Consider the following 72089-nt stretch of genomic DNA (forward strand, 5'->3'; position numbering starts at 1 on the left):
CTTCTTCAACTGCTGTCTGTCCCTTCAAGACCCTGGTCCCTCATCGTTCTAGATTTTGTTACCGCCCTCCGGCCCTCTAATGGCATGACAGTCATTCTGACCGTAGAGGACCGTTTCTCGAAGGCGGCACATTTCATTCCCTTGCCCAAATTGCCTTCAGCCAAGGAGACAGCGGTCACTGTTATTGATCATGTCTATTGGTTACATGGCCTCCCGGTAGATGTGGTTTCTGACAGGGGATCCCAATTTGTGTCCAAATTTTGAAAAGAGTTTTGTAAATTGTTAGGAGCGATGGTTAGTCTGTCTTCGGGTTATCACCCACAGAGCAACGGTCAGTCTGAGTGGGCCAACCAAGATTTAGAGAGAATGTTGCAATGTTTAGTCTCCAAGAATCCTTCTTCCTGGAGCCAACAACTCTCAATGGTTGAGTACGCTCATAACTCGTTACCAGTGTCAGCCACGGGCCTCTCTCCATTTCAGTGTAGCATAGGTTACCAGCCACCTATTTTTCCTAGTCTGGAATCTGAAGTCGCGGTCCCCTCCGCTCACGCTTTTGTCCAGCGGTGCCACCGAACCTGGACCGGAGCCCGCGAGACCCTGCTCCAGGTGAGAGCATGCACCAAGGCCAAGGCCGATCGCCACCGGTCGAAGCCTCCCATATACGTTGTTGGTCAAAAAGTGTGGCTTTCTACTAACAACATTCCGTTCTGTTTCTAATAAGTTAGCTCCCAAATTTATTGGCCCGTTCCCTGTCACCAAGATTATTATTCAGGTGACAGTTCGCCTCAAACTACCTCAGGAGTACAGGAGGATTCGTCCCGCCTTGCATGTATCCAAAATTAACCCCATCTTTTGTTCACAAATTAACCCGCCCACCCCAGTTCCCCCACCGCCGCGACTCATAGAAGGGGAACCCACCTATTCGGTTAATCAGATTCTGGACTAGAGGTGGAGGGGGCAAGGATTCCAGTTGGTGGACTGAGACGGTTAAGAATAGAGGAGTTTGGTACCTGCTAGGGACATACTGGATCACTCCCTGATTGATGATTACAATCGACAGGTAGGGCCGTCTCGGAACTCCAGGAGGTGTTCCTAGAGGGGAGGGTACTGTCACAGTTGGAAAACCATGGCCTTGGGTTTTTTGTGAGTGGAGTCAGTGTGTCTTGCGTCAGCACTGATTGTTTCATGTGGGCGTCTACGTTAATTGTTCATTATCACCAGCTGCTACTCATTAACCATTCTCTACTTATTGCCCTGTCTTTGGTCTTGTGTTTGTCAGAGCATTGTATGCAGTCCAAAGTGTTACTTCATGATTCTCTCATTCCTGTTTCATGTTTTTCTCATCGCTTGATTGTCTTGTCTCTGAACCCCATCCACTCCTCTACTTCCACGAACTTCACCACTCACCTTCACTGCTCTCCCACCACAGTTCCTGTGTCACGCTCTCCTGCTGCCTACTCACCACCATGCCCTGGATCACCCATGAGCACTGTCACTTCCCAGATTGCTACCAGACCTGCAAAATTCACCCAGCCTCCTGTCTTCATGTTATTTGTTTGTCTGACTGTTTAATAAATTCTTGTTACTTGCACTTGCTTCCTCACCTCCTTCCATACGTTACAAACAGCTACTTCACAGCCTTTTTCTCTGCTCATACCACACCCTTGAAAATCCTCGTTTATATGACTTCCCGCCCTTTCTAGATATGTCATGATTCTGCCCTCGTGTCATTGATTTTTCCTAGTCTTGAGGCAGGATCATGGCAGACCCGTGTTTTGTGTTCAAACACATGGCCTTGTCTTTGGGCCATGTGCTTGTGTTGTCTCGTTCCCTTGCCCCGCCCCCCTTGTTAACCTAGTCGTGTCGTGATTGCTATCTGTGCCACCTGTCGTGTCTTAATTGTTCCCCTATTTAGCTTTCCTAGTGTGCTCTGTCTTACGTCGGTTCATTGTGTTCCTCACCTGTGATTATACCCTGGTAACCCCTTTGAGATATTGTGTCCTGTATAACCGTGAGTGTTTATTTGTAGTTAGTGTTCTCTAGTTTTGAGTCTTTGTTTATCTTGTCTAATCAGTCCTGTTTAGTTATTTTTGAGATATTGTGTCCTGTATAACCGTGAGTGTTTATTTGTAGTTAGTGTTCTCTAGTTTTGAGTCTTTGTTTATCTTGTCTAATCAGTCCTGTTTAGTTATTTTGTATCTGCCCTAGTCCTTGTTTTCCCCCTCGTGGGTTTTTGTTTTCCCTTTTTGTAAATAAACCCTTTTGTGTTGAGAATCCTGTCTGCACTTGAGTTCCTCCCTTGTCAACCCTGACAAGATACTTGTTTGTTTAAATTTGGTCTTGGTTGTCCTAATTCTTTGATTGTCAATTCATCCTTGCTGCGATGAATGAATTGTATTTATTTCAATGACCAGTGGTGGGAAGTAATGAATTGTAATATATTAATGAATATTAATTGTTATTAATTGTAATATTATAGTTATTAATATTATAATAGTTCTCACATTAGTGTAATTAAGTAGTTTTTTCGGGTACTTGTACTTTTTTTGAGTATATTTTTAAAGCTGTACTTTAACTTGTACTTAAGTACAAATTAAGCAAAATAATCTACTTCGTTACTTTTAAATCATAGTTTGTTACTGAGTAGGCTATGCACACAATTTGAATTGATATAGGTATGGATAAGGTACTTCAGCAGTCAATAAAGATATCCGATTGTAAACAGACCAATAAAAGCGCTGATCAGACGAGGAGCGCCTCGCTGCAGCCTGCGGTGGACATCCAACCCGGCCCACATCCAAGTGTGACGTCACAGACCACGCCCATGTCAAAATATGTCACATTCCCATTCATTTTGAAACAGGAAGAAGCATCGATAGGAAGATATGTATTGTTTGTCAACCGCTTAAAAAGAAGCTGTTTGCCATGTCTGTAAGTACAAAAGTCTTTGGTCTTTACTAACACTTAAAACGTTGAGAACTTTAAGAATGTGTGTGTCGTTTGTGTGCATGTGTATAAATAACAGCAAGTATTTTTTAATTTCAACTTCAAACAGGCACGTCACTGCTTAGATAGCAACAAATATACTTGTGTGTGTGTGTGTGTGTGTGTTTGTTGGGGGTTGGGGTGAGATGAGTTTTTTATGTTGGGGGGGGGTCTATCTATCCACATATGTATGTATGTATGTATGTACATATATACAGTATTGTTCAAAATAATAGCAGTACAATGTGACTAACCAGAATAATCAAGGTTTTTCGTATATTTTTTTATTGCTACGTGGCAAACAAGTTACCAGTAGGTTCAGTAGATTCTCAGAAAACAAACGAGACCCAGCATTCATGATATGCACGCTCTTAAGGCTGTGCAATTGGGCAATTAGTTGAATTAGTTGAAAGGGGTGTGTTCAAAAAAATAGCAGTGTGGCATTCAATCACTGAGGTCATCAATTTTGTGAAGAAACAGGTGTGAATCAGGTGGCCCCTATTTAAGGATGAAGCCAACACTTGTTGAACATGCATTTGAAAGCTGAGGAAAATGGGTCGTTCAAGACATTGTTCAGAAGAACAGCGTACTTTGATTAAAAAGTTGATTAGAGAGGGGAAAACCTATAAAGAGGTGCAAAAAATGATAGGCTGTTCAGCTAAAATGATCTCCAATGCCTTAAAATGGAGAGCAAAACCAGAGAGACGTGGAAGAAAACGGAAGACAACCATCAAAATGGATAGAAGAATAACCAGAATGGCAAAGGCTCAGCCAATGATCACCTCCAGGATGATCAAAGACAGTCTGGAGTTACCTGTAAGTACTGTGACAGTTAGAAGACGTCTGTGTGAAGCTAATCTATTTTCAAGAATCCCCCGCAAAGTCCCTCTGTTAAAAAAAAGGCATGTGCAGAAGAGGTTACAATTTGCCAAAGAACACATCAACTGGCCTAAAGAGAAATGGAGGAACATTTTGTGGACTGATGAGAGTAAAATTGTTCTTTTTGGGTCCAAGGGCCACAGGCAGTTAGTGAGACGACCCCCAAACTCTGAATTCAAGCCACAGTACACAGTGAAGACAGTGAAGCATGGAGGTGCAAGCATCATGATATGGGCATGTTTCTCCTACTATGGTGTTGGGCCTATTTATCGCATACCAGGGATCATGGATCAGTTTGCATATGTTAAAATACTTGAAGAGGTCATGTTGCCCTATGCTGAAGAGGACATGCCCTTGAAATGGTTGTTTCAACAAGACAATGACCCAAAACACACTAGTAAACGGGCAAAGTCTTGGTTCCAAACCAACAAAATTAATGTTATGGAGTGGCCAGCCCAATCTCCAGACCTTAATCCAATTGAGAACTTGTGGGGTGATATAAAAAATGCTGTTTCTGAAGCAAAACCAAGAAATGTGAATTAATTGTGGAATGTTGTTAAAGAATCATGGAGTGGAATAACAGCTGAGAGGTGCCACAAGTTGGTTGACTCCATGCCACACAGATGTCAAGCAGTTTTAAAAAACTGTGGTCATACAACTAAATATTAGTTTAGTGATTCACAGGATTGCTAAATCCCAGAAAAAAAAATGTTTGTACAAAATAGTTTTGAGTTTGTACAGTCAAAGGTAGACACTGCTATTTTTTTGAACACACCCCTTTCAACTAATTGCCCAATTGCACAGCCTTAAGAGCGTGCATATCATGAATGCTGGGTCTCATTTGTTTTCTGAGAATCTACTGAACCTACTGGTAACTTGTTTGCCACGTAGCAATAAAAAATATACTAAAAACCTTGATTATTCTGGTTAGTCACATTGTACTGCTATTATTTTGAACAATACTGTATGTATGTATGTATTTGTGGCATGCATATGTAGCCAATGATAATCTCTCTCTGGGGCGTGCCTTATTCTAGGTGGCCTATAAAGATAGCCTTAGGTATGGTAGTACGGTGCGTCTCATCGTCACTGGTGAGGTCATCCATTTCCGGTGTGTCGCTGGAGTGTTTGTTTGGTAAGGAGCTGCAGTCGCGGCTGTATTTATGTGCGTTTGAATTGAACTGGGTTTTGTGTGCTTATTGGGCTCGTATATCTTCCTAGTGTGGACTGGGGAAGCCTGTGGTATAACGCATGTGATACCTGATCGACTTTACGTACTGGAGTTTAAATGCCCTGTGCATTGCAAGCAGTTTAAATCGGTAGGTTGTTGTTTATTGTTTGCTGCACTAAGGGTCTGGATTGATCACATTAAATTTGTATTTATCTTTTTAGTTTACAGACTGAGGGCGAAACAACATTGCAGTGGATTTCTCGTCGGGGCTTTTGCGACCGTTATACTACTGATTGTTTTTCAGTGGTGTCGCATGTGGTCACGCTACCGACTCTCGTCTCATGCTGGCTCGACGACCGGAACGGACGCATAATCTACCGCAAACTGTATTCACGTGCCGCAGATTTGATGCGATCTACGTTACTCTCGCTTTGAGGCATCAAATGGTTTAACCATCCAGCAGCCACTATCTCGATCTTGGTTCTTTTGAATGGTGTAAGCGCTATATAATTTGATCTACTTTTGCTTTCTTGTTCTGTTTATGGGAGCCCTTTTCCTTTAAAACATTTAGTATTCTTTTGTCATAGATTTGTCTCTTTTTTTTTTTAATTTATAATTTTGTTGTCAACCAAGTTTCCGTGAACTGGTTGTTAATTGAATGTTTTCTTTGGTTTAATTGTAATTGTGAATTTGTATCTTTCTTGCATTCACAGTTTCATTGTAGTGGTTGATGGTAACCATGGGTGTGTGTAATTGTTCTTAAATCATTGAGTACTCGAGTTTTATAAGAATGTATGTGAGTGTGTGTGTATTTGATGTTTAATGTGTAATTCTGCTTCCTCTCCAGTTGTTGGTGTGATCAGGATTCGTGTCTGTGTGGACGAGTCTCCCTCTCTGTTTGGTGGTGGTCTCTTCCGATTGCAGTGTTCCACATTTGTGGTCTGAAGTGTGAGTGCACGAGTGTTTGCTATGTCATTTTCAGAGAGTGAGCAAGTAGTCCCCAGCCCTGGAGTGGAGGCCGAATTGTGTGTTAGTGTGTGTTTTGATTCGTCTATTTGAATACATTTATTAATAGTGTCCAAATACAAATTAATTTTGTATTTCATATGTCTCTTGTCTAATCTCCGCCGCAACCGAACCTGTGTGCTTTAGAATAAATCTTATCAGGCGATTTCCCCGGTAAATTTGCCTCTGGGGTGGCGTAGTCGGGTATCTTAGCGGGCTAGAGTTTAGGTCTGCATTCTGGGGGTGAGGCAACCCTCTCTCCCTGGTGTGAAATTTCAAATTTATGCCCATTATAAAACGTCCGCTCCGCCACATTTGGCGCAGTCGGCAGGATTGCGGCTGGGTAGGAGATTTGAGACATTGAGTGTTTGTGTTTCTGGGTGTTTTTTTTTTTTTTGTCTTGTTTTTTTTTTTTTTCTCTTCCTCAGATCATTGGTGACTGTTTGATCGGGCATTCCATTTGGGTAAGTGACATTTGTAGCATTTCATCATGGAGGATGAGTTGCGGGAAATGCGAGAGTTGGTGGCTCAATTACGGGCTGATAATGAGAGACTGCGTCAGGAGCGGACACCAATTGAGGTCCTTGCCCCTGGCGCTGCCTCTGCTAGTGCGGCACAGCCGGCTACGCCTCAGCTGGCTGATAGGAGTGGCAGCGCATCTGAACGATTCGTATTTATCCCAAGAGAACGCCGTTGTCTGAGATTTAATGGTAGAACTGGTATTAGCATTGACGAGTGGGTCGAAGAGGCCCGAGCATGTATGCGTACTCGTAATATGTCACTTACTGAACAGGCCTTCTTTCTATATGATAACCTGAAAGGAGAGCCCCGCGACTAGATTAAAAATCGTTCGAGTGCGGACAGGAGTGATCCAGATTTGATTATTTCTGCCCTTCGCGAATTGTATGGGTGTGCAGACTCGTATGTTGCACTACAGGAAGCTTTTTTTTCTCGAAGGCAACATGAGGGAGAAACACTGTTAGAGTTCTCCCTGGGCCTGATGAGTTTGTTAGACAAGGTGAAAAGTCAAGCGCCACATGCTATTCCAAATTCTGATGTTGTGGTACATGATCAGTTTGTGGAATATGTGTTGGATAGTGCGCTCCGCCGAGAACTAAAACAATTGATTCGACAGAAACCCACTGCAACGTTGTTGGATATTCGGGGCGAGGCCATCCGTTGGGAGCGAGAAGGAATGCCAGGTGGCGCGAGGGGTAGGAGTCAATTGGTACCGTTGGTAAGTGGCATCAAATATGGTGTTCGGGGGGGGGGGTCAAATTTGGTTTGTGGGGATCAGTCGAGGGAATTTATTGAACTGCGTGAGCTGCTACATCAGCAACAATGTCAAATTGATCAGCTCACCCGGGCTGTGTCACGTAATCCTAATGTACACGTGCGCGGTCATTCTCCTCGTTCAAATCCCATAATTTGTAGAAGGTGCCAGCAACCCGATCATATTGCTCGAAATTGTGATGGCGGACGTCATTTCCCGCGGTCCCTGTCACAAACAATTGCTCCCATTCCGGGTGGGCTTAGGCCAGTGGCTGGGCCTCAACCGTTGGAAAACTAGTTCCCGCCGGGCTGCGGATCCACAGTCCGGTAGGGGAAACGCATGGCTCATGTGTTTTTAATGGTAATCAGTTTGTGTCCCATTTGGTTTCCTCATGTCCACACTTGGTTGCTAATATTGGAGGGATTGCTGTGTCCTGTTTGGTTGACACTGGGTCCATGGTGTCAACCATTACCGAAAGCTGCTTTCGCCTCAGATTTGAACCATGGGGCCAAGATCGGTTGCGGTCGTGTCATAGGGTGCAGCTCCGAGCAGCTAACGGCCTGGAGATTCCATATATTGGTTACATGGAGATAGATGTTGAACTTTGCGGTAATCTTGTTAGTAGTGTTAGTAGTCCAAGACCCCCTTGGTGGCAGCTCTGGGATCCCGGGTGTTCTAGGGATGAATGTGCTAAGTCGCTGTTACCAGGAGCTTTTCGGACATTATGGGTCTATGCTATATACACTACCTTCTGTAATGCAGGATTCTAAAATTATTCAAGCCTTCCAAGAATGCCAACGGGTTATTCGCACTACCGAGCACGGCGGCAATGTGAAAGTAAGAGGACGTAGTGCATGTCGTATTTCAGCTGGCACTATTACATTTGTAGCAGCTATGTGTTCTGCCCAGTATATGAGCAGTACAGAGCTTTTTGAGCCTCCAGAGACAGGGTTGCCCAGGGGTTTGTTAGACTCTCCTTCGTTGGTGCGAGTAGCTGGGGGTACCATTTATGTACCGGTAGTAAATGTTGGGACCTTCGATGTAGTGCTTTACCCTACTACTGTAATAGGTACATTATGGGAGGTGTATCTGGTAGACCTTCCTGACGGATTGACCGAAGTTCCTACCATGAGCCTCCAGGCCACATCGTGTAGTGTTTCCGCCAAAGCAATACCAGAACAGATTGAGTCAGTTGAGTTGGGAACATTAACCACAGAGGAATGGAAGCAGGTTAGAGCCCTACTCTGGGAATTCCAAGGCATATTTTCCACTCACGAAGGAGATGTAGGCTGCACCAATCTCTTGTCCCATGAGATTCCCCTCAGTGATAGCATTCCAGTACGACAGCAGTACAGGCGCATCCCGCCATCAGAATATGAGCTGGTAAAGACTCATATCAGTCAGTTGCTCGATGCACAGATCATTCGAGAGAGCTGCAGCCCTTACGCCTCCCCGATAGTATTAAGTTTTAAGAAAAAGGATGGTAGCCTCCGTATGTGTGTTGACTACCGCCAACTTAACTCCAAGACTCGTAAAGATGCTTTCCCGTTGCCTCGAATTGAGGAAACACTCGACTCTTTATCAGGCGCCCGCTGGTTTTCTACGTTAGATCTGACCAGCGGGTACAATCAAGTTCCAGTTTCCGAGCTTGACCGTCCCAAGTCCGCCTTTTGTACGCCATTCGGGCTCTTTGAATGGAATCGTATGCCGTTTGGCCTGTGCAATGCGCCCAGTACGTTCCAACGTTTGATGGAACGACTTTTTGGCGACCAAAGGCATCAGTCTGTCTTGTTATACCTCGACGACATTATTGTATTCTCATCGTCCTTGCAGCAACATCTGCAGCGATTTAGGGTAGTGTTGGGCCGTTTGAAAACGGAGGGACTTAAAGTAAAACTGGAGAAATGCACGTTCTTCCTAGAGGAGGTGAGTTATTTAGGTCATGTTATTTCCTCTCGTGGGGTGTCGACAGACCACGACAGTGTCAGAGCTGTGAACCTTTTGGGTTTTGTCAGCTATTATAGACGCTTTGTAAAGGGGTTTGCCAAGTTGGCAGCCCCATTACATAAGGTAGTGTCTATGTTGACGGGTGGTAAGTCTAGCAAGCCGGGTCAGGAAATAACTGCGGTGTGGTCAGATCAGTGTGAGGAAGCATTTCAAGTTTTGAAACGGGTTCTCACTACAGCACCAGTGTTGGCTTATGCGGATTTTACCCGGCCCTTTATCTTAGAGGTTGATGCCAGTCATGGTGGACTGGGGGCGGTGCTCTCACAGGAATTTGACAGTAAGATCAGGCCTGTTGCTTATGCAAGTAGAAGCCTCAGACCATCCGAGCGTAATACCGCTACATATAGTTCTATGCGACTTGAGTTTTTGGCTCTTAAGTGGGCCATGTGCGAAAAATTCAGAGAGTACTTGCTTGGCCACAAGTGCCTGGTACGTACTGATAACAACCTGCTCAGTCACCTGGTGACAGCTAAGCTCGGGGCTACCGAGCAAAGGTGGGCTGCTGAGTTAGCAGCATTCGATTTCGAGATCCAGTATAGGTCCGGTAAGAACAATCAGAATGGTGATGCACTTTCCCGGCTGAATGCAGGAAGGCTTGAAGGCAAGGGCACCTACTCTTTGGGATCAGTAGTTCCAGAGTTATTAAGACGAGTTTCAGTCTTAGATTCGGGGGTAGTTACAACACAGAGTGCTATACAGGCGTGGCCCAGTCTTTCTATATCAGATCTTATTGCTTTGCAGGCGGCAGACCCGGTTGTAGGGGAAGTGAGGAAGTTCTGGCAGCTAGGGCAATGTCCAGAGCCCAGAGAGTGGCGTCAGTTGCCTAAACCGGTTATGATGCTGCTACGTCAATGGGACCGATTGATTGAACAGGAGGGCTTACTGTATCGTAAGGTCTTCCGTCCTGATGGAGGAGAGGCAATCTTCCAGCTGGTGTTGCCGGCGTCGCTGCATTTGGAAGTGCTGACTCAGTTGCACCAGCATCATGGTCACCAAGGGGCAGAGCGCACCCTCGAGCTGGTGCGACAGCGGTGCTATTGGCCCGGTATGTCGGCCGATGTAGCTCGTTGGGTGCGAGAATGCGAGCGGTGCCAACTGGCCAAGGATGCAGCACCGTTTGCACGAAGTTATATGGGACACCTGCTGGCTTCTCGGCCAAACAAGATCGTGGCTATCGATTTTACCCTCTTAGAGCCTTCACACATACATATGCGTACACACACACACACACACACACACAAATACATACATATATACATACATACATGTGTAGACAAATAGAGAGACAGATAGATACATAGAAGGCACAAGTCTTACAACATATAATCAATTATGAATCAATGTGCAATATTTTTTTTTTACCCTGCCCCCACACATAACACTCATCTCACCCACTCAGACACACACACTTCATCCCTCTCACACATATGTGCCTACCTGCCCCACCCACCACCACACACGCACGCACACACACAAAACACTCACATACATATGACATCTTTAATGATATACCCTGATCACAGTACCCATGCACAGTAACTTGGTTCGGCAACCGCATCATTTCACTATGTCTTGCTGGACAACTCTATGTATGTCACAAATGATCTTTGTATTATTTTATATTAACGGAAAGATTACATAATGTTTGTTTGTCATATTTACAGCATTCTACACATTTTAAGTCCAAGCCTGATGCAAGGCAGTTCTCTCGGGTTAAGGGGTCCCTGCTGCAGTTTCACCAGTAAAGAAAATTACTTGTTACAATTCAATTGAAGGACCACATAAGCCATGCAGTGGTGCATGCAGGTATGGTGAGAGCATTTCTTTAGATATTGATTGATTTTTGTGGTTTCAAATCATAAATATGTTTATGTAGAGTGATGAGGTAAATAATATTTTGTGGACACATAACTCCAACACGTATGTAGTCTCTATTTTTAACCAGGAGCACCAAGAGGACATAAAGTGGAAGTTTGTAAGGGACATTGGTCCAGTGTAGAGAGAGAGACGAGAAGGACTGCTGACGAGCGCACGAGATGGAAGCCACAACCCGGAAATCATAAGAGTTTTTGTTGTTGCCGGTGTGAGTGACACCGTTTAAGAGAATTATTTATTTAAGAAAACCGGCAGCAGTCAAGCCGACCCCTCGTCCTCTTCCTTTCCATCCTTGAACCTTTGTACACTGGTGCCAAAACCCGGGAAGGAAGAAGGACCGCCGCCGCCATGCAAAACCCGTCCTCCACGCCACTCGCGGACATGATCGCGTCCCTCGCGGCCCTGCATCGCGAACAACATCAGGCCCTGCTGGACTTGAGGACCGACCAGGAAAGGCGGTTCCAGTTAGATGTCCACCGCAGGCTGCAACGAGTCCTACTTAGATCAGACAGAGATGGAGTTCAGCGTCATTTATGGACTCAGAGCTTGGAGAAACAAACTACATGGTAGTGTTATCATAAATATCTATATTTAGATACAGATACTGAAATATCTGACACGGTTTCATTACTCATTTTCCACCGTATCTGAATATACACAGATACAATCTCCGTGTCTCTTTCCTCTCTGACAGTGTGTTTGACACGCATGCATCTCCTGTCAATTATAGTACGAATGTCTGCACAGGGTTGCAGGTATTCTGTATAATTTTAATAATTCCTGCACAAATGTGGTGAGTGCTTTATTGTAACATGAGAATACTGTCATGTAATCGCAGAAAACTGGATGCGAGCTCTCAAATAGGCCTAACCTATACAAATTAACTGCTTGTGCGCAGTGTGCAGTCGCGATCTCTCCGTGCTTTTAAAGTTGAAATTATTTCTCTTTGCTTCTGGATTCAATTTTGTAAAAAGTTATCAACCATTCAGAACAGATCCACACCTGCAAGTTGCCATGGAGACAGCCTTGGTCAGGTCCTAGACAGAGTCAACAACAATCAACAGGTGTCTGTGGGAAACAGGTTGACTAACGCAGAGCATCTCGTTGCCATGCTTTCCAAGGGGAAAATTTTTTATCCAGCCTAGGCCAAGCTGGGAGTGGAGACGAAAGAAGATAAGATACCAGTTGTTTTCGTCTAGTAGCCGCATTCCAATTTAACGGTCAATATGATTGTCTTGTTTGGTCTCCAAATCCTCCAATATCCTTTCCAAAGCCGTGAGCTTCACTGTAATGTTATTCATATTGTGGTTAACAGTCTCAGTCTTAATGCTGACCGCTCTGCCCACTGCTTCAATCATGACGGGCAGCCTTGTGAGGCTTTGGACAGCTGTTCCCGTCTTCTGAATTTTCCGATAACCCAGGGCAAAGCCTAATCCAATCAGCAGAAGACCTGTTATCATGGTTCCAAATAGGTAGATCTCTTCAATGTCCTCCACGGAAGAGCTGCCAGACACACGACCCGCCAATTCGCCTACGTGTCCATTGTGTAGCCAGCTGCGAACGTTCCGGCAGGGCAGTCAGGCTCCCCCGAACCTAAGCTCCTCGTAGAGAAGATGGTGTCAATTGCGTTGAGAGACCAATTTTTCAAATACATGTTTCAGTTTAGGAAAGCAGTGCAGAGAGTCTCTCAAAGTAGACCAGACAAGATACAGGCGAAGCAGGCAAGGCAAAGAGGTAACTAAATTTTTTACCATGTAAATTTATGCTAGAATGGGATATTTGTCTGATTTGTACATATAAATATCCTAGTCTGTCTACTGAATCACTAAATTTTACAGTCATTACAGGTCAAAGCCATCTGATGTTCCATTTATCTACATTAATAGGCCTAACATACTGTATTTGGCTCTTAAATCTTTGCATTCAATAAAAATTCAGTGTGGTCATATTTCGAATACCTCAAACTGAATTGAGGTCATTTGTTTTATAATTTTATTACTGTCCTTTTCTTTTTTTTTCTTTTTTTTTTTCTTTTTGTAAATTCAATTCAGTCTGAAATCAATCCAAACAATTGTTACTTTCGTCCCAACAGGAACTCCTGACATTTAAACTAGATTTAATTTTATACTGAAAAATCTGAAAATGCAAACTTTAGGATGTGTTAAAGCACTAAATAACCTGTAGAGTTATCATTACTGTGACAAATGAAACAAGAAAAACAACACGACTAATTAAAAAAGAAAATACCGCTTCAATAATTTACTTTTTGTACTCGAAAACAGTTTTACGGACCTAACCTCGGGAAACGATGAGGAAATCACGTGATATTTCTCAGCTCCGTCAATGATTGCATGCTGAATATGCTGTCATAGCTGGGAATGCAAATGCAGAAAGAGGCTCGGAGAAAATCAATTTGTTACTTTTGTCCCACGTTACTTTCGATCCCGTTCTCCTCTATGAAATCCAGACAGGTGGTTTGTAATTTCCCCCCTTACTAAGTATTTAAATCATTCAAGGGAAGCATTTAAATAATCCTGTGAATGCACTTAAAAAATGCAGAATCGATTGATTAATCAATCAAATCTAATTTAATTGTGAATTGAATTGAATTGAATCGTTCTTTATTTTCAAAAATAGTTATTGAATTGAATAGAAAACTTATGAATCATGAATCAAATCAATTCGCTGTCTACAAAAGATTCACAGCCTTACATAGATGTCTTTAAAATGCTTTATTGATGAAAAGCAGAGAGTAATATGAAATATTTGTCAAATATCAGTAATGGGAAAATAAGTAAGCAAAGGTTATCTAGCAGATGATAGTACAGTCTTTGCAGGCATAAAGGACTGATTCAAGATGCAGGTCACAGCATCATTAGCTTTCCATAAGTGCTCTTGAAATCGAAGTTGTCTGAGTTATTGAGAGCTAATTCAAGTCTCGGCAGGTCTTTAACCAGAACACCATTTCTTGAGCTGAAAATATCAGCCAGATGGGCAGCCATTGGAGAACGTTTGTGAGCATTACACTGTGGGCCCTGCAGACTGGGTGCACATTTCACTTCATAGGTAAAAAAGAAGGTGCCATATTTAAAAATACAAGTATCAGTCACAAGCCCATTTCTAAGATCAAAAGAGCATGAACCAAGGAGATCGCTGTCCCAGTTGCTGTCTGCATCATATACTTCAAAAGTTAGTTTATTGGCCATTCTGATCTTAATAGGTCCAAACTCAAATGTTTCTGACCAACGTGGATTATCATTATCATTAATGGTCTCAGTGCGCTTGATTTGTTGGTCATATGTAACACTTACAGTGCCATCTGTTTCTGTAAATTTATCTCCATACAGACCTTTGGCTCTGAGATTGTAGACTTTCAGGGTGGCAAGTCCTTTTGCAGGTGGACAACAGTTAGACGTTATAATTTGACTACTTTCACAAACACAAGCACATCGGTCTCTTGCACTGCACTTCCTGCCAATCTTGCAAGGACCAGAGCAAACCTTCATGAGGGCATTTTGAATGATGTATTCTTCAACAGCTTTCTTCAGTCCTTTCCTTGCAGGATGTTTGTTACTCAGTAAGAAATGAAGGGGTTTAAGAGAGTAATGCACAATGTCAGGGAGACTCTTCAAAGACTCAAGCCATTTTTTAAGGGAATCTTGATGTGATGAACCAGAAAAAAGCAAATCTTCTCCATTGATGTTTCCTCCAATAATATCTGTCTGACGCTCATTGAACATGGAGCTGAACTTTTCATCTGTGCCCATCTTCTTCTTCTTTTCTTTACAAAAATGTGATTCTACCTTCACAGTTACTACACTGTAGGAACCAGAGGCTTCCACATCCAAACAATCCTTCACCGCAGTGTCTGTAAGTCCACTCACTGCAGCCTGACAGGATTTGATGGCGGTTATGGCTTTCATTTGCCCTCCTAACTTAACACTTGTGGTATAGTGAGTACCATATGTGGTGATCAGGTTGCGGTAGGCGTCTGGATCGTAGGATGCAGGGAGTGATTTGATTGCTTCAAGAAACTCTTCGTGAAGAGGAGGCTTTGCAGCTACACGATATCTGCAAAGAAACAGTAAACAGATTTCAATTTAGTGTAATAAAATAAGTAGTTTGCTAAAAATTAATAGTTGTATTTCTTTGCATAGTCATTATCTTTTTAACATCATGAGTGAAGGTATAAAAAAAGTCCCAAACTCTCTCACCTGTAAAAATTGCACCCAACTTCATGTTTGGTGAAACTGTATTTGTCTTCTTTTGATTTTGTCATTGCAAATTTTGCTTCCCTTGAATGAGTGCTTCCAACTGCAGCTCCAACAGCCTTGACGTCTATTCCAACTTTCCAGCTGACTGAGAGTGCTGACGATGAATCATTGACCAGTGCTTCACTTGAATCAAAGATCTGACTGGAGACTTTCATTGAACACTTTGGCAAGGTCCTCCAGTGTACAACTGCTACTGGTAGCTTCTGTTTAATTCCATTCATGTACCTGTTTTTGTGTAGTTTACAAGTGCCGTTCCCCAAATCCCATTTTTCTGTGTTGATCACATAAGAACCTTTTCGCTCCATGGTCACAACATCAAATCCTTCTCCAGCAAGATTGTATCCTGGAACAAAGGGAGCATCTTTACACTCTTTTGATGCACCTAAATCATCCTCTCCAGAAATGGTCATAAGAAGCAATGCCCAGAAAATTAGGTAAATCTGGAACTGCCCCATGATCTGTAGTGAGATAAGAAAAAGTCAATATTTCTGTCAGTTCATTAAAATTGTAAAATTTAACATCATTCACAAAGATCAGTTTTGAATAATGTCTTAAAAAATTACAGCATTGTTATTTTAAACATTTAACAAATATTTTTATAAGCAAAACATTATATGAATACAGTATGTTGTTTCTCTAACCTGTCTTTTCGTTTGATGATTGTGGTTGTGGGTGTCAAAGATTTGTAGTGCAAATGATATGCCATCACGTGGCTATGATATATCTTTAACACACTGAGTGGTGCAAAGATGGGCAATTCTATAAATAATGTTTTGTGAAAAGTGAAGAACATGTCTTGAATGTGTCAGTTAGCTCTCCAAAAGCATGAGCAGCAGAGCAGCAGAACCGTTATACTAAAGAGTTGAAGATCCTAGCATTTATAAAAAAGTTACTCTGGTTTCAGTTTGAAAGCTGCTTGTGAATGGAAGTAGATACAAAGTATCTGTGTATTTACTAATCTTTTAGATAAGCAATAAATATATGATGAACATTTTTATCTTTGAAAGTACCAGGTATGACACTGACTGAGATTGCTTGAAAACATTAAATGAAACTGCTGGAACTAACAAAGAGTCCCTTGTCAATAATATTTATTTCTTGGCCAACATTTTGCTGACCACCAGTCCATCAGTGAAAACAGGGGTCCTGAAGGATTGACAGTATTGCACACGTAGCTGGGCATCGTACTAGTACAATTCTGAGATGGCTGCAGCAGGCAGGGATGAAACTTGTGGGTGTCAATCACGTGGCTATGACATACCTTTAACACACTGAGTGGTCCAAAGATATATAGCCTCTTTTTAGGGTCATATATGATCGTTTGGACTTTATGTTGGAGGGATTCCTTTAGCCTTTTGAATTTGCATATAAATTAGACTATAATTACAAATGTATCTAGTATATGCATGTATTGTTGTATGTTTGACTATTGTAGTAGCTTATTTACAATTCTTTATTTGGTAACACTTTAGAATAAGGTTCCATTAGTTAACGTTAGTTAACTGCATTAGTTAACATGAACTAAGCAAGAACAATCCTTCTACAGCATTTATAAGTCTTAGTTCATGTTAATTTCAACATTTACTAATGCATTATTTAAATCAAAAGTTGTGCTTGTTAACATTAGTTAATGCACTGTGAATTACCATGAACTAACAATGAATAACTGTATTTTCATTAACTAACATTAACGAAGATGAATAAATACAGTAATAAATGTATTATTCATTGTTTGTTGACGTTAATTAATACATTAACTAACATTAACTAATGGAACCTTATTCTAAAGTGTTACCCTTTATTTGTATTAGTTAGAATCTCAATGCTCATATTCAGGTATATCAGTGTATCTCTGCATTAAGATCATCTACATGTTATATCCTCTGTATCAAAATGATCTGCTTTTTATTCCTCAAACAATTATCTACGCTATGCGATCCTAAAATCATACTATTCGTATCATAGTTTGGGTTACCAGAAAACCAGTTAATCACGGCATTCATAAAATATGCAAATGAGGTGTCACTGGGACAAAGAAACACTTTACCATTGAAACTATATGCCTTGTTACTGGTCAATCCAACCAAAAGGGTTGTCACTGGGAAACCAGATAAAAACTCTCCCACACCCGAAAAGGTGCTTTTCTTAACTTGCGGTTCCATTAACACACCCATTCACCTTGGAAACCTTGTGACTCCCCTTCCGGGGGAGTCCGATCTTCTGGCAGTTTTCAGAAACTTTGTTGATTCACTTCGGAGCAGTCAACCCATGGATGAAATGACCAAGGTTTCACTCCTAACAGGATTCAACAGGAATCTACACATTGTACATGCACCGGGACACTTTACTTACCAACTACAGAACCAATTCAAGTAACTGCTTGTTAACTATTTAGATGTGCTTCTAGGCTTTGAACCCTTTTAAGTTAAGGTGATGAGATTATTTGATGGTTCTTAACAGGTTGTGATTTAGTTTATGAGTAAATACTGCCATGACTCTCTACTGTCTTGTGCGTGAGCGCTCTCTCTCTCTGTCTCTGTCTCTCTCTCTCTCTCTCTCTCTCAGCAATGCGCCTGAACCCACATCTGTTTTAGACCAATACGCATTTTCCCACTGGATGGGAAAATGCGAATAGCGGCGGACTGAAACTAGCAAAAATACTTGTGTTGCGCCTTGCTTAAAGTGTACTGTAGTTTTTCCCTTTTTTAAATAGCATAAAAATAGCTAAATAGCAAAAATAAATAAATAAACATTTACGGTTAACTGTAAACTGTTTACTCCAAACAGTGTCAAGTATGTCAAAGGATATCCAGAATCAGAAACAATAGCAGGCAGAGGTCAGGCAACAGAGAATAACAGATGATATAAACAATCCAAGATAAGACACGGCAGGAACAAACACAAGGAAAATGCTCGGAAATGTCAGACTGGGCTAAACAAGACCGCAATAATTTAGAGTCCAAACACAGTATATATAGGGGAGTGGTGAATGATGCCGCGTTCCAGGCAACCCGTAGCTAACCCGTATTTTTCCAAACTTAAACCCCTGAAAGTGCACTGGAACGGCAGTCAAACCCATGACTTCCCACCCGTGAAATCGTACTAGATCGATGTACTCTGAGTTCCGACGTCACACAGCATACAATACAACAATGACAGCCCCTACGGATAATACTGCCTACGGACGCAGTGTTTATGCAAGTGGTACACATTGAAAAAACTATTTTAGGTCAATGTAACTTTGCAATTAAATAAATAATCTATCTACAATTCTCTGCGCTCAGAAAGTTTGGCGTAACTTGCCTGGAAGGGAACAAAGTCATTAGTCCTGGTATGTGATTATGAGCTCAAAAACCTGCCTGGAATGCAGCATCAGAACTATAGCGACTGACTGGGATGAGGAAGAGGTGGCAAGAGCCAATATGTATGATGGCCCGCAGCCGTATCATTTCGAACCTGCCAGACACGAGAGGGCAAATGAGGAATTGCCAAGAACTGATGTACGTTAAAGCCAATTAAATACATGGTCCGAGGAGAATGAGTGGAGAGTTGGTGAAGTGTCCTGGTGAGTTGCCATCATTTAGCAGCACAGCAATGAGCACTAGAGCTAGTCTATGAGCAGCAGTGCACAATAACGACACATATATATATATTTTTACTGTCACTGAATAGCACAGAGTGAAAAATCAATGTTTTCTTTATATCTAGTGAGAGTGATCATGACCTTAGTTCAGATAAGTACCAATTACCTTTGTCATAGTGTCGTAGAACTGGTAAACTATGTCTTTGTCATCTAGAAATAGAAGGCATCATGCTAGCTATATGGGTGTTTCTAAGTGTTTATCTCTTCCTCAGGTGAAAATGTTGTTGCAAAAGTGGCCGCGTATCAGTCGCTGTGTTTGGCATGGAAACTGCGTAGGAAAGCTTGTGCTGTAGGGAAGTAAGTGCGTTTTGTTTGCTGTTGGTCGATATCGATCTGTCTGTCTGTCTATCTATCTATATATCTAGTCTATCTATCTATATCTGTGTATTTATCTATTTATCTATAATCTACACTATCTGAATACTCTCGTCTGCTACTCGTCTCTTTCTAGTCACTCTCAATGCTCTCAAGGCGGGCTTTGGTAAATTCTCTCCCCAAGGTGACGTAATGCAATGCATTGTGGGGGAAAGGAGGCCGCTGTAAGATAGTACCTACTTTTTCGTATTATATTCCGTTTTGTGATACCCAACAACATAAAATACAATGGATAACAGTTGAAATGTTTATTACCCAACTGCAACACGGCCTTTAAGCATCGATATCGCGATGTACAAATCCATGATAGTCACATCGCAGGATGTGCGATGTAGGCTGTTGTAGTTGATTGGTTATTCATTAACCGTATGGGCCATTTGCTCCCCGGCCCTTGACAAATGTGATTCGCAGATTCATTGCACAGCTAAACCATCATAGAGTGAAAGTTTATCATTTGCATGTGTTTTTAAGTCCTGTCAGTTTAACAGGGCACATATAAGAATGAGCAGAGATAGAGAGCGAGAGCGCCACAGCCGCGCGCGCACGCTCACCTTCACCGTCTTCAAACAACACAAGTGCTGTCTTGCTCTCTCTCCCTCATGCATATTAATCAAAATCAATTGACACGATGGTATCAAAAAACAAACAAAAAAAACTATCCAGTGATTAAATGTTTTCTGTGTTGTCACATCTTGTGCGATATCCTAAACTGCAGAGATAATTACACATGTGCCTTACACGTCTGATTTGCGAACTAATGATTCATTTGAACCAATTCCATTTAATGAATGGTTTAAACAACTGACCTGTCCAACAATGAACTCACGAGACGTCTGAATTGGTGTATGAAAAAAATCTGTAACACTTTACAATAATGTTCTATTTATTAAACTATTTAACTACATTATTTAACATTTACTATTACTAAACTGCACTTCAACAACATTGTTCATTTCAACATTTAGGCTATAGCCTTCATTGTTGAAATCAAAAGTTGTACAGTATTTGTTAACATAGTTAATGCACTGTGAAGTAACATTACCAAACAATGAACAGCTGTGTTTTTATAAACTAAGATAAACAAAGATTAATAAATATAGTAACAAAAGTATTGCTCGTTCATGTTAGTTTATGTTAACAATTCCAACCATGTCCTAAATTTACAAACAAATAATTTAATAATTGAATTAATACTTTGATGTTTAAATCATTTAAAATGTGTGCTCACCCCATTTTTGTTTGTAAGAATTTTTTTTATTAGATTTCATATCGCAATATATATAGCAGAAAAATAAAATATTGCAATGTAATTTTTCCCAATATCTTGCAGCCCTGCTTCAGACCCTAAATGCAATAGTCCTGAGTGGAGTGCCCTCTACTGGAGTTCATGGGCACTCAGTTCATGTGGCTTCCAGATGCTCCTAACAGAGAACAGTCCAAATTTCAGGTAGGAGGTGGAGTGGAGGCGGAACAGGAGGAGGGATGGAGGCCAGGTCCATATGGAAGTGAATGGACTGGGGAGGGAGGTAGACCCATTAGAGCAGTGTTCCAAGCAGGAGCAAAGAGCCAAGGCGGGGCCGGAAGAGTAAGAAGCCAGGGCGGAGCTGAAGAGCACCAGTGAGGAGCTGATAAAGCAGAGAGCCAGCTTGAGACTGGCGAGGCAGGGCAGGGCAGGGCAGACAAGGCAGAAGCCCACCAGAGTGGAGCAGATGGAACTGCAACCCATCAGGCCAGGACAGGCAGAACTGGAGCCCACCAGGGTGGAGCAGAGGACCACCACAGAAGAGCAGATGAGACAGAAGACCACTAAAGTGGAGCAGAGGACCACCATAGCTGAGCAGATGAGACAGAAGCCCACCAGGGTGGAGCAGAGGACCACCATAGTGGAGTTGATGGCACAGGAGAGCAAGTCTGCTTAGGTAGGACTGAAACAGAGAACATAAACAAATTAATGGTGGCCTCTGTGGCCATGATAAGGTGGGTAGAAAGTTCACAAACGGCCTCCATAGACATGACAGGGCATGACGAAGTTTCACAGACAGCCTCCACAGCCATTACAGGACAGACAGAGAGTTTATGGACTATGGAAGCGTATGGGTAGCATTATTAAATTTGGGATGTAATATGCAAAATGACAATGCAATATGTAAAATGGCAATGCATTTCTGTATTTACATTTACATTTTCCAATACATTTGTGCAACGTTTGGTGCAAAATGAAAATGAAAATTAAATTACATAATTTTCATTTGCCATTTCCTACACCAGTTTTAAAATGTAAAATGAATATTAATTTTAAAGCTTTATAAGTTGCAAAATTAAAATGAAAATGTATTACAGAAATGATTAGATATGTTTAACATGTTAAAGCAAAAACTGTGGCAAAATGATCATTTAAATGCTATTTTTCTTAATTGCATTAACACTCACAGTCAAGACACTTACAATTGCATTTTCATTCGGTGTCACGCAATGAATGTAGCAAAACTCAATGTGCACATTGAAAATGCATTCCGAGCCGATCACGTGTCCCCGCCCTCGCGCCACGTCAATCATTGTGTGAACAAGGCGGGGCTTACAGAAGGTCAGAGACTCAAGTCTCAAGAAGAGGATTCAATCAAGTGAGACAACATGGACAAGACAGTTGTTCCGTGTATGTTTTGATCATTTCGGTTTATGGCTTCAATATTTCATTCGGACTTGTGGGCGGAGCTGAAACGCTGCTTTCATCTGATTGGTCGAATCGGAGCGGTTTTCATCTGACAGCCTTCAGCTCGGTCTTGTCATTCTTTCAGGCAAAATAAGAGTCAGTGCGAGTGAAGCACTGAAATGTCTGAAACTACGCTCACTGTTAATTAGCATAATATTTGAATCAGATGTAGCTGGGCACATAATTCGTGCTGCTGAGACCTGCAAATTATTTCTAGGTTGTAGTATTGTATGAATATTGTCCCACTGATAAATACAGTGCAAATAGTTCTGTCCCTTTGGATAACAGTGAAGTGGAAATTAAAATCAATAATAGACTGAACAATTTAATTCAAATGTTAATAATAACATTTACCACTCTCATCTTTTAAGTCATAAGGCACTAGGTGTGTGTGTGTGTGTGTGTGTGTGTGTGTGTGTGACATTAATAAATAATTGTAAAAATGAATATAGTTACATTTCTAAATAAAAATAGTAAAATTAGCTCTATGCTGCTCAGTGCTCCTGTAGCCTACCCCAGAGCGCCCTCTCGCGACTGTAGACGGTAATGTTTTCTCTTGGTCTTGAATAATTGTGACATATAGTCCATATATGACATATAGTCCATACATATAGACTTATATATGTTGTTTTCCTCGTCATGACGTATTTTTGGACTGATGCAACTTATACCGAAAAATACAGTTAACATTATTATTATTATTATTTATGAGAGTAATTGACACAGACTAGAACTTTAATGTTTCACCCAATTCAGCTCATATCTTTAGACTCGTCCGACTCGTGTTGCTGTATAACTGGCCAGACTTACCTTCCCAAAAAATCCTATTTAATTTTATTTCATAAATTTAACTATATTTATTTCCACTTTACTGTTATCCAAAGGGACAGAACTATTTGCACTGTTTTTATCAGTGGGACAATATTCATACAATACTACAACCTAGAAATAATTTGCAGGTCTCAGCAGCACGAATTATGTGCCCAGCTACATCTGATTCAAATATTATGCTAATTAACAGTGAGCGTAGTTTCAGACATTTCAGTGCTTCACTCGCACTGACTCTTATTTTGCCTGAAAGAATGACAAGACCGAGCTGAAGGCTGTCAGATGAAAACCGCTCCGATTCGACCAATCAGATGAAAGCAGCGTTTCAGCTCCGCCCACAAGTCCGAATGAAATATTGAAGCCATAAACCGAAATGATCAAAACATACACGGACCAACTGCCTTGTCCATGTTGTCTCACTTGATTGAATCCTCTTCTTGAGACTTGAGTCTCTGACCTTCTGTAAGCCCCGCCTTGTTCACACAATGATTGACGTGCCGCGAGGGCGGGGACACGTGATCGGCTCGGAATGCATTTTCAATGTGCACATTGAGTTTTGCTACATTCATTGCGTGACACCGAATGAAAATGTAATCGTAAGTGTCTTGACTGTGAGTGTTAATGCAATTAAGAAAAATAGCATTTAAATGATCATTTTGCCACAGTTTTTGCTTTAACATGTTAAACATATCTAATCATTTCTGTAATACATTTTCATTTTAATTTTGCAACTTATAAAGCGTTAAAATTAATATTCATTTTACATATTAAAACTGGTGTAGGAAATGGCAAATTAAAATTATGTAATTTAATTTTCATTTTCATTTTGCACCAAGCGTTGCACAAATGTATTGGAAAATGTAAATGTAAATACAGAAATGCATTGCCATTTTACATATTGCATTGTCATTTTGCTTATTACATCCCAAATTGAATAATGCTACCCATATGCTTCCATAATGGACGACCTTCATTCCTGAATAATAATAATAAATAAAAAAGTTTGGTCATAATGTTCTCATATTCTCTATAAGTGGCAGTCTGGGCCTGGGCACAGGTTAATTTTGAGGTTTGGTTTATATTATAATATAAAATATATGCTACATGTTAATATCTATGCACAATAATTAAGTAATGGTGATCTCGATTCAGATACATGCAAACTTATTCCTAAATGACAACAATTCCTCTGTCTAGTAAACCTTTGAAATGATGATCACAACTGTAAATTTAAACCTGCGTTCCCTCTGCAACTGATCCGAAGAGAGCACCATTAATGGATAAGGTAGACACAAAATGTGCAGAGCGGTGGCTCTTCAGGACCAGAATTGAAAATCACTTTCTGTTTATCTGTTTATCTAAAGAAAGATTTTTTTTTTCCCTTTCAAAATAAATTTTTCTTTCAACTTAATTTTCCATCAGCAGTTTCATCGTCATTATAGATGAGTTGGTCAAACAAGGCCTTCATACCCAATATCGATGGAGTCACTGTATAGTTGTGATTTTGTGTGTATGCACCATAATAAAGCTTCATTTTGTTTTACTTTTCAGACCAGCCATGTGGAACAATGTAGAGAAGTTGCAATTAGATTCTTAATTGTCTGCCTCTCTGAAAATCCTGAGGATCTAATCAAGCAACCATTAGGTGAGCATCTGAAATCGATCAACAACCAAGTTACTTTCCAAACCTAAATAAACAACTTATATAAAGGCATTTAATTAAATTCAGCCAACATAGATAGAAATAAAATGAATGGCTGTAAGTCACTTATTTTATATTAAAATATAAATGTCTATTTCAAAATCTTATTTTTGTGTTTTTTCATTGCAATGTATTTTTTTGCACTGATAAACAATCTGAAAAAATTACAAGTGGTGTTGTAAGTAAATACACATTTGCTTTGTTTTTTTGTTTTTTTGTGTGTTTTTTTTAAGGATATTTATGGTAATAAGGAGGAACTGGAACTTCTCACACTTAAGATCATCATGAAAGGTGGCTCAACAGATGATCCATTAAAGACTGGGATTGTGCTGGAAGGCATAGAGGTGATGACGGTGTTGGCAGGTGTTGCAAAGGCTTGTATTTTTCTGCTTGGCCTAATTTATGCAATTAATCTGAGTTACCCCATAGAGCTCAGATACTTATTAAATTTTTTTTAGAAGATTCTACTGGAGCTAGACAGTGGCTAACGTTATCCAAAGGTTTACTCTCTGAAGAACAAGCTTGTTTTGTTAAAATGAAAGGTATCGTTTGTGTTCTGAAAAATAACGAATTAAAATATGTTTGTCACAACTTGATTTCATTTTGGGGGGTATACTAGAACATGCTCTCATGCTTGGTGCAAAAAATGCATTATTTTTCACATAATTTACATTATTACAATAACTTTCTCCCCAGCCTGGCACAAACAGCTCGATTAGTTCTGGGTTTGATGAAGGCCCGCCTTCTGATAAATTAAATTTGTTGTGATTGGTTAGCTGTTCCAGCGCGTAGTGATTGGCGAACAGCTCAGATGGTACTGGCCGCCCCTTGCCAAAGCAGCAAGATCTGTCTTCTTCAGTATAGTTAAGATGGCATCAATATTGTCATATCAGTTTGAGCCGGATTCAGACCCTGAGAATATTAAATAAGAGGACCACACAGAACCTTTGCGGATATTGCAAGACATATTAGAGTGCCACTGTTGGGAACGTTACTTTAAAAAAGTAATTAGTTATAGTTACTCACTACTTGTTGCAAAAAGTAGTTAGTAGAGTTAGTAACTGAATTACTCTATAATAAAAGTAACTCATTACCAGGGAAGGTAACTATTTGCGTTACTGTAAAAAAAGAAAAAAAAAAAAAGTTGCTATATATCAAAGAATTTGTATTTTTTGAGCATTTTTCACAAGTCAGTTGAAATGAGAACAGACAGGTGTTCGTACATAACTTTTAATATTTATTGTGCATCAACAGACAGCAAGAGTTTTATCATGTACTTCAAGTATTATCTTTGTAAGAAAAGTGTTTTTGGCCACTAGCTTTGTAGATGCGTGTCTCACATTACGTGTACACATTACATGCACGTTCTTGCCTTTGACCACAGTGAATTTGAAGTAGTGTTTATTTCTTCACCTTGAAAATACCAACTTTTCATCAGATTGCTTCTGACTCGCCATCTCTGCTACTGCTGTGAATCTCTTTTAACTGTTGCATGTGTGTGTGTGTGGTGCCGCTGGCACGTGTGCTGGCATGTGTGTAAAAACACTGGCATAATCGCTTATCTCGTTATTAACCCACCTCCTCACTAGCTGTGTGAGCCAGGGGTGCGTTCGGATTACATAGTTTATTAAATCAATGCATAGTAACGCACCACATTTAATGTCCAGTAATGGTAACGCATGGTAACGACGGGAAAAGTTAGTTAGATTACCCCGTTACTGAAAAAATAACGTCATTACCTAACGCCGTTCTTTTAAACGGCATTATTCCAAACACTGCTTATGACTCCCCTCAAAACTTTACGCTACAGCAGCATTTCTTTGTCGTCTTCTTGTTTGATCCACTCAGCCTAGCGTTCGAACCATGACCTCACAACTCCCCACCAACCAACCATTTCCATAGGCGGGATTTATTTTAATAATAATCTAATATTAAAATATAATAAATAATCTAAATCTATATATAGATTTAGATTATTTTAATTTTAATCTAATAATCTAAAATAATCTAATAATCTAATAATAACTCCTTCTCTCTTGCTCTCAACGGAGGCGGTCGCATTTCTTTCCTCTCCTCCCTGCCTTTCCTTGCTTCGCTTGTTTTCTCTTGTCTTGTCTACTTGAGAGACTCTCTCTGCACTGCTCTCCTAAACTGGAATATGGATTTGATAAACTGGTCTCTCAACGCAATTGACACCATCTTCTCGACGAGAAGCCTGGGTTCGGGGGAACCTGACTGCCCTGCCGGAACGTTTGCAGCTGGCTACACGATGGACGCGTGGGCGAATTGGCGGGTCGTGTGTCTGGCGACTCTTTCCGTGGAGGACATTGAAGACATCTACTTACTCGGAACCATGATAACAGGTCTTCTGCTGATTGGATTAGGCTTTGCCCTGGGTTATCGGAAAATTAAGATGACGGGAACAGCCGTCCAAAGCCTCACAAGGCTGCCCGTCATGATTGAAGTAGTGGGCAGAGCGGTCAGCATTGAGACTGAGACTATTAACCGCAATATGGATAACATCATGAAGAAGCTCACGGATTTGGAAAAGAAATTGGAGAATTTGGAGGCCAATGGACAATGAAAAATCATAGTGACCGTGAAAAGAAATGCTGCTACTAGACCAAACAACTGGTATCTTATCTTCTTTTGGCTTTCTTTACCAGCCTCGGCTGGATGACAAAAATCTCCCAGGCGAGCAGGGCAGCTTGACTTCTCTTGCATTCCTTCACCCTCTCCCACAGACACCTGCTGATTGTTGACTCTATCTAGAACCTGACCAAGGACGTCTCCATGGCAACTTGCTGTGACGCTGTAAAATCTGCGGACTGAGGCATCTAGAGAGAGTCTCAACTCTCCAGGCCTACAAATACACAAACTCTTACTCATATACAGATATGCATTCACCCTCCCAACCCCCATCCCCCGCCTTCCCAGCTTTGTTCCACAAGTCTGGCAGGCGGGCCTGTGACTAGCGCTTTCAAGCTGCTGGGACCGGATGGCTGTTTGCCTGCGCTGGATTACCTCAACCACCCCAAGCTCCGTACCCAGTTGCAAAGTCGTGTGTCTATGGTGTATTGATTATGTGCTTTTTTGTGCTGAGGTGTTTTTCCTGTTCTCATACTGTGCTCCCATAAGGAGCATAGTCTGGGTGTTGGTTTTTTTCTCCTCACTTACCTAATGTTATGCTGTACTTATTTCTTCCTCAAATACCCTGTCTTCCTGTCCTGTCTACCCCACTGTCATATTGTATGTATGTATGTATGGACAGGTTGATGGCTAATTTCGCTGGTACTTGTGACTAGTGACAATAAAGGGCTACTACTACTACTACTACTACTACTAATGGGCCACTTTTTGACATCACAAAACCCAGAAAACAATGCTGTAGTTCAAACTTGCCGTTTTTTGTAGTTCTTGTAAAGGGATTTTTTTAAAATGAAATATCTCCCTTTGGAGTTAACTGAGATTTATAACTTTGTAGATCTTTTTTTTTTTTTTTTTTTGCCAAAAAATATACATTACACACTGACTAAAATTCAAAAAGTGAAAAAGCATAATAGGACCCCTTTAAGAATATCTGCTTGTTACGTCTGAAATCATGCTTAACCGCTTCTGGATCCTAACGCTCTGCTAGACGCACACAGTAGTGTAGCCAGAAAAGAGACTCTGGGTGTGCATATGAAAATCTGGGTGTGCCACATTTATTGTCAGATTATTGTGCAAAATTATGGGATAGTATTTTTGTTGCACTGCTTCCGTCCAACCATACTCCTAGTGGTAATTTGCAGGTGGTGTCAAATTGTAGTTAATTGTTAAATGTAATCGTTTTCTTCCAAATACGATAATTTTGAACTTCTGGTATGAAACTTGGACATTTCCAATCTGGCAACACAGTCTGTTGATGTTGGGCCCAGGGAGGGAGAAACATCCTCATCAGGTGTAGCATTAGGCCTTGTGTCCGGCTGTCCATCAAGCCAAGGTTTTTTGCCAAAAAAATAAAAATAAAAAAATAAGAAAGGAGCTCTGCGACATATTGCTAGCTAGCAATGTGCAATAAAAAATTATTTGTTTATATCATAGACTGCTGGGGTCACAGTCAACTGCTGTTTGCTGATTGGTTGGCAGTCCAAATGTCGGCAGATATATTTTAACAAAAATAATTTAAAATGTAAATTAAATTTGAACATTTTTAGCATTATTGCACCATATATTGGATTCTTATTTCTGTGCCCCTAAGAGTATGATTTAGAATTTTCAGTGACGTCACAGGACTGCCAGAGTCAAAGTGCTTTCGCGCGTTGGCTGGCACTGAGCCAGAGACCGACGCGCTCAGCGCTTGTCATATATCAGAATTAATATGCAGTGTTTTCAACCACATAATGTTTATTTTAGGTTTCATACATTTAAATATACATAATCACTCGTAAAAGAATACATTGGTAGTTTGTAAAATACACACTGATGTCTAATGGAAGCAGCAAAAACTATCTAATCAAATGTAATTTGCAGACGTGTTTTATTCATATATCAGATACACATAGCAGAACAATAAAGTTTACTTTATTCTTCGTCCAGTTCAACAGCCACTTACTTCTATGTATTTCGGGAGAAACTGGGGAATTCAAGTGCTGTACGTTAAATCCGGCTGACAGGACTCTGAACTGCAGCGCTCATCTCGTTATAGAACAAGATAATTTATAAAGGTTTTTAAACGAAGAATCGGAATATCAGATAGTTTACATGGTAAGCAAGTTTGTGTATACAGTGGGGCTCGAAAGTTTGGTACCCTTTGCAAAATCTGTGAAAATGCGAGTAATTTTCAAAAAAGAAGAGAGATCATACTAAATGAATGTTATATTTTATTTAGTACTGTCCTGAGTAAGATATTGTACATAAAAGATATTAACATTTAGTCCACAAGACAAAAAAAATTGCTGAAATTATTAAAATAACCCCACTCAAAAGTTTGGGAACCCTTGGTTCTTAATACTGTGTTCTGTTACCTGATGATCCTCGACTGTCTTTCTGTTTTGTGATGGTTGTGCATGAGTCCCTTGTTTGTTCTGAACAGATAAACTGAGCAGCGTTCTTCAGAAAAATCTTTAAGGTCCTGCAGATTCTTCAGTTTTCCAGCATCTTTGCATATTTGAACCCTTTCCAGCAGTGACTTTATGATTTTGAGATGCATCTTATCACACTGAGGACAATTGAGGGACTAAACACAACTATTAAAAAAGATTAAAACATTCACTGATGCTCCAGAAGGAAACAAGATGCATTAAGAGCTGGGGGTGAAACGGTGAACACGGTGAAGACATTAGCCCAAGTTTAGTAAACATTTTTTACTGAGACTATAAAAATAATTCTGCATCTATTTTTAGGTGTGCCAGCTGCCAGTGTGGGTGGCACAGGCACACCCTGGCACACCCGTGGCTACGCCACTGGACGCAGAAAACAACAAACTGTGTGCATATACACACTCATGATGACATGTAATACTGAAAAATTATATCCCTAACCTTTTTCTCCATACTGAAATCTCAGATAGCCTGACAGTGATTCAGCTAAAATATTAGTGTCTAAGACGGTGTGAGTATGGAGACTGTAGTGTGCACAGCAAAGTTTTAAACGCTAAACTTAAATATGTAATATTAATTAAAAAGTGCTCATAAATGCTGCTGAGATAGTATTCTCAAGTGAAATTAGTAGAGGCTTGGACCCGGAAACAGCATTCCTTACGTCTTGACTTAACAAGAGGATTCTCCCAAGCCATCAAACTGACCAAGAACACCATTCCAGAGCTGGAAGCTATGGCAGACTATTTTTTCTCAATGTATTGACTTGCATGGTTCAATTGTTCATATACATTTACATTTATTCATTTAGCAGACGCTTTTATCCAAAGCGACTTACAAATGAGAACAATACAAGCAATCAGATCAACAATAGAACAGCAACAGTATACAAGTGCAATGACAAGTCTCAGTTAGTCTAGTATAAAACGCATAGCCAGGATTGTTTTTTTTAATGAAAGACAAGAAAAGAAAGAAAAATGTTAGTATTAGTTAGTTAAGTGCTGACGAAAAATATGAGTATTTAGATGTTTCTTGAAAATGATTAAAGACTAATTTGTACAAATTGAGATCGGGAGGTCATTCCACAAGCTGGGAAAAGTCCAGGAAAAGGTCAGTGAGAGTGATTTTGAACCAGTTTAGCCAGTGTAACCTGATGAGGAGAGGAGTAACGTGAGCTTCGTTTGTCTCATTGAAGACAACCCTCACTACTGCATTCTGGATCAGTTGCAGAGGCTTGATAGCACATGCCAGAAGGCTTGCTCTGAAAGGAAGGTTCTAATCTTCCTAATGTTGTATAAGGCAAACCTGCAGGACCGGTTCATTGTAGCAATATGGTCTGTGAAGCTTAACTGATGATCCATCACTGGACACATACAATTTAGCTTTTCCTGGTCTGGCTCCCAAAAGGGAGGAGGGCAGAAGGCCTGCAGTACGATAGGTTGTGGTGTAACAGAGGGAACCTTCGGAACATAACCCACTCAAGGTATAAGAATGCTTTGGCCATACCAGGGTCAAAGTCTAGGTAAGTAGGGGCCACCAAAAGGGCCTGAAGATCTCCAACTCTCTTTGGCGAGGTGATTGCCAGTAACAGGGCAGTTTTAAGCGTCAGATGTCTATCTGAGATGTCTTGTATTGGCTTGAATGGAGCTTTACAAAGAGCCTCTAAAACCACAAACAAATCCCAGGGGGGAACACGGGATCGTACAGGAAGTCTCAGCCTCAGCGCATCGCGGAGGAAACGTGTAACTAGGGGGTGTCTACCCACTGACTGATCATTGAAAGGGACATGGTAAGCAGCTATGGCCGCCACGTACACTTTTAAAGTGAAGTGAAGAGTTTCCACCTCAGGGCGTACAGTTTCCTCGTAGAGGGAGCTCTGGATTGGAGGAGGGTCTCAACAACCTTGGTTGAGAGACCGGATTCTATGAGTTGTGCCCCCTCAGGGGCCACACCCACAGTTTCCACAGCTCCAGGTGAGGGTGAATTATCGTGCCCTGTGCCTGTGAGAGTTGGTGTGTCCTGATCGGTATCTCCCACGGAGAGCCGTCGAGGAACGAGACTAGATCTGCGAACCACACTCGGCCCGGCCAGAATGGGGCTACTAATAACAGACGGACCCCGTCCCGGCGTACCCTCGCCAGAACTCCCGGGAGCAGAGCGATAGGGGGAAATGCATACAGATGAATCCTCGGCCAGGTCTGTACCATAGCGTCCAGTCCCAGAGGAGCTAGATGAACTAGAGAACCAGAGGGGACATTGCGATGTCTCCTGAGTCACAAAGAGGTCCACCTGGGCTGTGCCAAACACTCTCCATATCTGCTTCACCACCTCGGGGTGAAGTTTCCATTTCCTGGGCCTCAGCCCCTGCCTCAACAGTATGTCTGCTCCCACATTCAATCTCCCAGGAATATACACTGCTCTGAGCGAGAGGAGTTTGCCCTGGGACCACAGAAGGATCTGGTGTGCCAGCTTGTACAAGGGGCGTGAATGCAGACCCCCCTGGTTATTGATATAAGAGACCACTGATGTGTTGTCGGTGTGCACCAACACATGGGGACCTCTCAGGTCTGGGAGGAAATGTTTCAATGCTCGATAGACTGCTAACATCTCTAGGCAATTGATGTGCCATGTCAGATGGCGACCATTTCGTGAACATGCGGGGTGAGAGTGCGAGGCCGAAGGGAAGTACTCGATATTGATAAGCTTTGCCCCCGAAAGTGGACCTCAGAAACTTCCTGTGTTGTGGAAGGATGGATATGTGGATGTATGCGTCTTTGAGGTCTATTGTGACAAACCAGTCCTCAGATCTGATTTGAGCTACAACCTGCATTTTGAACTTTAGTGGCATAACTGAGCGGTTCAGGTGACGTAAGTCTAAGATCAGACGCAACCCCCCATCCTTCTTTGGGACTATGAAATACCGGCTGTAAAATCTGGATTCCCTGTCTAGAGGAGGGACCACCTCTATGGCCTCCTTCCTTAATAGGGTATTCACTTCTTGTTCCATAACCAGAGCCTGGTGGGGGCCGACTACTGTCTTGTGTAACCCCGCTGAACTTCGGTGGTGGATGACCGGACTGAATGCAGTAGCATTTTTGTATTGTACGCAGGACCCAATGAGATACATTTGGCAGTAATTTCCACGCTGCTAAATAATCTACTAAGGGAATCAGTATCTCGAGACTGACCTCTGGTGTAAGAGGCCCCCAAAGGGGCGGCGAGCTTCCCAGGTCCGCTACGTTCGCAGGCGGAAATAACTGGGAGCAGCGATCGCTGGAGGCCGCTGCGCCCTGAAACTCTGGCAGGGTTGGCAGACCGACTTCCTGAGGGCACTGAGGTGAGCCGGGCACCGTATAATGAGATGGGCCGTGCTCTACCCCAGTAGGGGCTGCCCTCTGGATCCCTAAGCCACTGGCGTCAGGATCTCTTTGTCGAGGACTTCCGGGCCTCGATAACTGTTCTTAAATCAGCTTGGATTTGGAAGTCCCCGACTCAGAGCATCGCTGAGGCCCTCGGTCCTGGCATGGGGGAACACGAGTGGCGACACTCTGTTTTTGAGTTCTTCAATATCTTCAGACTTGATCCCCTCGTCGATATCTCCCAGCAGGTCGGCCTGATATGCTTGTAGGACTGCCATGGTGTGAAGGCAAGCCCCAGCCTGACCTGCTGCCACAAAACCTTTGCCCACCAGCGACGATGTAACTCTAAGAGGCTTGGTGGGCAACGTCGGAGCCTTTAGAGACGATGCCGACCTGGGCGACAGATAGCCTGAGTGTCTGTTCGACCCGTGGCACTGCTCTATAACCATTCGAGTTTTTAATTTATGGACTGTGCAAGTAACCACCTCCAAGAGCTCCTCATATTGGGGTGACAGGGGTGGCGAATCCCCAGCCACAGTCTCCACATCGACCTCCTCAGAGGAAGGGAGGTGAAGAGCTGATCCCTCACCCTGGGGGGAAGAAACCGACGAGCGTGCTTCCGAACCCAGGGTTTGGGCACCGGATGTGGCAGATGAGGAAGGAGATAAGGACTGGCCCGTCTCCATTCCCTCTGATAGATCCACCTGCAAACCCCACAAGTGCAGCAGCCGTTCTGCCTCGGCAGAAGTGGGGCCAGCACCACGGGGAACGCTGGTGAAGGCTCCCTCCTCAAAGAGAGCCCTCCGGGATCGAAGCGTCCACATTGGCAATCGTTCACAATGCAGACAGTTGGCCCCCTTGAGAGCCGACTCAGCGTGCTTCGATCCCAGGCAAGCCACGCACAAATTGTGTGTACCCCCTACCGTGATGTAGCGAGGGCAGGGAGGAACACAAAATCTGTAACGTGGCTTGGATTCGCCCCTCACATGCTTGGTCTTTGCCTTTACTTTTGGCATATTGAGCTGTTCTAGCAATATTTTAATGCTTTTAGAGACATACAACAATAAATAGGACCAATAGGACAGACTTTTGACATGTACACACAGATTGCTTGCTGACAGACGCGAAACTGAAGCCAGCTGCACGGCACGTGCTTTTATAGCTTCCTGGCCGCTATGTCACCTCGCCCGTGACGTCACGCCCTTCCGTTGGACAGATTACACACGATATTCAGAGTCAGTCTCGTCAGGGACGTTCCCCAAAGCGCTCGACGCAGCTCGAGTTCCTGAAAAGGAACTTTAGTTATTTGTAAAGAACCTGTTTTTGAACTGTAAATCATGATTATTATTTTTTTTTACAGTCATTTTATAGTACCAGTCATGTTACCGGAGACATTGCCCTACCCTGCTCATACAGTATTCATTTTATTTGTGCAGGTATTAAAAACCTTAAATTTTATTTAAAAAATACTGCAGATACCCTGTAAAAAATTTTTTTTATTATTGATATAGTTAGATACTGTATGTTGGTTATGTTGGGCAATATTATATGCAATAATATTGCATAATAATAATAATACAGGTGGTTTGTAATTTTCCCCCTTACTAAGCATTTCAAGAATTTTTAAAATCCTGTGAATGCACTTAAAAAAATGCAGAAACGAATCGTTAATCAATCAAATCGAATTTAATTGTGAACTGAATTGAATTTAATCGTTCTTAGTTTGCAAAAATCATTCTTGAATTGAATAGAAACTGAATGAGTGGTGAATCAAAATGATTCGAATGTCTACCAAAGATCCACAGCCCTACATAGATGTCTTTAAAATGCTTTATTGATGCAAAAACACAGAGAATAATAGGAAATATTTTTAAAATATCAGTAATGGGAAAATAAGTAAGCAAAGGTTACAAAGATGAATGTACTCTGTATGGCTACATCTCAGGCATAAAAGAGGGATTCAAGATGCAAGTCACAGCATCATTAGCTTTCCATAAGTGCTCTTGAAATCGAAGTTGTCTGAGTTATTGAGAGCTAATTCAAGCCGCGGCAGGTCTTTAACCAGAACACCATTTCTTGAGCTGAAAATATCAGCCAGGTGGGCAGCCATTGGAGAAGGTTTGTGAGCATTACACTGTGGGCCCTGCAGACTGGGTGCACATTTCACTTCATAGGTAAAAAAGAAGGTGCCATATTTAAAAACACAAGTATCAGTCACAAGCTCATTTCTAAGATCAAAAGAGCATGAACCAAGGAGATCGCTGTTCCAGTAATTGTCTGCATCAAATACTTTAAACTGTAGTTTATTGGCCATTCTGATCTTAATAGGACTAAAGTCAAATGTTTCTGACCAACGTGGATTATCATTATTATTAATGGTCTTAGTGCGCTTGGTTTGTTTGTCGTATGTAACAGTTACAGTGCCATCTGTTTGTGTAAATTTATCTCCATACAGACCTTTGGCTCTGAGATTGTAGACTTTCAGGGTGGCAAGTCCTTTTGCAGGTGGACAACAGTTAGACGTTATAATTTGACTACTTTCACAAACACAAGCACATCGGTCTCTTGCACTGCACTTCCTGCCAATCTTGCAAGGCTCAGAGCAAACCTTCATGAGGGCATTTTGAATGATGTATTCTTCCACAGCTTTCTTCAGTCCTTTCCTTGCAGGATGTTTGTTACTCAGTAAGAAATGAAGGGGTTTAAGAGAGTAATGCACAATGTCAGGGACACTCTTCAAAGACTCAAGCCATTTTTTAAGGGAATCTGGGTGTGATGTACCAGAAAAAAGTAGATCTTCTCCATTGATGTTTCCTCCAATAATCTCTGTCTGACGCTCACTGAACATGGAGCTGAACTTTTCATTTGTGCCCATCTTCTTCTTTTTTTCTTTACAAAAATGTGCTTCTGCCTTCACAGTTACTACACTGTAGGAACCAGAGGCTTCCACATCCAAACAATCCTTCACCGCAGTATCTGTAAGTCCACTCAATGCAGCCTGACAGGATTTGATGGCGGTTATGGCTTTCATTTGCCCTCCTAACTTAACACTTGTGGTATAGTGAGTGCCATATGTGCTGATCAGGTTGCGGTAGGCGTCTGGATCGTAGGATGCAGGGAGTGATTTGATTGCTTCAAGAAACTCTTCATGAAGAGGAGGCTTTGCAGCTACACGATAACTGTAAAGAGACAGTAAACACATTTCAGTTTTGTGTAATAAAAGAAATAGTTTGCAATTAATAATTTTATTTCTTTGCATAGTCATTATCTTTTTAACATCATGAATGAAGGAATAAAAGAATCTCCAGCTCTCTCACCTGTAAAAATTGCACCCAACTTCATGTTTGGTGAAACTGTATTTGTCTTCTTTTGATTTTGTCATTGCAAATTTTGCTTCCCTTGAATGAGTGCTTCCAACTGCAGCTCCAACAGCCTTGACGTCTATACCAACTTTCCAGCTGACTGAGAGTGCTGACGATGAATCATTGACCAGTGCTTCACTTGATTCAAAGATCTGACTGGAGACTTTCATTGAACACTTTGGCAAGGTCCTCCAGTGTACAACTGCTACTGGTAGCTTCTGTTTAATTCCATTCATGTACCTGTTTTTGCGTAATTTGCAAGTGCCATTCCCCAAATCCCATATTTCTGTGTTGATCACATAAGAACCTTTTCGCTCCATGGTCACAACATCAAATCCTTCTCCAGCAAGATTGTATCCTGGAACAAAGGGAGCATCCTTACACTCTTTTGATGCACGTAATTCATCCTCTCCAGAAATGGTCATAAGACGTAATGCCAAGAAAACTAGATAAATCTGGAACTTCCCCATGATCTGTAGTGAGATAAGAAAAAGTAAATATTTCTGTCAGTTCATTATTGGTGTAAATTTAACATCATTCAAAAAGTTTTCTAGATTTGAAACAATAAAGTCTTAAAAAATTACAGCATTGTTATTCTAAACATTTAACAAAAGGTTTTAAAAGCAAAATATTGTATAAATATGTTGTTACTCTAACCTGTCTTTTCATATGATGACTGTGGTTGTGGGTGTGAAAGGTTTATAGAGCAAATGATATGTCATCACGTGGCTATGACAAATCTTTAACACATGGAGTGGTCCAAAGATGGGCAATTCTATAAATAATGTTTTGTGAAAAGCGAAGAACATGCCTTGAATGTTTTAGTTAGCTCTCCAAAAGCATGATACTGTTACAGAGCAGCAGAACCGTTATACTAAAGAGTGGAAGATTCTAGCATTTATAAAAAGATACTCTGGTTTCAGTTTGAAAGGTACACGTGAATGGGGGTAGATACAAAGTATCTGTGAATTTACTATTCTTTTACATAAGCATTAAATAAATGATTAACATTTTTATCTTTGAAAGTACCACTGACTGAGATTGCTTGAAAACATTAAATGAAACTACTGGCAGTAACAAAGAGTCTTGTCCCTTGTCCACAATAAATCTTTTTAGGCCAACATTTTGCTGACCACCATCAGTGAAAACTGGGGTCCTGAAGGTTTGACAATATTGCACAAGCAGCTGGGTATCTTACAATCCTGAGAAGGTTGCAGCAGGCAGGAATGAAAGTTCAAACATTGTCCAGTTTGTTACTTCAGTGTAAAGAGCAGCACTCCTGACATTGCTCGATTTCTCCAGTGATGAGGAAGTTACCTGGTTGCACAAGGTTGTTGACTTCAGGCTCAGCTTGCCTGATATAGATGATATTACATTTAAAGCTGCTATTATATATATATATATATATATATATATATATATATATATATATATATATATATATATATATATATATATATATATATAATAGCCGGAACAGTTTCAGTATTAATTCTGTCACAAAGAAAATTATAACTTAATAAAATAAATAAATGAACACACACACACACACACACACATTACTTTATGTGTCCAGAGGAACATTCTTCTGATCTAATTATGAAGGCAGCATAGATGTATCCTTTGCTGCCTTGTATCAGGGGCAAACCTGAGTTTAAACAGGTGTTAACACAAACAGGAAGTGAAACCAAGAGTGAGAGAGAGAAAGAGAGAGATAGGAGTGGTTTGAAAGTTACACTTTACATGCACACCTATCTAAGTGTCAGTTAGATTCTGACAGCTAGCTGTTGAGGTAAAGGGCTTAGCTTAGCATGTATGGCAGCTAAAAGAGTTAGCTTTGGCTACACACTGTCTGTGAAGTGAGTGCTGTCATCAGATTAACTTAATTGATTCATGCTAGCATATTATCACTGTTAAAACATTCAAAATCACATTAGCTTAAAGTTTGCCATTTTGTTCATACAGACAAATAAGTTTTTATAATTATGCCAGATTATGATTACAGTAAAAACCCCAAAAATACATGTAAACTCTTAAAAATAGAAGACTTGCAATTATTTTTTGTCAATTATCATTTATTTCAAAAACTATATGTGCAACACATTTTTTTACATGTATGTATGTGTGTGTATAAGCATGCTTATTGAGTACTAATATATACTACTTTAATAATTTCTTTTCAGTGTCTGTGTTTCTGTGAGCCTATTCTACATTCCGGCTCTACTGTTGGAATTATCAGTAATTGTTATTTTGTTTTAATGCTGCAAGTTGTTCAAAGTTGTTAGTTAGATTTGCTTCATTCTGGTTGGCGCCAGGATCTGGGAAAGGTTTCCAGTCATCCATGTTGTTAGGCCTCCTTGTAGAATTTGGCATATTGTATCATTTCAATGCTATTCTGATTGAACCTTAAATTGTTTGATTCGCTCAGATATTATACAGTGTGGAGCATGGCTTTTGAATCCCGGCATTACTTTTTAGTTCAGTGTTAAGGTTTGGACATTAATCTCCATGTTTTGTCTTTCATTGTGAGTTCACAGGTTGAGTGTTCTTTCCCTCACTGCATACTTGTCTCATGGTTTTATTGAATACATTTTTCATTTGTCAGGCAATCTTGTGTGTTCATGTTCTGTCCAGCAAAGACTTGTGTGGTTTACACTGACTGACTGCATGTTTCTTGTTGCCCTGTTTTTTTGTGAACACATGGCTTGTGAGGGTTCTTATTCGCTGCATGTTCTCATGTCATCTTGTTTTGTGTGAATGCATAGCTCATGGAGGCCACATGCTTTACAGCCTATTGTCTTAACTCTACCCTTCTTAAGTAATATGATTATTGGTTAATTTTCCCCACTTGCTTTCCCTTCTTACCTTACTGATTACCTTTCTTATTTTTTCCCTTTTGTTTAACAAGCACCAAAAGAAACAGGAAAAAAAGGAGATGAGCAGATAGCACAAAAACAGCAACTGACCCACAGCCACTCAACAACAATGGAAATAAATGATATCTCACCAGAATTCACCTAAACAACTCCAAAAAATAATATCCATTTTAAATTTAAGTTTGGCTTAATTTCTTTCATATGGTATGTGTTGTTAAAGTTGGTAAAGTATGTTTAAAGTCAGCATTATGGTGATTAGTGGCAAGATGGTAAGATGGTGGCAAGGGTTCTTGAGCAACAAAAGGCCATCACTGAAGTTATACCTTCTGACAAAAACAACAGGCACCTGATCCCAGCATGGCATGATATGGACATCCTTGATTCAATGCATGCGTCCTTAACTCCTCTTCTGGAATTCACAGACTCCCTTTCTGGGGAGTTATATGTGACTGTCTCATACGTGAAGTTTGACAACGGCATATGGTCTGTCTTGGAACTCTCAATTGCCTATCCACAATCTGTGCAATCTAATCCTTTCTTCCGTAGAATCTAACTCCTCTGCTTCAGTCATCTATCTCTTTCTTCTTGAGCATTCATACAAGCCTTTATCTATTACAACTGTTTGGGCTAAGGATCTTAATGAGGATGTGCAAGTTTTATTTTCAGATCAGTTATTGGGAATGTTTTTTTGGGAGTGCCCCTCTCTCTTTTTTGTTGGGTACTGAGATTTTTGTGACTCCACTATATTTTTTTATGAATGACTTTTGGGACCTCACCTTGTCAATACAACAAAGATGTTTACTGTTAGCTAATCACAGCAGCAAAAAAGTTGCTAGTCAACTATTTGGAATCCTCCAAAACACCTCCAAAGGTTTCCTGAGCCTTCAAAATGGTCTCTCAGTTTGGTTCACTAGGCTACACAATCATGGGAAAGACTGATCTGACAGTTGTCCAGAAGACAATCATTGACACACTTCAGTCAATCAATCAATCACCTTTATTTATATAGTGCTTTAAACAAAATACATTGCGCCAAAGCACTGAACAACATTCATTTGGAAAACAGTGTCTCAATAATGCAAAATGATAGTTAAAGGCAGTTCATCATTGAATTCAGTTATGTAATCTCTGTTCAGTTGAAATAGTGTCTGTTTTAATTTGCAATCAAGTCAATGATATCGCTGTAGATGAAGTGACCCCAACTAAGCAAGCCAGAGGCGACAGCGGCAAGGAACCGAAACTCCATCGGTGACAGAATGGAGAAAAAAACCTTGGGAGAAACCAGGCTCAGTTGGGGGGCCAGTTCTCCTCTGACCAGACGAAACCAGTAGTTCAATTCCAGGCTGCAGCAAAGTCAGATTGTGCAGAAGAATCATCTGTTTCCTGTGGTCTTGTCCTGGTGCTCCTCTGAGACAAGGTCTTTACAGGGGATCTGTATCTGGGGCTCTAGTTGTCCTGGTCTCCGCTGTCTTTCAGGGCAGTAGAGGTCCTTTCTAGGTGCTGATCCACCATCTGGTCTGGATACGTACTGGATCCGGGTGACTGCAGTGACCCTCTGATCTGGACACAGACTGGATCTGGTGGCCACGGTGACCTCGGAACAAGAGAGAAACAGACAAATATTAGCGTAGATGCCATTCTTCTAATGATGTAGAAAGTACGGTGTTATGTGAAGTGTTCCGGTTCCAGTTTACCTAATTAATGCAGCCTAAAAATCCTTTAACGGATTTGGATATTAAAAGCATATTAGTATGTTATGTGTATGCCAGGTTAAAGAGATGGGTCTTTAATCTAGATTTAAACTGCAAGAGTGTGTCTGCCTCCCGAACAATGTTAGGTAGGTTATTCCAGAGTTTAGGCGCCAAATAGGAAAAGGATCTGCCGCCCGCAGTTGATTTTGATATTCTAGGTATTATCAAATTGCCTGAGTTTTGAGAACGTAGCGGACGTAGAGGAGTATAATGTAAAAGGAGCTCATTCAAATACTGAGGTGCTAAACCATTCAGGGCTTTATAAGTAATAAGCAATATTTTAAAATCTATACGATGTTTGATAGGGAGCCAGTGCAGTGTGGACAGGACCGGGCTAATATGGTCATACTTCCTGGTTCTAGTAAGAACTCTTGCTGCTGCATTTTGGACTAGCTGTAGTTTGTTTACCAAGCGTGCAGAACAACCACCCAATAAAGCATTACAATAGTCTAACCTTGAAGTCATAAATGCATGGATTAACATTTCTGCATTTGACATTGAGAGCATAGGCCGTAATTTAGATATATTTTTGAGATGGAAAAATGCAGTTTTACAAATGCTAGAAACGTGGCTTTCTAAGGAAAGATTGCGATCAAGTAGCACACCTAGGTTCCTAACTGATGACGAGGAATTGACAGAGCAACCATCAAGTCTTAGACAGTGTTCTAGGTTATTACAAGTAGAGTTTTTAGGCCCTATGATTAACACCTCTGTTTTTTCTGAATTTAGCAGTAAGGAATTACTCGTCATCCAATTTTTTATATCAGCTATGCATTCCATTAGTTTTTCAAATTGGTGTGTTTCACCGGGCTGCGAGGAAATATAGAGCTGCGTATCATCAGCATAACAGTGAAAGCTAACACCATGTTTCCTGATGATATCTCCCAAGGGTAACATATAAAGCGTGAAGAGTAGCGGCCCTAGAACTGAGCCTTGAGGTACTCCATACTGCACTTGTGATCGATATGATACATCTTCATTCACTGCTACGAACTGATGGCGGCCATATAAGTACGATTTAAACCATGCTAATGCACTTCCACTGATGCCAACAAAGTGTTCAAGTCTATGCAAAAGAATGTTGTGGTCAATTGTGTCAAACGCAGCACTAAGATCCAATAAAACTAATAGAGAGATACAACAACGATCAGATGATAAGAGCAGATCATTTGTAACTCTAAGGAGAGCAGTTTCAGTACTATGATACGGTCTAAATCCTGACTGGAAATCCTCACATATACCATTTTTCTCTAAGAAGGAATATAATTGTGAGGATACCACCTTTTCTAGTATCTTGGACAGAAAAGGGAGATTCGAGATTGGTCTATAATTAACTAGTTCTCTGGGGTCAAGTTGTGGCTTTTTTATGAGAGGCTTAATAACAGCCAGTTTGAAGGTTTTGGGGACATATCCTAATGACAATGAGGAATTAATAATATTCAGAAGAGGACCTATGACTTCTGGAAGCACCTCTTTTAAGAGCTTAGATGGTATAGGGTCTAACATACATGTTGTAAGTTTAGATGATTTAACAAGTTTATACAATTCTTCCTCTCCTATAGTAGAGAATGAGTGGAACTGTTCCTCAGGGGGTCTATAGTGCACTGTCTGATGCGAAACTGTAGCTGACGGCTGAATGGTTGCAATTTTATCTCTAATAGTATCGATTTTAGAAGTAAAGTAGTTCAGAAAGTCATTACTGCTGTGGTGTTGGGAAATGTCAACACTTGTTGAGGCTTTATTTTTCGTTAATTTAGCCACTGTATTGAATAAATACCTGGGGTTATGTTTGTTTTCTTCTAAAAGAGAAGAAAAGTAATCAGATCTAGCAGTTTTTAATGCTTTTCTGTAGGATATGCTACTTTCCCGCCAAGCAATATGAAATACCTCTAGTTTTGTTTTCCTCCAGCTGCGCTCCATTTTTCGGGCTGCTCTCTTTAGGGTGCGAGTATGCTCATTATACCATGGTGTCAAACTGTTTTCCTTAACCTTCCTTAAGCGTAAAGGAGCAACTGTATTTAAAGTGCTAGAAAAGAGAGAGTCCATAGTTTCTGTTACATCATCAAGTTGTTCTGAGGTTTTGGATATGCTAAGGAATTCGGATACATCAGGAAGATAACTTAAAAAGCAGTCTTTTGTGGTAGAAGTGATGGTTCTTCGATACTTGTAACAAGAAGTAGAATTTACAATTTTGGCTATATGAAGTTTACACAGAACTAAATAATGATCTGAGATATCATCACTTGGCTGAATAATTTCAACACTATCAACATCAATTCCATGTGACAGTGTTAAATCTAGAGTATGATTTCGACAATGAGTAGGTCCTGAAACGTGTTGTCTAACACCAATAGAGTTCAGAATGTCTATAAATGCTGATCCCAATGCATCTTTTTCATTATCGACATGGATATTAAAATCACCAACTATTAAGACTTTATCTGCAGCCAGAACTAACTCAGAAGTAAAATCACCAAACTCTTTAATAAAGTCTGTATGGTGCCCTGGTGGCCTGTATACAGTAGCCAGTACAAACATAACAGGGGATTTATCATTAACATTGGTTTCTCTGGATAATGTTATATGAAGCACCATTACTTCAAACGAGTTATACTTGAAGCCTGCCCTCTGAGAAATCCTGAAAACGTTATTATAAATTGAAGCAACTCATCCCCCTTTGCCTTTTAGACGCGGCTCGTGTTTATAACAATAATCTTGGGGGGTGGACTCATTTAAAATAATGTAATCATCAGGTTTTAGCCAGGTTTCTGTCAAGCAGAGCACATCTATATTATGATCAGTTATCATATTATTTACAAAAAGTGTTTTCGTAGAAATGGATCTGATATTCAATAAGCCAATCTTTATCATTTGTTTATCCATATTGCATTTGTTTTTTATTTGTTGAACCTCAATTAAATTGTTAACCTTAACTTGGTTTGGACGTTTTTTGTATTTTCTAGTTCGTGGAACAGACACAGTCTCTATAGTGTGATATCTAGGTGAAAGAGTCTCTATGTGCTGAGAATTAACTGACCTCTGTGACGGGAGGCAGCTAGCAGACGGTCGGTTTAGCCAGTCTGTCTGCTTCCTGACCTGGGCCCCAGTTAGTCAAGTATAAACACTAAGACTATTTGCCATATTTCTAGACAGAAGAGTGGCGCCACCCCAGGAGGGATGAAGACCATCTCTTTTAAACAGGTCAGGTCTGCCCCAAAAGCTCGTCCAATTGTCTATATAACCTATGTTATTCTGTGGGCACCACTTAGACATCCAGCCATTGAGTGATGACAATCTGCTATGCATCTCGTCACCACGGTAAGCAGGGAGGGGACCAGAGCATATTACAGTGTCTGACATCGTGCTTGCAAGTTCACACACCTCTTTAAAGTTATTTTTAGTGATCTCCGACTGGCGAAGTCGAACATCATTAGCGCCGGCATGAATAACAATCTTACTGTATTTACGTTTAGCATTAGCCAGCACTTTTAAATTTGCCAAGATGTCAGGCGCTCTGGCTCCCGGTAAACATTTGACTATGGTGGCTGGTGTCTCTATATTCACGTTCCGTACAATAGAATCGCCAATAACTAGAGCACTTTCATCAGGTTTCTCAGTGGGTGCATCACTGAGTGGGGAGAACCTGTTTAATGTTTTGATCGGAACAGAAGAGCGGTGTTTTGACCCACGACTACGCTGCCTCACCGTCACCCAGTTGCCCTGCTGCAGGGGCTCTGCTGGAACCGGACAATGTACAGGAGTCCCTGAGCTAGACGGATCTAAAGCCGTATCTAGAGCCCTAACGTTCTTACTGTCCTCAATTAAAGTTTGGATGCGTGTCTCTAATTCTGAAATCTTCTCTGTCAGCCTAACTGTTTCCCTGCATTTATCACATGTGAATCCCTCATCAGCGACAGAGATAGATAAACTGTACATGTGGCAAGAGGTGCAAATAACAATTGTAGGAGAAGCCATTACTCACCGTGCTTGATGAAATATTCTTACTGCGGTTGTTTGATGAACTTGTGGAAAACTGTTCACAAGAAGGGTAAGCCACAAACATTCATTGCCAGAGAAGCTGGCTGTTCACAGAGTGTTGTATTAAAGCATGTTAATAGTAAGTTGAGTGGAAGGAAAAAGTGTGGAAGAAAAAGATGCACAACCAAACCAAGAGAACGACAGCCTTATGAGGATTGTTAAGCAAAATCGATTCAAGAATTTGAGTGAACTTCACAAGGAATGGACTGAGGCTGGATTCAAGGCATCAAGAGCCACCACACACAGAAGTGTCAAGTAATTTGGCTATAGTTGTCATATTCCTCTTGTTAAGCCACTCCTGAACCACAGGTAATGTCAGAGGCATTTTACCTGGGCTAAGGATAAGAAGAACTGGAATGTTGCCCAGTGGTCCAAAGTCCTCTTTTCAGATGAGAGCAAGTTTTGTATTTTATTTTGAAACCAATGTATGGAGGAAGGGTGAAGAAGCTCATAGCTTGAAGTCCAGTGTTAAGTTTCCACAGTCTGTGATGATTTGGGATGCAATGTCATCTGCTGGTGCTGCTCCATTGTGTTTTTTGAAAACCAAAGTCACTGCACCCGTTCACCAAGAAATTTTGGAGCACTTCATGATTCCTTCTGCTGACCATCTTTTGGAAGATGCTGATTTCATTTCCCAGCAGGATTTGGCACCTGCCCACACTGCCTAAAGCACCAAAAGTTGGTTAAATGACCATGGTGTTGGTGTGCTTGATTGGCCAGCAAACTCACCAGACCTGAACCCCGTAAAAAATCTATGGGGTACTGTCAAGAGGAAAATGATAAAAACAAGAGACTAAAAAATGCAGATGAGCTGAAGGCCACTGCCAAAGAAACCTGGGATTCCATACCACCTCAGCAGCACCTCTGTAACCTCTTCATCGGTTGACATTTTATTCCATAACGTTACAGTTTTGATGCTGTTTCATGTCAGAAGATCGTGTTGCATGTGCTAGTATCTTTTGTTTCTTATTTTTCTTCTCACTTGTGTTTTTTAGAAATTCTGTGCATAAGATATGTACGAGCACTCTCTACCATACAAAAATGCTGATTCTAGGAATAGCTCCAATATTTAGACTTTTTATAAGTAGAAGTCAAGTATACTTAAATGTCATTTTAAGTATATTCATGAGGAGTACATACAGCCAATTTCTGAGATAAAAAAAGTAAACTAAATTAAACTTAGTTTAAAAGAAGTATACTAAAAGCACACTTGAATAAACTTCTTTTTCATAAGCCGTGACCTGTGTCTATTCTTAATGTAAGTCAGCGCGGAGAATGTCTTTTCACAAAAATACGTTGAGCCAAATTGTATGAGGACATCCAACGCGGCTTTCGACAACTGTGGATATTCCAGCGCGACAGAAACCCAGAACTCATCCAGCGTCTTGCCATCAAATGCCGTCCTCAGGGTTCGATCGGTTGAAGGTTCTATCACTGCATCTTCCATATATGACGCCAGATGATTTGCCGTGGTTACATTAAATGGTGACCTTATCCAGTCATATTGGTCGGGAGCATCTCCTTCAGGGAAATACTTATGAAAGCAATCTGGATAAATCCAGATTAAAAATTATTTTTTCATTGTGCTCACATATTAGATGGGGAAAAAATTACAGAGGGATTTATGGATATGTACTTTTGTTATCCTGTAAATCAGAATATACTATTAATAGCCTTAAAAAAAAAAAGATTTTCGCCATGTTTTTTTTGTAATAAAATGTTATATAAATCAGGCTAGGAATAATATATTTACAAATCCCTCTGTAAATGTCTTCATAATATAACTAGGGGAAGTCGTGGCCTAATGGTTAGACAGTCAGACTCCCAATCGAAAAGGTTGTGAGTTCGAGTAGGAATTGTGGGTAGGGGGAGTGCATGTACAGTTCTCTCTCCACCTTCAATACCATGACTTAGGTGCCCTTGAGCAAGGCATCGAACCCCCAACTGCTCCCCAGGCGCCGCAGCATAAATGGCTGGCCACTGCTCCGGGTGTGTGTGTGTGCGTGTGTGCGTGTGTGCGTGCGTGTGTGCGTGTGTGCGTGCTTGTGTGCGTGTGTGCGTGTGTGCGTGTGTGCGTGTGTGTGTGCGTGTGTGCGTGTGTGCGTGCGTGTGTGCGTGTGTGTGTGCGTGTGTGCGTGTGTGTGTGTGTTCACTGCTCTGTGTGTGTGCACTTCGGATGGGTTAAATGCAGAGCACAAATTCTGAGTATGGGTCACCATACTTGGCTGAATGTCACATCACTTTCACTTTCATAAGGGAAGTGAAGGGTGTTTTGCTGTGTGGGCTGATTGTGCCCTTTGATCCTGCTGTCAAGCCTCGGTTCCTCTGCCTTGATCCTTGGATGTCCATGATGACCCAGGTTGCCCATTGTGTTATTGTTCTGAAGTGTGTAATTGAGCATGTGAACTGTTGCATTCAGTGACTGCTCTTTTTATCTTCCTCTTTATGTAATTGTAAGGATAAAAACTCCATGATCATGGGAAGAAGAAGGGGGGAACCGGCGGACAATCAAATAGAAACTTTAGTTACAAAATGAACACAAAACAGCGCGTCAGCCCCTCACGGACGACTGATGTTCACAAATAAAAGCCAAATACAAAATAAAACCCAGGCCTGGTCCTCTATCGTCCGTCACTGTCGTCGCTCGGGTTTTATATCCCTCCATCTCCTCCGTGGGACTCGAGACTGGTGGGACGAGCAGTTGTCGCTCATTTCCAATCACTCCACCGGCCTAGCTCCTGTTCCCACGTCTCTCGGCCCTGCACCACTCGTCACAGTAATAAAACACTTTTATTGTAATTAATTATGTTTGTATATCTGCTTCCCCTGACAATTAATTGTGAGCTGACCTGTTTTGCCTAAAAAGAAGAGAATTTTATTTAATAAATGTCCTTGTGCTAGACCCAGGGTGGCGTAGTTATGCTAAATTTTTGATCTTTTACTGCCCTGCCACATTCTCATACATGGATGTGAAAATTGCAAATGTATGGCTTTTAATGTTGTCATCTTTTCTAAAGTCTTTTAAAATTATTTTATTGTTATTTATGTATGAATATTATTGAATATTTATTATTTTATTTTTATCTACCGAGGGTAGTACACTTCCCGGGTCCTCTTGTCTCAGGTACTCTGTGTAGTCCTCTAGTTTAAATACCCAGGAAATCATCAAATTATGCTTTTTCTTACCTTTTTGCCACCACGCTTTGGCATAGCTTTTTTGCACTCTTTGAGCATGCTCTAGCTCAGGGGTTCCCAAAAGTTTCAGACCGCGACCCCCAATATTAGATTGCTGATGACCCTCATTTTTAAGATTACAAGTAAACAGCATTCAAGACTGCAAGAGTTCCAATCTATATGGGCCTTAGTACTCTTTTTGATGTATTTTTTTTTTTTTTGTGATTGCATTGTTTGTGTAATATGTGCTAAATTAAAAAAAAACAATAAAAAAAAAACAATACTCGAATGTGATGGATGGGCGCTGGGCGCGGAGCAAAGCAGGTCCACTCTAGGTTTAATTTTGGAGATCGCCACCCGCAGATCATCTTCCACGTTAAGCCGTGACCTGTGATTATTCTTAATGTAAGTCAGCGCGGAGAATGTCTTTTCACATAAATACGTTGAGCCAAATTGCATGAGGACATCCAACGTGGCTTTCGACAACTGTGGATATTCCAGCGCGACAGAAACCCAGAACTCATCCAGCGTCTTGCCATCAAATGCCGTCCTCAGGGTTCGATCGGTTGAAAGTTCTATCACCGCATCTTCCATATCTGACGCCAGATGATTTGCCGTGGTTACATTAAATGGTGACCTTATCCAGTCATATTGGTCGGGAGCATCTCCTTCAGGGAAATACTTATGAAAGTGATCTGGATAAATCCAGATTAAAAAATATTTTTTCATTGTGTTCACATATTAGATGGGGAAAAAATAACGGAGGGATTTATGGATATCTACTTTTGTTATCCTGTAAATCAGAATATACTATCAATAGCCTTAAAAAAATTATTTTCGCCATGTTTTTTGTAATAAAATGTTATATAAATCAGGCTAGGAAAAATATATTTACAAATCCCTCTGTAAATGTCTTCATAATATAACTAGGTACAAGACTGGAAAGTTTGGTGTATATAGGTGCTAGTAAAGTTTCGTACTTGGAGTATGAGAGAAAGGTCATTTTGAGAAAACAGGCTTTAAAGATTTATCATCAGCCAATGAGATTGCGCATTCAGCCCTTTTACTTTCGCGATTGGTTGCTGATAAAAAGAAAATGACCATATTTGGATCTGACAGCATTGTACAGTGAAGAGAGAGCTTTCCAGCCGTGCCTGTGATGAAAGAGAGCAGACAGAGATCGCGGATCGGGAGGATGATTTACAACGCTAACTTTTGTTGAATTTACGCGAAATCTACAGACGCAAACAGACAAAGTGGAATAAAATAAAGACCTAAATGTGTATTTCGGACTTTTTTTTTTCACCATCTCGCATTAACATATATATATATATATATATATATATATATATATATATATATATATATATATATATATATATATAAACATTTCTGTAAATCATCTCGCGACCCCCCGCTCCCCACTCCACGCGACCTTATCCCACTTTGGGAACTACTGCTCTAGCTTATACACCAGCAGGTCATCTAAAACCATAAGGAGAAATGCCATCTATCCTAGTCATTTGCAATGTAGTGTCTCCAAGTCCAGCCTCGAATGCCTGTCTAAAACTTCAACAAGCCCACAACTAGGCATCTTCAGCCAATGCCCAAGACTTCTCAATAAACGTCCACTGAACTTCCAGCCAATAAGACAGATCAAAAGGGAATCCTTTAACACAAAGGCAACACAAATACAACCTCCAGATTCTTGCTGAACTGGTGCATTTAATATAAAGTTTATAACTTCATTGAGAGACTCAATGCGAGGGTTATTTAGATGATTGATGGTTGTTCAGGTACTGATATAAACTTGGGATGTCATATTTTAACTCTTCTAAACTCATTATTTCCTCCCTTTCTGCAACCTGTGAGAATGTTTGTGTTTATGTGTTAGATTAAGTTACATGTCTTAGAATTATCCAATAGTCTTTAATATTTGAATAAGAAGTATATTTGTTTTGTGCTTACAAGTTTAGTCTCTAACTGCCGATCTTGTTACTGCTGTAATTAATAGGGTTTTCACTACATTTTGGGATTTTAATATCCATTGCATTGTTATATGGCTCGTTCAATTAATTGCTGGCCAACTCAGTGGTCAGTGGTAGAATAGCGATTCTGTTTCAATTCCCCATAAAATTATAATTGATTGCCTCTGAGCTAAATTGACCTGAGGAAACAAAGTTTGTGAAACAATGGTAAAGGACTAGGGTAGACATAAATATCTAGTAGATACTGTATACAGGGTCCTTTAGCTGTCAGGTGAGACATATATTGTTTATTAGCTTATATACTTATTGTATATTTTTCTGTGTCTCAATAATCTATACAATCTCTGTGTGACGGCTGGTGAAAGGACAGTCTGGAAACAATAGCGAGTTAAAGGTTTTAATGATAAGATATGGCGATGGTACATAAACAGACAATGACGATGAGACAGTGATACTCCGAAGGGATGGTGTAGCGGTGAGAAGTCCAGACGGTGGTGTAGAGAAGGTGAAGAATCCGGATGTTGACGGCGTGAGGCAGCAGGAGAGAGTGGCACAGGAACTGCGGGGAATAGAGCCAAAGGTAAGTGTTCGTGGCTGAGTGAACGTGCGAAGAGTGGATGAGGTTCTGGGGAAACAGACATCCAAACGCAAACAACACTGAAGCCAGACAGGGGTAAACACATCGACATGAAACAACGATCTAACAAACACAAGACGTGAGACAAGCCATTATATAGTGGAAGAGTAATGAGTGGCAGCTGTTGCTGATACAATTAACGGAGACGCCCACAACTAATCAGTGCAGACGCGGAACACATAGAATTCACCACAAAGTGTAAACACCCCGAAATCACGGTTTACCAACCGTTACACTCTGTTTGTGGATATGATACTATGGTGTTTTCTGTGCAAAATTCTGTTTTTAATGTGTTTATAATTGTACTTATAAGGTTGTACTAGTGGGCCCTGTTTAAAACTTTAAATTTGTTTAATTTGTATGTTCGTTCTATTTATTTATTTGTGCTATTTACACAAGTTTTTTTTCGAAACAAGGTAAAGGAACTGAAAGATCTATTTTAAAATATTCTTCAATGTAAAAATTTAATATACAGTAAAAACAAAATGCATTCAGACACATTCAACATTTCTCACATTATCACAGTTTACAGGTATGTGCTATACTTTAGATAATGGTAACAAAATATGATAAGAAATGTTAACAAATTCATATTGATAATGTCAGATAACTTTGATAGAAAGGTATGTAATGGATTAATCAACCAAAAATTTAAACTGTTAGTGTGAAAATATTTACACAACTGTCAATATTTTGTTGAACAATTACCAAGCAATGCTTAAATTTGTTTAGTCTGTGATGTAAAATGTTTGTATTAGCATTTAAACAAAACACTTAAGCAAAACATGGTCAGGTCAAAGTGTCTGAATAGTTTTTGTGTACAAAAATTATGCAAAAGGGTGAACGTAATAGTCAGGTGAAATCATTCTATCATTTATACTGAATTATAGTCAAGTCAAGTAACCTTTATTTGTATAGCATTTTATAGAAGACTGACTGTCGAAGTATCTTTACAGTGTCAAAAAAAGTAGTTTGTCAATAATGCAAAACAATAAAAAAAGAGTAATTTTACCAACTAAAGTCAGTTTATTGATGATTCAGTGATGTCATCATCCAGTTTAGCTCTCTTCCAGTGGTGTCTGAGCAATCAGTCATGCGTCCCCAGCTAAGCAAACCAAAGGCAACAGTGGTAAGGAACCAAACCTGCATCAGTGACATAAATGGAGAAAAAACCTTGGAAGAATTTGTGTCACCACCAGTGCAGAGTTTTTTCAGTGTAGTCAGAAGGTACATGTGAGTGCATCATGCACACATAGTGAGTCGAAGCCTTGGACAACGACCTGGTGTCAAGGGCAACAAAGATGCTACTTCTGTAAATGTATAATTTATGCTGCATAGGGAATTTCACTTGTATGTATCAGATTATTATTACAGAGGCGTTAATTAAATTATTTGTTAAAAAAAATTCTGTAATAAAATAATTATTTAATTAACTAACATTAATTAAATAATTTATACCTTAACTCACAAACTACAATTCCTGTTTATAAATTAGGTGTAAACCAGAGCTGTTATAAACCTATAGAAAATACTTTATTTCGATAGTCCACTTTAGACATTCTACTAACTGTAACTTTGCAACGAAAGGTACTTTTTTCTTTACCGATTTTTTACTACAGGGATGTAGTATACCAGCGTGCCTCTTCTTATCTTTTTGCCTCCTTGGAAGATGTGTATCACGGTGTAAATTATCTACACATCACTGTACATTATATAATAGAGTTTCCTGGTCTTCACTTGCTGTTTGAAGGAAAATGCATTGTCACTTATTGATTTACAATGCAATTATGGGTTTCTCGCCATCCTATCTCTTTTGTTTGCTTCAACAAAAAGTTGTTGGTAACTACTCATTGCGTTCCCAGTCTTATTATAATCTTCATGTACCCACAGCTCAAACCAATCTAGGTGAAAACAGATTTTGCACCATCAGACTGGATCTCTCTTCAAATGAAATTGCAGCTAAATCAGTTGGTGCCTTTCAGTAAATTTAAAACACTTTTGCGTGCAGTGGAAAATGATTTAATTTGCAAATGCTTCTAGTGCTGTATTTTACTGATATCTTACTGTTGTGATGTATTGTTGTTTGTCATATGTGTTTTTATATAACTTGGCCGCCTATCTTGGTCAGGACACTCCTGTAAAAGAGATTCTTAATCTCAGTGAGGTTCTCTTCTGGTTAAATAAAGACAAATAAAACATGTCAACTAACTCTCATTAGAGACTTTTAGGTTAGGGTTAGTAGAATAAGTTGTCAGAAGAATGTCTGTTGAGCGACCATCAAAATAAAGTTTCAGTAGATATTAAGCAGATATTGTAATAATACTCTAATGACTGCTAGCTGACATTAGCCAGCTGGCAAAGTTATTTATAGGTAGTTGAATGTCTAAAGTGAACAATCAAAACGAAGTGTTACTAAATATAATTGAAAAATGTACTGTAGTAGTAGTAATAGAAGATGTTTGTGGTCATAATGATGATGGCAGCACAGACAAAATAGTAGCTGTTCCATGTTTCGATGCAGTTAGAGATCAAGTGTACCGTGCCTGAGCCGTTGCCTCTGCATCCCTAAATGGCATTGCCATGCCTAAAACGTTGAATACTGATATTTCAAATGAATTAAAAAATGAAAAGATTTTTAAGATGTGAAATAAAAACCGTTAGTAGGTGGCAGCAAGTTACTGTTAATTAGTGAGTCATTGCAATTGACTTGTCATTGCAACCTTATCATTTAAATGTTTGATTCATTCAGGAACGAAACAATTGCAATTCGTAATTAATGTTGGTATGTCATACAGCCCTAGACTGAACTTTGTGAGTGTGTGCGTGTCATTGAAACACAAATTTAGCTGCAGCCAAGTGACCCAACTTGTCCCACTCTACAGAGGTTATGAAGAAAGGTCAACACTGTAAATATTTAATATTTGCATACATTTGAATATTTGCATACAGTTTTTGCCAATTAAAACATTTAGACTGATTAAATACTTATTAATTTCCATTATACCATAGAAATGTAGAAAAATATTTTGAAAATAAATCTCTGACTTGCTGTTGGCAAAACCTCAAATGTGCTTCACTGCAGTCAGCCCAATCCAAAATTAAGCCCTACAGTAGTAAGTAGGGATGGGTATCATTTACATTTTATCGATACCGATACCGATACTTATTGATATGGTTATTGATACTATTTGGTGAAAAAAGATATGAAGTTGTTGAAAATATCAAGTTATTTTATTACTACTGCACTTTAGAAACTGTATTAATGTTCTTTAGTCAAGAGTAGTGAGTTATTTCTCTCTTTGTGTTTTATTTTATTAACGTTAAAGGAATATTTTAACCAAAAATGTAAATTGTTTCATCATTTACTCACTGTCAATTTGTTTTAAACCTGACTGAGTTCTACTTCTGTCTATTTTGAAAAATGTGGGAAACTATACAGTTGCTGGTCCCCAGTGACTTTCAATTTTTCCCCAATATCAAAGTTAGTGAGGACAAGCAACTGTTTGCTTACCCACTGTAATTATAAAAACTTCCTATTCATCAGGAAGAAGGAGGCGGGAACCGGCAGACAATCAAAACATTTTAATAATTCAAAAATAAACACAAAACTAAATAATGGCCCAGGTCTGGTCCTCTCTCGTCCTTCACTATCGTCGCTCCAGTTTTATATCCTTCCATCTCCTCTGTGGGACTCAAGACCGGCGGTGGGGCGCAGGTGTCACGGATTTCCCAATCACTCTACCGGCCTCGCTCGTTCCCACATCTCTCGGCCCCGCCCCACTCGTCACACCCACATTCTTCAAAATATATTATTTTGTGTTCAGCACAAGATTAAAAACAAATGAATACATCTTTGGTGCAACATGACTGAGTAAATAATGACAGAATTACAATTTTTGGGTGAACTATCCCTTTAATGACAAGCTGCAGTATGTTTTGTACTGTCCCTTTAAGAGATGCATTTCTCTCTTGCTTGTTTACTTCCACTTTATAATTTTCACATAATTAACTGTGTTTATATTTTAATCTTGTGTGATTTTGACAGTATTAGCACAATCAGATGCTGACTAATATAACTAAATAATCAGGTGCTGTTTGACCGGTATTTTAGTGTATGGCACTCTGAATAAGCACATGTTAGAACAGCACACAAATAAAATATTACACCAGCAAGGCCTTAAAGTACACGCAAATAAAATACTTTTGTGATTGCAAATTAGGGCAGTGTATCGTGAGTGTAACTCTACCGCTGAATTGACTTTTAATTTGAAATTGTCTAGTGAACTGCAGTTGGAGCTAGAGCGCCGAGATATAATACAGTGCATTGCTTGAGGTATAAGCTGTTTTGTTAGTAAAGGTTTCATGATATTACTTCTGTTGCCACCTTCGTTCACTATTACACTACTGCATATATTGCATCCGACACTGTTGTCGCTTAGTTTTGTAACAAAAAACAACACTTTTGCAAGTTTCACTCTTAGTGCGATGACTGACTTGCACACACACACATAGCACATGTGCACGTATACCACACGCACATCGAGTGAACATGGCTTTGACCTTTTGACCTTTTATTGAATGTTTATAAAGATACGTTTGGTAATTAAATTTTAAATGCATCATTATATAAACACGTGAAAGTTCTCAGCATGAAAGACCTGTGACTGGAAGAACAACATGCCACGTCATTTATCTCCAGTACAGTAGGAAATTAAATGAAATTAAATGTGGAGGATGACTGACAGGGCAGTTTACACTGACATAGCTAAGTGTAAAGGGTGGACTGATTAAATCTACTTTTCTGCTACACACTCAACCTATGTACGTTTCTTTCAACAAAAGAATGCATACATTTAATGCATAGTATAATTAGGTTAATTGGGATGCATCATATTTGTTTCACAATCATTTAGCAGAGCCTAGTAATAGCTCCTCAAGCTTCCCTTACCTGCTATATATGACTATTTCGATGCAATATGTTTGACTATATGCATCTCCATACAGATCTTTGGCTCTGAGGTTGCACACTTTCAGGGTGTCAAGTTTTTGTTTTTTTCAACACTGGCTTTCCCGTTGGCAACACTGTGGATGAGGTTCTAATTAGGACTAGTCTTCTCTTTTCCAACAGGGTCAATCTTTTCATAGAATTCTGGGCTTGAAGGTTTTTCGATGACTTCTTAAGTGCATCTACTTCAGACTTATCAGTATTGCTTTTAGGATTAGCTGACTTTTGGCTTTTGACTTTGGATGCTTTTGCACTTTGTCAGTGGGTTCATCAGATACAGGGTATTGATGAGTCATTGTCCGGAATTTTACTGGGACAGAAGCATGATTGTAATCCAAGATGTTTTTCATTCGTAAAATGATTCCATTCAGTTTCTGTAACACCACCTCATGTGACTGTGGCATATAACATCACTTGGAGACAATTCAAGTAGATGAAATTCCCCACCCCTAGTTCAGCAGAGCACTTGACTTTCACTAGCAGCTCAACTCCATCTTCTCCTGAACCATACACAAATTCCAAAAGTTCAAGGCACTGTGTTGTCAAAGTATACAGACCAACATGCCTGACAACATCTGCAGACTGCCAAGAATTATTTGGGTTAGGGAGAGACTGGTCAATAATCAATGCTGGCCCTCTAAGTATCAAAGTCAGATTCAATGTTTGGTCTCAGCAGCATGAGAAGAGGACATGGCATATCTGGTATTCACTACTTACTCCATCACTACTCACTGAACATCTGGAGAATTCAGAGAATTGTAGGCAGGTTCAGGAATATTGTTTCAGTTTTAGTATCAGAATTTCTTAGTTGGTAAGGTGGCTTCACCGGTGTGCTCTCCTTGACAGGATTTTCAGGTTCTTGCATCTTACATTCAAAGCAGAGATCTTTAACAGCTATGTTAAAATATAAAGGTAAAATATAATCTTGCAGAGGCTTCCAGCTAGCTTAGACAATGGCTTGCAGGCTTTACACTTACATACCATTGCTGCTGACTGATGAGGCATACACACTCCCTAGGAAAACAAGCAAACAAGAAATACAACATTTGCATCCAGAGTCTTATGTATAACCATAGGCAGTGAGGGCTGTATTGTACCATTGACAATAGTGGAATTCTGAACCTTGATATTTTCATGTTTCACTATTCCCATGTCTATTAATTTAGATGCTTACCAATGTGTGAATAAATCTTCTGTTTGAAGACTTCCTGATTGTTGTTGCCGTGTACTGAGTATGAGCTCTTCACTATACTCTTTTTATCTACTATTTTTTATGTTAAAAATCTATTTTATACACCATTATTTCCATTTCTATAACATGTGAATATATCCTCTATCGTATGTTTTTGTTGTAGAAGTGCCTCGTTATCACTAGTTTATTTACTAGTTTATTTTGAGCTCCTGAGTCAGCTATTAGTTTATAGCCCATTAGCATCAGCAGCGTGGTTGTTGCTAACCACGCTGCATTGCTAATACTCTATTCACACACACATTACCATTGTTTTACTCACTGTTAATTGCTTTAATGGTGGATGTATGTCTACCTTTGATTGCAGGTGAGGACACGTTCGAGCTGCATTCATATATTCATGTTGCCCCCCGGTAATATTATTAGAAAATACAGGATTAGTTTCCACTGTTATGCTGATTAAACTCAGCTATACATCTCAACGAGACCAGATGAAACTTCTAAATTATCTAAGCTAATAGAGTGTGTTAAAAATTTAAAACATTGGATGATCAATAATTTGAGAGAGAGATATTAATTATTCGACCAAAAAAAACAGTACACAGAATCTAGTAGACTACAATTTGCAACCAGACAGATGTACTGTTACTTCCTCTACAGTCAAAAATGTGGGTGTTATATTAGACCGCAATTTGTCTTTTGAAAACCATATTTCCCATGTTACAAAAACTGCCTTCTTCCATCTTAGAAACATTGCCAATCTACGAAACGTTTCCTGTTTCTGATGCAGAAAAGCTAGTTCATGCATTCATGACCTCTAGACTGGACTATTGTTATGCACTTCTTGGTGGTTGTCCTGCATCTTCAATAAACAAGCTACAGGTAATCCAAAATGCAGCAGCTAGAGTCCTTACAAGGTTAAGAAAATATGATCATATTACCCCAATTGTACAGTCTCTGCACTGGCTACCTATTAAGTTCCGCATCAATTAAAAATGATCATTACTTACGTATAAGGCCCTAAGTGGTTCAGCTCCTGCGTAACTAACTAGCCTTATTCCATGTTACAATCCATCACATTCCCTTAGGTCACAAAACGCTGGACTTTTGGTAGTTCCTAGGATAGCAAAGTCCACTAAAGGTGGTAGAGCTTTTTCGCATTTGGCTCCCAAACTCTGGAATAGCCTTCCTGATAATGTTTGGGGTTCAGACACACTCTCTCTTAAAAACCCATCTCTTTCGCCAAGCATTTGAATAATGTATCTTGAAATTGTGAGTATAGTTGAATCTGATAAAATGTGCATTCTTATTCTTTATTTTATCTTAAAACTTAAAGGAGCCGTATGTAGGATTGTGGCCTAAACTGGTACCGCAATCACTATAATAATACTGTAGAGCGGTGTATCCCTTCCCCCAAGCCCCTGACTCGAGGTTGCCAGATGAGCTGCAGGATTCAGCAGAAACGTAGGCTGCTTCAATGAGCTTCCAATGGCAAGTGACAAACAGACGTACACAGTAAGTTTTTTTTTTCTGTTAATTATGTTTATGCTTCATGAGAGATATTTTGATAAGTAATTATGTATTTGAAAAATGTACTAATTATCATTAGTTAAATATAATCGTAAAGATTTATGCTCGTATGTGACAGTATAATCGTAAAGATTTATGCGCGTATGTGACAGTATAATCGTAAAGATGTATGCTCGTATGTGACAGTATAATCGTAAAGATCGTAATCGTAAATATTGTTAGACTAACTAAATTACATTAGCAATGGTCATACAGGTCAACTTGCAGCATGTGTAACTTAGTCCACGATATACGTGAAGAACAAATGACAAATCATTTTTTCTGAGGTAACATTAGGCTACTGTCTCAATTACGTTTCCAATTGCCATAATGGGCGTGCTAATGTTGTTTTCCTCAGCGTCTCAGCATAATGACAGAGAAACGGGCTCCTGTAATGCATGGCTAATGTTAGCATACGTCCATGTGAGCTAACGTTATGTTACTTTGCACAAACATGCATAACTTTGTTCGACTGTCATGAATATATAAAATGTCCATTGACATCAAGTACAAGTTAGCCAAGCATAGATGAATCTTACCTGTCCAGGAGATAATTAGCAACGTTGGCATCTATGTTAAAATTCTTCTGCATTTTTAGCCGTCTCCATCTTTCAAAAGCATCTCCAATACAAATTCTGGTTTTATTTCGGACTTTGTCACGACGAATTTCTGAATTATAACGAGGTCTTTTTGATTTAGTAACATTTGACATTTTTATCCGACTGAAGTTAGGGTAGGTTACAGCAAAGCTGGAAACACGGATCGCGAAACACTACTGACTTCGTGATTGGTAGATAGGTGGAGGGAGGCGCGTCAGGCCAAAACACAAAAAGACAACATCAACATCAGTTGAGGGCTGCAAGTCCACTTTTTAAATGACAATATCCTGGCCGGACTACTGTTGTCAGTGATATAAGTATTTGAAATGAACATGATTTCTTAATGTCTAGTGACACATCAGGGCCATTTTATGATTAATTGAAATAGATTTCTTACATACAGCTTCTTTAAACTAATTAATTTTAATTTGTTAGAACAGCAGCTATGCTAATGATGTCTCTATTTGTTTCTCTGTTTTGCCAACTGGAGGTAACCATGATTTACACAATCTCCAGTCTGGATCCAGAACACCTGAGAAGAGATGATGTTGACCCCCTAAAAAAAAAAAAAAAAAAAAAAAAAACAGAACTAACAAATATTACTACAAGTGTGATTGCATCATATAATAATTGCTGTTAATAATGTTCATCATCTGGTTCATCATCATTCAATCATCTGGCCGACTACATCTTGTATACATTTTTCTAAAAAAACTTGTCATATGCACACTAACTGACAGTCACCACTTATAAGCTACTACTAAATATTGTAGAATCGTAATTTTCTATAAAGTTGCTTTGTAATGATTTGTATCGTAAAATGCACTATAAAAATAAACTTGAATTGAATTGAATTAAATCTGTTAACAATTAACATTTTATCCTCCTAGCTGGCTTGTCAACTTTTAACTGTGACCCACAGCTACCCATTTATGGTATTTTTAGATACTGTAGCAAAATGATTAAAAAGGATATGTATATAAATAATTAGATTAGATTAGATTAGATTCAACTATATTGCCATTCCACATGTAAGGTACAAGGCAACGAAATGCAGTTACCTTGTGTTACCAGAACTTTCTTAGATAAATACACTGTAAGTACACTATAAGTACATGTTAGTACACGTACTGTAAAATAAAGTGCTACCTATATAAACATCATTTAAACTAGTGCAATGGACAGTAAAAAAAGTGCATAGAAAATATAAAGTATTCCAGATGCAAATGGATCATTCAGCCAGAGGGCAGAATTCAGTAAGTAGACAGCTGTAGGGAAAAAGCCTTTCCTGAAACTGCTGGTCCTTGTGCGGAGGCTTCTGAAGCACCTCCAGAAGAAGTTCATGTTCAAGGTGAGAGGAGTCTTTAGGAATGCTGCAAGCTCGATGCAGACAACATTTTCTATGTATGTTCTCAACAGAAGGAAGTGGTGTCCCTGTGATGTGTTGGCCGGTTTTCACCACCCTCTGCAGTGCCTTGCAGTCAGCAACTGAGCAGTTCCCATACCAGACTGTGATGCAACTGGTCAGGATGCTTTCGATTGCACACCGGTAATAGTTCACCAGGATGGCTGAAGACAGCTAGTTCTTCTTCAGTGTCCTGAGAAAGAAGAGGCGCCGGTGAGCCTTCTTGACCAGGCTGGAGGTTTTTGTAGTACAGGACAGGTCCTCCGAGATGGTGGTTCCCAGGAACTTGAAGCTGGAGACATGTTCGACAACCATCCCGTTAATGTGGATCGGGTCATGCATGCTTCCTTTCAAAGTGCACATTGAGCTTCTTTGTCTTGCTGGTGTTAAGGAGCAGGTTGTTGTCAGATCATGCGGCCAGGCGCTGTACCTCCTCCCTGTAGGCAGTCTCATCATTGTCACAGATGAGGCCAATCACTGTGGTGTCATCTGCAAACTTGATGATGGAGTTGGATCCATGCACAGGCTTGCAGTCATGAGTGTAAGTAGAGGAATGGGCTAAGCACACAGCCCTGTGGTACGCCGGTGTTTAGTGTGATAATGGTGGAGCAGGTGTGGCCTAACCTAACATGCTAAGGTCTGTTGGTCAGAAAGTCCATAATCCAGTTGCAGATGGAGCTGTTAATGGCCAGGTTTCCAAAGTGTGTGGTCAGCTTGGAGGGAATGACAGTGTTAAATGCTGAGCTGAAGTCAACAAACAACCAAGTGTGTGAGTACACAATGCAGCACTGTGCATAATGCATCCTCTGTGCTTCTATTGGTACGGTAGGCAAATTGGTGTGGGTCCAGAAAAGGGTGGTAGGCAGTTTTTGAGGTATTACAATCAAATAATCTGTTCAGCCGACATTCAATGTAAAATCATATCAAATCCATATATTCGTGGCCCCAGAAAATAATTTTCTGACATTACTAATGCATAAGAGCAAGATCAGGTCATTAAACTGACTTTGCTTACAAATATTGACGGAATCAATTGTAATTATTGCACACTGAATTTATTTACTTTAAGTTTAATTTAATGCATATATCTGCACTCATGACATAAACATAAACAAGACAGGATGGAACAAACAACCCCCCCCCCACACTCACACATTTCAATACAGTACAGTGCACAGAAATATTTTTAACTGAAAAAAAATAATTCTGAAATATCTTGATTCTCAAATTTGTGTAAGTAAATTTGTTTAGAACCTTTATAGATTATGCTATTTGATCTATAATGGGTGATGCGCAAAGTAGACTAATAGTGTAACCTATTAACTACATATAAAACCCTGTCTTTATACTAAAGTACCAGAAATGGTTGTCATCCCATAAAATATTTTAATATGACTGACTTTGTATTTAATGTGAATTATGACAATATTTTTAAGTTACTAATTATAACACTTTCTTTTTACAGAGGGCAAAGAACATTTACATTATCAAAGAACGTTTTCATTCAGTGTAGTTCATTCAGAGTTCAGATACTCTCATAAACTCCCATTAAAATCATTGTAACTCTTTATACTGTGAAATTAATGTCTTACTTAGATCTGTATGCACATCTGCACTTTGTTGTTTCTGATGAGAGGATTTGGCAGATAATTCAGTAAATAATTTTTTCTCTCTCTGTCTTTTTTTTTTTATTTAAAAGTGAACATTTTAAATTGCCTAAATCCAATTTTTTACATGGTGATCCCATAAGATCCTTTTCAGTGCATGGTCATAACATAAAATCCTTCTCCGGCAAGATTGTGTCCTGGAACAAAGGTTTCCTTAACACTCTTTTGATGCACCTATATCAACTTGTACAGACATGGGCATGAGAAGCAATGCCCAGAAAACAAGAAGGTAAATCCCCATCTAACCCCATGATCTGTAGTGAAATAAGAACATTTCTGTCATATCATTGGAGACAATTTTACATTATAGTAATAATAACTTTGTATTATAACAATAACTTCCTCATAAAATTTACAATAGAAGCAATATATTTTTAACAAACAAACTTTTAAAATGGGTAAAAAGTATGAAATATACTTATATATACACAAATACACACACACACACACACACACACACACATTTAACATCATAATATGTTCTTACCATTATATATATTTAACATCTTAAAATATTCTTACCATTTAATTCAAAGATTGATTATAAAAAAATGACCCATGAAAAATTCCGGCTTTTTAACCTTACATTTCATATGATGGTTGTGTGACTGTCGGTGTTAAAAGTCTGTGGCACAAATTATATGACATGACGTGGCTATGACAAATCTTCTAAAATAAGATTTTTGTGGGCCTATGTTTGCAATGCTGCTTTTTTTTTTTTTTAATGCTGGGTTAGCACTACCCTTCCTCTGACCATATCTTTGCTGTGAAATGTTGTAGATCATGTGAATAACTGTTTTAAAAATAAACATTCATAGCAGGGGCCTGTTCTTCATTCTTAGTTATCTGGATTTTACAGTTGAATATTTGATATATGATCAACATGTCCGTAAACGCAAACCTACTCATTGGCAGGCTTATTTCATGTAAACAGGATCAGATTGTATCTTTTTAAGCAAAAATAATCGGAAAGCCCAGCCAAGCCACTGCTACTGTTTTACAGGAGGACCTTATTAAACCAGGGACATTTTTAGTATACTGTAACGATATTGAAACTCCATATACATCAGGAAGAAGGAGGCGGGAACCGGCGGACAATCAAAACATTTTAATAATTGAAAAATAAACACAAAACAGCACACCAGCCCCTCACGGACGACTGGTGCGCACAAAATAAAAAGCAAACATAAAATATTGTCCAGGCCTGGTCCTCTCTCGTCCTTCACGGTCGTCGCTCCAGTTTTATATCCTTCCATCTCCGACGTGGGACTCGATACTCGCGGTGGGGAGCAGGTGTAGCTCATCTTCAATCACTACACCTGGCCTCACTCCTCGTTCCCACGCCTCTCGGCCCCGCCCCACTCGCCACATATACAAATAATAATTTAAATATTAATTAGAAAATAATATTGTTATTTGGCAATGTCAATATTTATATAGACACAGACAGCTTTACTCATTGAGAGATATATTTGTGAGGGAATATTTACCTTATAATTTTATACGAGCCATGCATTAATCTAAACAGTGACATCTATTGTAAGAGTGGCTTGATGCAACGCAGGAGATACACTGATTCTGATAAATTAGTAAAAATGCTTAGAAAAATTGTGCACAGACCTCTGGAGGGGCAGGGGCAGGGGCGAAATGGCGTTACGAGGGCACAATTGCGGACCATTGGGGTTTGGTGGGTGATGGTTGGAGGAGATAGGTAGGGTGTATTGTTGTTTGGGTGGGTGATATGGCAAAAATGTTTTAGGGTGAAATAAATAAATTTTAAAATAAATAAATAAAGTTGACAGCATGGAGCCTACTGTCCATTTAAGACCTGCACGCATCTAATATACAGACATGCATCCGTCAATTTCAGTTGTTAACTTAAATTTTTGACATAACCAAATGAGGCTATACATAAACCTTGTGTGTTTTGACAGTATTAACACAAAACATAATTTACTTCAGTAATCAGGCACAGTTTGACGGGTTTTTCATTTTCGTGTGCGCGCTTTAAGTGTGCTCAGAAAAACGCATGTCAGAACAGCAGAGTAGGGCTTTAAAGCAAATGCTATATATATATATATATATATATATATATATATATATATATATATATACTAGGGGTGTAACGGTTCACAAAATTCACGGTTCGGTTCGGTTCAATACACTGATGTCACGGTTCGGTTCGGTACGGTTCGGTACGTTTTAGATACAGCAAAAAGAAAAAATTGGCAGATAAATTTCCTTGATTTTTTTTATTTATTAAAACTAACAAAGTATGTGTTTTTTTTTACATTGAACAATGATGGAGCTATTCTTTACCCATCTTCTATGGTGTTTTCTTAGCAGCATACTGTATAAAACAAAAATAGCTCCTTATAATTTTTTTTTTAAAAAATTAAATGTAATATTGTTGTAGTGGTTATGAACAAATACAAAGATGTAACTCTTTTTATATGGAACTCTATAACTCTTTATATTTAGTGTGTTTTTACTCAATTGGTTCTCTATTTGGGCTTATGTTTTTTGGAACAAAGCAGGAATTACGGTCTGTCTGAAATGGGCTCGTGAAGGAATATTGTAATGGGGCTCAATTACATTAAGCATGTTCTTAAAACCTGCGTTTTCCACTACAGAGTAAGGTCTCATATCCGCGGCTATAACGTAAATGCACCATTCGCTGCGGTGATGTCCGTATACGGAGCCCGGGACGTCACCTGTAGGAGAAAAAAAAGCAATCCGTGGCGACGGTTTTGCAATCCGTCCCCTCAGTTTATAAACCGTACTCACGAATTCATAAACTGTTCACTCGATTTAACAAATCGTGCCCACGGATTAACAAATCGTGCCCACGAATTTCCAATCCGTGCACTTAGATTTTGTAAACCGTACCCTCGGTTTTTGAATCCGTACCCACGAATTCATAATCCGTGCGCACGCTTTCGCAATCCGTTCCCTCGGATTTGTAAACCGTACTCACGGATTCATGCAGCAAACTCCTACGTGTTAACATACAGTTTTATTGAATATTATTATGTGGAATAGGTTTACAGCAAAGTGTCTTAAGTGATTCTCTATCAAGTGTAGTACGAGGTGGAATACAAAGATTTAATAAGAAAGATGCGCATTAAAATCTTGTTCAATTGCTGATAATCTATAATAGCACTTGATTATTATTGTGCAATAAACCTGGCATTGTGACTGACTCTGGAGTAATTTTTTCCTCTTTTGTAAGTTATTTTGGATAAAAGATTCTTATGCATAACCTGTTTAATAATATATAATAATGATACAAATAAAAATAAAGTTATTTTTTATAATTTTAATTTGTAGGCTAAATAAATGAGTACAAGACAGTAAAAATATTTGTCATAAAATAATTTGTGAATTGCTTTATTTTTAAATAACCTTTGGACAGTTTTGGAAATGCTTGTGTACAATTCTTTCTTAACATGAAGACTTATTTTTGTGATTTTATTATACTAAGCTCCACCCACCTCACCCCACCTGCCGGAGTTAGATGCATGTTTCACTGTTAAGTGTAAAATGCGTGTCAGTTTTCAAATCCGAGGGAACGGATTGCGAAAGCGTGCGCACGGATTATGAATTCGTGGGTACGGATTCAAAAACCGAGGGTACGGTTTACACAATCTAAACGCACGGACTGGGAATTCGTGGGCACGGTTTGTTAATCCTGGGTACGATTTGTTAAACCGAGTGAACAGTTTATTAATTCATGAGCACGGTTTATAAACTGAGGGGACGGATTGCAAAACCGTCGCCACGGATTGATGTTTTTTCTCTCCTACAGGTGACGTGCGGGGCTCCGTGGTACCGAGCCTTCAGCGTGTACTGAGTGAGCGAGCGCCTGACTGAGTAGCCTAACATAAACATATAAGTTGGTGTTTTTTTTTCTTCGGGGGTGTCAGGGGCATTGCCTGTTACGTCGTTTGGGTTATTGGGCTACCTTGTTGAACGCATAACATTATATTTCACACACCTTTTTTATTTTCCAAATTTAATTAATTAGTCCAACGAACCGTTCGGTACATAATGCGTACCGCGTACCGAACCGAAAGCCTCGTACCGAACGGTTCAATACGAATACGCGTATCGTTACACCCCTAATATATACATATATATATATATATATATATATATATATATATATATATATACTTTTGTGAATAAGTGCAGTGTCCCATGACAAGGACACTGACGATGTTAATGTATGCAAGGCCACTGCTGGCCAAATGGTGATAAAAAAAACATCACCTACTAAAGGGGTCAAAATAGAACTTTAATAAAATACAAAAGTAAACAACCTAAATACTGTTGTCTGATTGATTTTCTAGTTTCAGGCATTCAGAAATGACACACAAGAAAATTTTACTTCAATAAAACAAAGATTAGTTTTTGTAAGGGTTGTGATGTTCACATGCTTTTGTTGAAGAAATTATAGAGGCTAGCATTTCTACCGCAAAAAGGTGGCCAAATGGATATTCTAATTACATTTTTGGTGAATATTTAACAAGGATTTGATCATCCTGTTACAACAGTAATTATCATGTCTTTGGTGCCCTTTGCAGGCATTTGTAATTTATGTATATTTTTGTAATATATATATATATATATATATATATATATATATATATGTTTTTTTTTTTTGTAGTAAAATTATGGTTCATTTTCAGAACATGGAAACTCAGAGTAGCTATATATTAAGGAAGATGCGTTAATACGTTATTACCTCAATGTTATCAAAATCCAAAAAAGTTTAAAAGGATTATGAAAGTAGGCTTACCTAAAAGAGATGCACAGGCCTCATCTGGGCTTTTTTTTTTTTTTTTTTTCGGCACCGGACTACTGTTGTCTTTTCCGGGGCAAAGTTATCCATCAGTTATGATCATTTGCAGACAGCCGCAAATATGAGGTGACAGCGAGGATGCGGGAATGGCGCATCACGTGTTCTTCGCCTGTCTACTGTCTTCACCTTGAAACTTTTATATATATATATATATATATATATATATATATATATATATATATATATATATATATATACACATATATATATATATATATGTATATGTATATATATATATATATATATATATATATATATATATATATATATATATATATATATATATAATTATATTTATATCTTCATGGTTACATGCTTATTTATGTATACGTATATGTTAACATACATACAAAAACGAACGTTTTTGTTTTTTTCTGAGCAACTGGGATGGTGCCCCCTTGGGAGTGGGTGCCCTACGTAAACTGCGTAGTCTGCGTATAGGCAGCGCCGGTACTGCATGTATGTCGCAGCAGGATTCGAAATGACTTAGGACTCTTGGGGGGGGTCCCCTAAAATGTAATTATTAAAGGTTCTGAAGACTACCTTGCTAAACTTTAATGACCTCTAGACTGGACAATTGTAATGCACTTCTAGGTGGTTGTCCTGCATCTTCAATAAACAAGCTACAGGTAGTCCAAAATGCAGTGGCTAGAGTCCTTACCAGGTCAAGAAAATATGATCATATTACCCCAATTTTTCAGTCTCTGAACTGGCTACCTATTAAGTTTCTGTATCAGTTACAAATTATTATTACTAACCTATAAGGCCCTAATGGGTTAACTCCTGCATACCTAACTAGGATAGCAAAGTCTACTATAGGAGGAAGAGCTTTTTTGCATTTGGCTCCCAAACTCTGAAATAGTTATAGGGGTTCAGACACATTCCCTCTGTTTAAATCTAGGTTAAAAACACATCTCTTTCGCCTAGCATTTAAATAGTGCATATGATCATTTGTGACTGCAGTTGTATCTGATCAAATGCCCATTTTTATTCTTTAGTTTGGGTTAAACTAATTAATTTTACTTTGTTGGAACAGCAGCTATGCTAATTATGTCTCTATTTGTTTTCATTGATTGTTATTTACATCCCGTGTTAACGAGGATGTACACAAGCTTTAGTCTGGATCCAGAACACCTGAAAAGAGATGATGTCAACACCCAGATGACCTCAGATGATTCTAATCCTGAATCAACATACAGAACTAACAATTATTGCTACAAATGTGATTGCATCATATAATAATTGGTGTTAATAATGTTCATTGTCTGGTATACCATGCCTTGTATTAATTTTTCTGAAAATCATACGCACATAAACTGTCAGTCACACTTATAAGCTACTACTAAATATGCAGAAACTTAATTTTCTGTAAAGTTGCTTTGCAATGATTTGTATCGTAAAAAGCGCTATACAAATAAACTTGAATTGAAAGAATTTTTCAAAATAAATTATATTTGTCTGTGTGTTCCCTCTCTGCTCTCAACTTTATAAAACTTGCTTTCTTTGCACCCCCCAGGTAGTCACATTTAACATACCTACTATTAAACACATTTCTTTACTAAAAAAATTCATTTGTTATGCATGACAAAAAAGTGTGCAATACATCATGATAAAACACTTGAATCGAACATTTGAACTGTATTGTTTATATGTTAACTTGAACTCTCCCTTTGTCTAGCTTTAAAATGAATCATGAGGACTCTATCTTGGGTCACATGACCATAAATAATCAAAATACATCTTTATAGTGACCATTTCATGTACCATTCGATAATGATCTTGTATAGTGGTCGTTCACGAAGGGATTCAGATGTTCCCTTTTTTTTTTAATGCCCCAAAAAATGGTGACCCCTTCTTGAATTGCCCTTCAAGTGCAAAAAAAAATAAATAAAAAAATACTGTTTAGAGTTCACCCTGGTTCTTCTGAAGCATGGTTGAAGACAATGATGTATACAATTAAATCACTGAATTGGGCTCTAAATGAAATGGAGGCTCGTCCAGGATCCATTCACTACTAGCAGTGGTTTACTGTTTTTTTAGTGTATGGTGTCCATTTACAAAGCCATTTTTATGTTTGTAGTTTAAGAAGTAAAGGCAAATAAAATTAAAGCATAATAAAAATAACAAACCATGAGTAAGTTTTTGAGATGAGTAAGTGTCATTGCACTCTGTATGGCTGCGTTCACACTGTCAGCTGGGATTGACAACCACATTTACTTACAGAAGTCTCAAAATGTCCCACTCACACAGCAGCTTACAGTAGCATTTCGAATACAGTCTGTATGTGCAATGGAAGTCAAGACTGTATTCATAACCAGTAACCATAGCAACAATGACCAAAGTAATATCCAAGATGAGGACGTCCATAAAACTGAAAAGTCTTAATACATTTTATCAAAACAACATGCCTAACAAGCCGAAACTGAAAATACCTTTTATATCTGAAGAACAATTACTAGATCTAAAGCTTCACATGAAGCCCATATCTCCATCGATGCAAATTACTGAAATCACACATGAAAACCCACAACACATGGTTGACATGCATTCATGCAGCATAGAGCAGTTCTCTCACACTGTATGATGTGACTGACAACTAGCTGTCCAGACCGGTTTCATTCACATAGCACAGGTTGTGCTGAGAATGTGACTGTGAGTCCTGAAAAATTACAGATGTGAGTTGGGTTACAGAATACAATGGTTACTATCACCAATAACCATACTGTGTGTGAACGTAACCGTATTAAGGACTCAAATACAGGACTGAAAACCATATTCTGCTACTGTGTGAATGTAGCCTACAGTATATGTCCTTTTTGTTTTGGTGACAGGAAATATCGTTGCTGGTGATGTGGTTGAAAATTCCCCCTAAGTGTTTCACGCCTCTGTGGTTACCCATGCTCAGAGTTGTAAGATGAAAGAGAACAAGGTTCTTCACCTCTCTGACTTTTGTTAAAACCTTAAATGGATTTAGTTGATGTCAGCCCAATAAAAAAGGAAGGCATGCTATGGCTTTTATTATCATTTCTGCAGAGACCCAACATCACATAATTAATTTCCTTACCTTTGTAAGGAAAATGGGCTATACGCTGAGTTTCATTTCATTTTTGTGCTGTGCTCCAGGTTTATTTTTATTCATTGTAAAAAAAAAAAAAAAAAAAACGTCTAAGGTTACGTATGTAACCCTGGTCCCGCGAAGGAACGAGACGCTGCATCGAGAACGTTTGGGGAACGCGTCCAGTGTGATGTCTCTGAATATCGTGTATAATCAGTCCAAAGGAAGGGCGAGACGTCATAGGCAGGTGACGTAAGAGACCAGGAAGCATAAAAGCATGAGCGGCGAAGCCGGTAATCAGCCTCAAAGGATGAAGCAAGCGCCAGCCAGAGTGCCGGAAGTGTGGCACTGCGATGCAACATCTCGTTCCTTCGAGGAACCAGGGTTACTTACGTAACCTTAGAGGATCCTCTTCAGGAACGTTTGGGGAAGGAAAATGCCCACGCCGCCAGACTTTCAAATCTCTGCCTAGTGTGGAAGAGCACAGCTAAGGCAAGAGAAGGAGAAGGAGCCTGACAGAAATCGGGGACAACTTATCCAATGGCCAAACTTCAGAAGGAGTGAGTCTTGACCCCCAGGAGAAGGGAGATCAGAGGACTCGAGGCTTAGTATAGCATCCTGATCACTGCTTAGCATAAGCTTCTTCTGGCCGGAGGCCTTAGTGCACCATGGAGGAAACATGTAACCAGAGGGTTTCTGCTCACTGACTGGCCACAGAGGGGCATGGTACCACACCATGGCCGCCACGTAGACCTTCAGGGTGGAGTGGGTCAACCCTGCTGAGAGCCTGCAAGAACTCCAGCACTGTACCATCCGGGCAGTTAACTGGGTCGAGCTGGCAGTCTCCGCACCAAGAAGTGAAAAGCTTCCACTTCAAGGCATAAAGTTTCCTCGTTGAGGGAGCTCTGGATTGGAGAACGGTCTTACAACCTCGGTTGAGAGACCGGAAGCTAAGAGTTGTGCCTCCTCAGAGACCACACCTACAGCCTCTTAGCTCCATGCGGGGGCGCACCCTACGCCTGCGAGAGGAGATCTCTACTGACGGGAACCTCCCATGGAGTGCCGTCAGAAAGAGAAATCAGGCCTAGGAACCATTCCCGGCCCGGCCAGAACGGGGCTACTAACAGCAGCCGGACTCCGTCGCGGCGGACTCTCTCCAGAACTCCAGAGAGCAGACAATCAGGGGAAAAATGTACAGATGAAGCCTCGCCTGTACCATGGCGTCCAGCCCCAGTGGAGCTGGATGAGTCAGAGGAAGCCAGAGGGGACAGTGCGATGTCTCTGTAGTCACAAACAGATCCACCCGAGTCTGGCCAACCTCTCCAACTCTGCTTCATCACCTCGGTGTGAAGCTGCCATTCCCTGGGCCTCGGCCCCTGCCTCAACAGTATACCTGCTACTATATTAAGAATCCCAGGAATGTGAACTGATCTGAGCGAGAGGAATTCATCCTGGGCCCACACAAGGATCTGGTACGCTAGTTGTATAAATGGCGTGAGTGCAGACCTCCTTGGTGGTTGATGTAAGAGACCACCGCTGTGTTGTCGGTGCGCACCAACACATGGTGACCTCTTAGGTCTGGGAGAAAATAATGAAGTGCACGAAGCATGGGCAGCATCTCCATGCAGTTGATGTGCCATGTCAGATGTAACCACTCCACAGACTGCGGGCAGGGTGGCCAGTCATGACCGCACCCCAGCCGGTAAGGGACGCGTCCGTCGCTAGCATGCCGCGGCGACAAGGATC

At 39.8% G+C, this 72089-nt stretch overlaps 3 protein-coding genes across 3 annotated transcripts; all 3 read right to left on the reverse strand.

Moving 5' to 3' along the window:
* Nucleotides 1-13912: 13912 nt before the first annotated feature.
* On the reverse strand, nucleotides 13913-16018 carry LOC127935577 (perforin-1-like). Its single transcript, XM_052533579.1, has 2 exons — nucleotides 15410-16018; nucleotides 13913-15266 (listed from the first exon to the last, which is right to left on the reverse strand). Exons 1-2 carry the CDS (start codon nucleotides 15922-15924, stop codon nucleotides 14060-14062), a joined length of 1722 nt encoding a protein of 573 aa, XP_052389539.1. The 5' UTR covers nucleotides 15925-16018; the 3' UTR covers nucleotides 13913-14059.
* Nucleotides 16019-34980: 18962 nt separating this feature from the next.
* LOC127935578 (perforin-1-like) lies at nucleotides 34981-37021 on the reverse strand. Its single transcript, XM_052533580.1, has 2 exons — nucleotides 36482-37021; nucleotides 34981-36343 (listed from the first exon to the last, which is right to left on the reverse strand). Exons 1-2 carry the CDS (start codon nucleotides 36994-36996, stop codon nucleotides 35137-35139), a joined length of 1722 nt encoding a protein of 573 aa, XP_052389540.1. The 5' UTR covers nucleotides 36997-37021; the 3' UTR covers nucleotides 34981-35136.
* Nucleotides 37022-43429: 6408 nt separating this feature from the next.
* Nucleotides 43430-45185, reverse strand: LOC127935581 (uncharacterized). The gene has a single exon (XM_052533583.1). The coding sequence runs from the start codon at nucleotides 45126-45128 to the stop codon at nucleotides 44265-44267; it is 864 nt and encodes a 287-aa protein (XP_052389543.1). The 5' UTR covers nucleotides 45129-45185; the 3' UTR covers nucleotides 43430-44264.
* Nucleotides 45186-72089: the final 26904 nt, after the last annotated feature.

The sequence above is a fragment of the Carassius gibelio genome, chromosome A19 (genome assembly GCF_023724105.1).
Source record: "Carassius gibelio isolate Cgi1373 ecotype wild population from Czech Republic chromosome A19, carGib1.2-hapl.c, whole genome shotgun sequence".
Classification (NCBI taxonomy): Eukaryota; Metazoa; Chordata; class Actinopteri; order Cypriniformes; family Cyprinidae; genus Carassius; species Carassius gibelio.

Coding starts and splice junctions, on each gene's coding strand:
- LOC127935577 (XM_052533579.1), bottom strand. CDS start 15,924: ATGGGGCAGTTCCAGATTTACCTAATTTTCTGGGCATTGCTTCTTATG. Junction 15,267..15,409: donor GTTGGGTGCAATTTTTACAG/GTGAGAGAGTTT, acceptor GTTTCTTTGCAG/ATATCGTGTAGCTGCAAAGC.
- LOC127935578 (XM_052533580.1), bottom strand. CDS start 36,996: ATGGGGAAGTTCCAGATTTATCTAGTTTTCTTGGCATTACGTCTTATG. Junction 36,344..36,481: donor GTTGGGTGCAATTTTTACAG/GTGAGAGAGCTG, acceptor GTCTCTTTACAG/TTATCGTGTAGCTGCAAAGC.
- LOC127935581 (XM_052533583.1), bottom strand. CDS start 45,128: ATGGCTTCTCCTACAATTGTTATTTGCACCTCTTGCCACATGTACAGT.